This window comes from Lissotriton vulgaris, chromosome 5, assembly GCF_964263255.1.
Source record: "Lissotriton vulgaris chromosome 5, aLisVul1.2, whole genome shotgun sequence".
Taxonomy (NCBI): Eukaryota; Metazoa; Chordata; class Amphibia; order Caudata; family Salamandridae; genus Lissotriton; species Lissotriton vulgaris.
Window position 1 is genome coordinate 609,156,951 of NC_141693.1, and position 72,089 is coordinate 609,229,039.

Consider the following 72,089-nt stretch of genomic DNA (forward strand, 5'->3'; position numbering starts at 1 on the left):
GGTGGGTGCCGCCTCTCTGCATCACAGGTCGGATGATGTTGGGCTGGCCAGACGCTGTGGAGGGTGAGGCCCCAGAGCTGCGCCAAACTTGTGTGGCTGGAGCCCTGCAACTTCATGCCTAAGGGGGCCCTGCTGTATCAACTACATTGGGAGGTTCACCAGCAGACAAGGCTGCGACTGCTGTACCCTGGCCTGTGAAGTCCCTCCTGGCTGAGGCTCCTGCTGGCTGAGACACAGATTTGGAGAGAGTGCAGCAGTTTGCGCCACAGTATCAATGTCCAGGTAAGGAGAAGGTTGGACGCATAGCGCAGGACGCCTGGGGGTCGAGTCCCCCAGGCCTAGCACACGTAGACGATGCACCCACAGTAGTGATTCATCCACTATGGAGGAAGAGCTTTGCCCCACTGCTTCCATGCAGTGCAGAGGAGAAACAATCATCACATGATGATAACTTACTTGGCATACCCACTCAAGTGCGCAATGACTGTTTGTTCGGCCCGCTCAGGCCGCCCAAAACAGTCATGCGCACTTCCCGGTTCGTAATGCAGGCTGCATTACAGCTTACATGGAGAACATGCCCACTCCTCCAGCCCTGGCTGCATGCCTTGTCCTACTAGGTGATCTCAAGTTCCACCTGGACAACCCTAGTGACCAGGACACCACTGCTTTCTGGGGATGGTTCGTAACATCAGAGGCAAGCAGCAACTCACCTCAACAGGCCACGTAGCAGGACACACGGTCGAGCACATCTCCACCGCCAGCAGAAGTTTCAACTTCAGCCACAACACCAGACTCTCCTAGACCAACCATAATTGGATATATCACGTCTTCACCTTGCCCATCAGGCGCCAACGCCATCATCGCAACCCCTCGCAGCTGGATCAAGGTCAACGTAGGATGTCTCGTCAACTCTCTCCGCACCAACACTCCACCACTGCTTCCAACTGATGTCACCGCTGCACGCAAGCGCCACCGATGGAACTCCAACAACGCAGACATTTGGGCACCCCTAATGAATGGCTCTGTGTCAGTACCTTCTGCCTGCCTGATGGCAGGCGTGAAGTTGATGCAGTGCCACAGGGATGGGATGTCCCCATGCATTGATGGAGTTGTGTCATGGTTGTGACACGACAGCTGCAATGCGTGGCTTTTGTGCAAACAGATACGTCAGGATTCCTGATGTTTTTGTCATTATTTGCATCATGAGCGCTGTCCAGTGAATAAAGCACATCCATGCTGTTGCAACAATAGTGTAGTGAAAAGTGTTGCAATGCTGTCTTGTCGCAGCGCTGCAACACTTTTCATGACTGGGACACAGGAATGCGCACTATCTCACTGATATTGCGCATTCCTGCACTGTAGTTTTGTCGCAGGGCAGCGCTGCAACATTGTTTGCAGCACTGTCCAGCACCAAAACCTGCACTGATGTGGGCCCAAGTGTTATCCCCATTTTTAAGACCAGCTATTTTCTGGTCTTAAGTAACTGCCTCTAACTGCAGTTAGAGACAGTTTTTGGGGTCTTTAGAAGTACAAGGATCACTTGCGAATATGGAGCAGTGGTGTTTGCGGACGTTTTTGCACTGGAATGCCTCTCCTGCATATAATTATCGCTAACAGAAGTGGCGATCATTTAAACTGACTTTTTTGCCTGAAAACTGTCGCTAACAGCTGTTAGCGACCGCTTGAGAATACGGCGATCAAATGATTGCCGCTTTAGCAGCATATAAGTGCCCCTAACGCGGTAATATCGCCTTGAGAATATGCCCCTTAGTTTCTTCATGGCAGTTCTTTAATTACTGTATCTCTATTGAAATAAGAATGAGGGCTTAACTGCATTCTCAAATGCACATTTTATGCAGAACAATTTGTCAGTTTTCAATAAGGACACATGTTGTGTGAATTGTTGCAAAATTTCTGATTGTTGCGCAAATTAGGTGAATTGAAAAAACACTGTAAATATCATTAAGTAGCTACGTTTTTCAGCGCTTGAGAAAGATAAAAAAAAGTACTGTTTCCCACTCTCCTGCGGCACTTGTGAGCCATGTCCCAAATGTGCATGCACGTGTGCTTGCATTTCATGCGCACATACCTGAGTGTGTACAAGTATAAATCTATAATGCACGTTGTGTTTATTTGATGTATTTTTGCATTTGTTATATAGCGCAAGGATATTATGTTATGTTATGCTATGCTATGTTATGTTAATTTATGTTATATTATGTTATGTTTTGTTATCTTATGTTAAGCACGCTTGTCACTCAAGGGGATTCCAGGCCCTGTAAGTAAGTAAGACCCAAGGGGCATCTGAGTGCTTTACAGAGAATAATGTCTGACTGGTGTGAACAGTTTATATGAGGACAATCTTAATCAAATATATTTGAGCCAGTTAAAATTTTAACAGCAGTCTCTACAATTCAACAATTGCATACATTTTGGTTTACGTTTGTTTCAATATAAAACTAATATTTGGATTTGAGCTCAACAGGTTCCAGAAATTGTCCCTAAAACTTTCAAGCAATAGCCCCAGAGAGAGACAACATTTTGTTTGTCCCAAAGAAACAGAGGGATAGCATTTTAGGTTGTCTCCAGGGATCATGGCCCTTGCCCAAGATGTGACCTTGAGGGATAGTTAGTCTTTGCTCACCCCCTTCATTCGAGTACGTAATATGATCCCTCTGACATGAGTGGGCCGTGAACAGGGTTGACTTTGGCAAGTACCATAACAAAGGAGCCATGGGCCCTCACACAAGGAAGAAAATTAGACCCTCTAAGCCCTGGTTAGGTAGTAAAAGGCAGCTATGGTTGGAGCTCAGTGGGATCCCCTCATATCCTGGGCTCCAATTGCACCGCAGCTGCTGCACCACTGGCAGCTACACCACTAGGTCCATAATATTACAGAAGTTACCCGGGGGAGCAATGGGAGTTTGCACTCGCTTTGCACACTCAATAGAAGTTTGGTATTGCAGAACGGGGCGCAGACGCTTGTGCGGCCCCTTCTGTAATACGGATAGCGCAGGCATACATAAAGCTCCAGTGTTATCCTAAAAGGGTATTTACTCATATGCATGGGGACAGTGTGCCACGAAAATGAGGGAATCCCTTTGCCTTTGCACCCCTGCCATATTACAGACACAGGCGCAGAGGCAAAGAAGCTGGCAGGAGGCGCACTGACAGTGTACCATCTAAATGGTGGCGCACACTCAATGCACCCTCTGAAGACAGACCTCTGCAGGCAGACCTCTGATGGCAGACCTCTGAAGGGGGAAAAGGGTGTTCCATGGTCCCCCAGAGATCCCCTTGCAGGTGGGTGCAGTCACTCACTGTACCCGCCCGCAAGGGGATCTCTAATCTGCCTTTAAAGTGCAGGTGGGTGGCCGCCTGCACAGTGAAACAAGGAGCAGCTACTTTAAAGCCCCTCAGTTTTTCACCTGAATGTGCTTCCTTCTGGGCATTGAAAGTTCGCGTCTGCCCTTGGTGCAGCCCATTCTATGCAATAGGGCGCATTCTCCCTGTTTGTGCCCGGTGCACCTGTTTTAAGGTGCACTCGGACAAAACAAACAAAGTACGCCCTATACATAATAGGGTCCCTGGTGTCCTGATGAGGAAAGTGCTTAGCTCCGCCTCGTGCAATCTCAGATGTAACTCTCCATAACCACTGCTGAGTCTTAATAAATGTTGTCCTTGTATACTGTGACACTCAGTTGACCCGCTCGCATGGTCATTAATTGGGATATCTTCTGGCACATCGGAGTCAGGAGGGATCAAGGCAGTCAGTTCAATCCTCCTACTAAAACTACAATACACATAAGAACTGGCTGCTTCTCATATGCAGGATGAACACAGTAAATCGAGAGTACACAGGGAGGGAACTAACTTAGTTTAAGGACGAAGCCCTCACCCTCCCATTGGGTGGCATGCTTCATCATCAGGCCCCTTTTAGCACCTTAACATTTAGGTTCTATGGTGCAAGTTAGTACCCAATAAGTAAGTTTTTAGGGAGCTTTGGGGGAATTTGTTTGGATGACTATATTGCTATGCTACTCATGTAGTCTGGGGTGGGTGAGAGGTTTTATCCTTAAATTAAGGTAGCCCCCACTCTGTGTATTCTCTATTTACTATGTTCATCCTACATGTGAGAGACAGCCAGTTCTTATGAGTATTACATTAGTTGGTCTGGTCAGGAGTAGCAGCTGTTACTCTTGGCTTGCTCTTTGGTACCACTGGCCACAGGAACATTAAGGCAGTCGCAGGAGGCAAAGTAAAGCAGACTTTCAGACTTCCACTTGCTTCCTGTGGCTTTCAGAGTGGCGTAGAAAGGGTGGCTTGGCTCCTAATGCAAGCAAGGGAAATGCTTCTCGACCTCACCAGACTGGGAAGTAAGAAACATGCATATTAGGGGCATAGTGTCCCCCTCATTCCCTTAGCCCTGATGCCAATGCACCTGCTGCACCAGTGATATTCGCGCTTCTGAGTTTTCACTCCTTGGTTTTATCCTGGTTCCTCACCAGGAAACATTTGAGGGGTTTAGGGTGTGACAAGGGGTCAATCTTGTGATTGAGGTTTTAGGGGTTCATAGTATGCACGATTTTCCTCTGCATCCATGTTGGTACGTGCATCCTATGTGATTGTCACATGCATTGTCTCAGCTGCGCCATAAAGCCAACAAAAAACAAAAAATACAACATGAATACCTCCTCACAAATAAAAGATGGATCTGCGTCCCCCCACCCCTTCTAGAGCCCTCCCACGCCTGCCCAGCCCCAACTTGGCCGCGAAAACCCACGCCCCCAACAATGGTCGACACCCTTCTCTCGACCTCCCTCAAAAACCAAGAACAAAAACATTGTACCAGTGTAATTCACGCTGGGGTGGAGGTAGCTCGCAAGAAAACAATACTGTTCACTGTCCGGTGAGTACCCTCCCCCCAGCCTCACTAAAAGAAAGAAACATGCGCTGCACCGTCATCCATGGTTATCCCTTTACCTGTGCACCCCCCTAGAACATTCCTACAGAGCGTCGTATTCTACAGGGCCATGCCCCCTCCCAGAAAACTCCCCCCGTTGCCCTCAGGGGCCCGTAAGCACCTCCACGGATCACAACGCCACCCCTCGAGGGGGTCGCACCTCCTAGTGTTAATGCGACAGGTGTGTCAGGTTAGTAAACCAAGAAAATTCTAGTCTTTTCCCTCCCCCCCCACATACTCTACGACTATCCTTTCAGTGACAGCCAAAGTAGACAATTGTGAGAGACCCCATAAATCCCAAAAGAACATCACTCAGTATCAGTACTATCTTTCCAAGTCTCTAAAGAATCAAAACAGTTACTCAGCCATTTTGTGTCTCGAATCGGGCCTAGTCCTGTTCATCCAGGGTGCCACCTGCCGCCTCATCCAGCAGCGCACTTTCCGGTGAAGATCGTTGTTCCTTGAGCCATTCTTTAAGGGCCTTCTGAAGCTCTTTAGGGTCAGTGAAGATCATGGATCGCCCCTGGCGGTTGACACGCAGTTTCGCAGGATATAGCATCGCGTAGTCTTTCCCCATATCTCGAAGTTGCCGCTTCTTTGGTATGAACTGTCGTCTTGCATCCTGTACTCTGGCGGTGAAGTCCGGAAACAATTAAATCGTGGACCCCTCATATTGTAGTGGTTGTTTCTCTCTGGCAAGCTTAAGCGCAGTGTCTCGGTCCCTGTAGTTTAATAGTTTCTCAAATATAGGTAGGGAAGGCGCTCCAGGCTTCGGCCTCGGGCCCAGGGATCGATGCGCCCTCTCGACCACGAACATTCCGGAGAAAGCCTTGTCGCCTAGCAAGGTTTGCAAAAGTTTTTCAACGAATAACACCATATTCCCCGTTTGGGTAGTTTCCGGAAGGCCAGTGATGCGGAGGTTGCACCTCCGAGAGCGGGCCTCCAAGTCCTCTGTCTTGTCCTGCAGAATGTGGAGGACCTTCCCCAGCTGTTTGTGCTCCGTGTCCAGGGTGGTGTGAGCCTCTTCCACCTCGGTCAGCCTCCGGTCGGACATGTCGATGCTTCCGCGTGTTTGTCAAGCCTCTCTGCCATACGATCCATTCGATAGGTGAGCGCATCCATCTTGGTTCCTAAGGAGGCAATCCCTCCTTGTAAGCTCTCCTCCATGGCTATCAGTAGCCCACGAAGGTCTTGCTACTGACTCTCCACGGTCAGATCACAAGTCACTTGGCCCCTCCTCCAGTGCCTTTTCGTTAGGCTTGGGTCTCTTAGGATCATACAAGAGTTTTTTTTTTATTCCTGTTAACCCTCCCCATCGCTGTAGCGCTGTGTGCCTCTTTGCAATGGGCGAGGCCGCTCAGCTCCGGGGATAACCTCAGTCATTCGCATCCCAGCACAGGCGTCACCGCTACTCCCACCACAAGGCTTGGCTCTCCGACTCAGAGGTGGCTATCCCTCAAGCAACACACCGCCTGCTAGAACTGCCACTAGGGCTCCCCCGGGCTGCCGTCGCTGTTATTCTGGGCCGTACCCAATCCTGCCGCGGATAGGCCAGGTTGTGTACAGTCGGGGAGGCAATCAAGCCATCAACAATACGTGGCCCAGCTCGCTCCCAGAGCCGCGTGACCAAGTCTCCACACTCCTCTATAGACAGAGTCCCCTGAACGCAGATCTCTGCTTTAAGGCAGCCAGACTCGAAACAAGCTCAGTACATGTGGGGAGAGGCACTCAGCACTGTGTGTGATAAGTCAACTTTATTTGCCCTCAGCCGTCTCGCATGAACGTTGGCAGCCCCTCCGATCACCCCAGGCGGCGGCGCAGTCCACATACCTCTCCTGAGGCCCCCAGTTCTGATGGCAGTCCGGGCTCTGCAATGCGAGAGTGGCGCTCTTCACAACGCTAGAGTTTTCCCAGGGCAGCACCCCTCAATCGCCACTCCTCACCTCCGGTAGGCGCTTCCTCCGCCGATCACCGCTGGGGGGAAGAGGACCAGGTCTCCCCTCACAGGCCCGGTTGGCGCAGGTTCATCTCCGGGGCCCAGTCGCTGCCGGGCCGCAGCATAGCGCCGTCCCCCGGACTCCTCAGGCCGAGCCTGCTGCCTCCAAACCCGCGCTCTCGCTCAGAGAGTCGGGTCTCACGAGGATCCGCCCCCTAGGCCCCGCCAGGGTAGCGCTCCACTCCTTGCGGCAGCCTTCAGGCCCAGCAGCCGCAATGGATCCCTCGCCTCTCGGCGATGCATGATGCCGCCGGTGGGGGGGGGCCGCACTCTCCACACCCCTCCCCGAATACCAGTCCGGCACCAGGGCTCGCCGGCCCACCAAGTCCGCGGCCGAAGGAACTCTCGGGATCTTCGTGGGCCTCCCCGGCCCAGCCTCACTATCCGGTCTCAGCGCTCGGGGCCTTTTCGCAGAGCGGGCGGCACGAAGAAGGTAGGTAAGAGTCCCGCTCCTGCGGCGATTCGGCCCAGCAACAGCCGGGAGAACACTCCGCAGACCAAGGGCCTAATATTGTTGCACAGCACACAGGATAAATGTCGGATTATGTAGTGAAGCTCAGGAGCTCTCAGCTCAAGCGGCCATCTCGGTCGCGGGCTAGCTCTGCCCTCCTTGAGCAGACTAAAGTTAGCACATATAACTCAGAATTTCTCTGAATGCAAGAAATGCAGACAGTACAATCAGGGTTTGCCTCTCTCAGTGTCTGACTTTTGCTGTCTAAAGTGTGTGCAGTAACTCAGAGAATTTTTGAGTTATGTGTTTGTACCTAAGACGAATGTATGACGTTACAACGCATACATTTACAACGCATGCACTTACAATGCAGTTTTTACATTGCAACATCCACCACAACGCATTCCATTATATCGCATACTACCTTTACAAAGCATACCATTACAAGGCATTCCATTACATTGCATTTAAGGTACGTATTGGATAGTATAGGGGTAAAAATTACTATTCTAACTCCAGGGGGTGCAACAGTATAGTAAGTGTTGGATAGTGTAGGGGTAAAAATTACTATTCTAACTCCGGGGGTGCAACAGTAGGGTAGGTTTTGGATAGTGTAGGGGTTAAAAATTACTATTCTAACTCCAATGGTATGCGTTGTAATGGTATGCGTTGTAATGCCTGCGTTGTAGTGCCATGCGATGTAGTGTCATGGGTTGTAATGGTATGCGTTGTAATGCCTGCGTTGTAGTGACATGCGTTGTAAAGTATGTTACGATGAAATGGCTGCGTTGTAAGTGTAGTGCGATGTAATGGTTGCTTTGTAAAGGCTGTTTCCCACCTAAGACACGTCAACAAACTGGTGTGGGGCTCTGCAGTGAACCAGTGCAGTCAGAGACCGACTGGGAAACCAAAAGCAACCCTGACAAAATTCTCAAACCAGCACAACATCCTTCTTCTACTCGTGCAAACTCTCTCTTTCCATCCATCCATTCTTTCCTCTCTTCTCTCTCTCGCTGGCCACATTCTCTCTACTCACCCTCTCTTTCATTCTCATTGAAGTTTCCCTGTGACTTCTTCAAATAACCTTGGGGAGCTGTGAAAAGTAACAGACGCAAGCGGAGTGGCACTGTGCTTTCAAAGCCAGCCTCTAAGGGCTCCAGGCACCGGGGAAATGCCCGGTGGAATGAAAGGGTTATGTTCATGATCTGGCCGCAGGGATTCAAATCCGTGAATGCATACTTGACACTGTCTGCTCGGTCAATGGCTTCCAAGGGAAGAGATATTTCTCTTTCCCACATTCTAACATGAATATCTAAGGCATGCCCCAGGCTCAACCTGACAAAAATCAGAATTCACATTCATTGCCAACAGATAGAAAAGCCAGTCAGCGTCCATCGAAGAGGCACTAAGAAACAGTCTGTTGTATGCTGGGAGTATTTGGCTGGACCAGCCGCGGGCTGAAAAGTGACTCCAAGTCCCAGCAGCTCATACACCAGGAAGCGTCCCTGCTCACCTGCAAGGTGGGGGAGGACCCCTGTAGCAGTATTTAGTGCCAACATCTTTTCCACGGCACAGGACGCACGCATGCCATGCCCGGGCACAGCCCGGGCCAAGAGCAGGGCCATCTGTGCCCATCAGAGCCCGGAGGAGGCTTCCCCTCTTGGTTCTCTGCAAAAAGCATTTCGGATCTCACTTGTGCGGGGCTGTGGATGGGCATCTAGGGCCAGATGTAGGTAAATGTCATTTACCGATTTCTAAATACCGAATTTTACCGATTCGGTATTCAAAAACCGGTAAATGACATGTAGGGAAAAATTCAGTATTTTTTACCGAATCGGTAAGATTCGGTATTTACCGATTCGGTAAATATCGAATCGGTATTTGCTATTGAATCCTATGGGCCTTGAAGCCCATAGGATTCAATAGCAAATACCGATTCGGTATTTACCGAATCGGTAAAAATACCGAATTGCTAAGGGGGACAGGGTGTCACTTTGACACCCTGTTGCACCCCTGTAACTGGCTTTTGCGCCATGTGGCACACAGACATGCCCTAATGTGCCACATGGCACAGGTGTACATGCACAGATGTGCATGTACACATGAATTCGTAATTTACCATGCAATTGTATTGCATGGTAAATACCGAATTCTTAATGCCCTGTAGCACTGTTAGACATGCTACCTACATCTCAAATTACATATTCGGTATTTATACCGAATGGTAAATTTACCGAATCGGTAAAATTTACAGAATCGGTAAATTTACTGATTCTGTAATTTTACCGATTCGGTAAAAATACCGATTCGGTAAAATTACAGATTATGTCCATTTTTGGTGCCCCTACATCTCCATAGCCCTTTACCGGTCGGATCGGTATTTTCGGCCGATTCCGATCGGTAAAGGGCTACCTACATCTGGCCCATAGTCAGGTAAAAAGTCTAATCACATGAGTGTGGTTGATCCTGGTTTCTATGATAGCTGTAACTGTTGATAATGAGGAAGAGGAAAAATGCGGGGTGAGCACGGCTCCCACACACCAACCAAAGGTAACTCCACTGATTGGATGCTGGTGAGGGCTATGGGGGTTATTAATACTGAAACTGCCCTCAATGAAAGAAGGCTCTCGCTGGGCATGGGGGCAAATACACCAGTTCCTAACCATGAGGGGCCTGTGGTGCCTGATGCTGATGTAGGAGGACTTAGTTCCCCTCCAGTCTCCTCAGTAACAGACTTGTGTGATTTGCTCAGTATTGTGGATACCTTGGATACTTCTGCTGCTGATCATAGCCTACTGCCTGCTAAGACTGTATCTGGCTCCACTAAATCAAAACAGGCCATCTGAAGTAGAGGCAGAGTCCCTGTAGGCATGAAGACCTAGGTGACTCAAACAACCTGCCTGCGGAGTCAGACATCCCTATAATCTCATCTCCTCTTTTTACACCAGTGGCAGGAGCGTCCAGGTCTCACCCCTGGGTCTAACTGGGAGCGAACCATTTTTGGATACTTGCTGTATGAAATTTAAAGAACTGCTAAGGAGAGAGCTATACCCACGTTTAGCACAGCTCAACAGACTGGAGCACCAAATGTGTGTATTTGAAGGCGAACCAGCCACCTAGGGCAATCGGATTCCGCATGCCCTGGCTCAAGTACTATGGGGCTGACAACACTTTTCCAGGCCAACTGTGCCCTCAATTCTGGAGCTACTAGACCAATTGAGTCTTGAGTTAGGAGCCAGCTGGGGTCTCCGAAACCTACTGTTGTATCGGGGGTATGCACCTCCTCCTGAGCCACCACTTTAAACCTTGATTAAGCTTATGCCACAAGCCGACCAGGGCAGCCCAAGATTAAAGCACACCTCAGAGAGGCTGTTCCCATGTTAACCCTACGAGTCCCAGCCCACAATAAACTTACCAAGTGCTGCAAGCCCATATTTAGACAATCTCATCGGAGTTCCCCTACTCTGTTGCGGACAGACTGAGACCTGTGAAGAACTGAGCAACAACGTTCTAGACTGGCTGGCATGCAATAGTGACTTTCCCTACATGAGAGCCAAGGACATTTTGTTGACCAGTAGGGTGGGCTGGACTGGGCCAGGACCTGCTGTGTCAGAGGGGGACAACTCTCCCTCCCTAACACAAAGCCTCTTGTTTTGCCCTCTGTATGGAAAGAGTTAAGAACAGCATCACTGTGGCACCACTTGCTTTCTTTTACGGACTCCAATTTCACTGCTGTGACTGGGGTATGGGCCGATAATTAATCTGCACCTACACAAAACCTCGGGCAGTCTGGGGGGGCCAGGGGTGACCTGGGTGGGGGGGGTTTGTTGTATCTTTACCTTTAATTGAGTACATTCCTTGTTGAGAATGTAGCTAGGTCATTATTAGAATGTAATGTGATTAAAGAGTGTCAGTTGTTACATGGTCTATGAAGAGAACGACTTGCCTCCCTGTTGGGCATAATAAACTACTTTCTACTCAATTTATGGAGACCTCATCTTTACATTAGGTTTGTCAGTTTAGGTAACCATCATACACCCACATAATCATCGGGCTACCCAACTGGGGGGTCGGTGTGCTGACAAAGGTTAATTCGGTGCCGCAGGACACCGTTCTAGAGCTTTGTTTGCGGTCTCCAGTCCCCATACCACTCTCAAATCATTTTGACATTCTCTAAAGTGTAGACTGACTCACAAAAGGTGTTGAGGTGGGCTCTTGTACTTTGATCAGTATGCCACATTAGGATACTGATCATACCTCCCAGAATACAAACCGTCCCTCAAAGGGTTTCAAGGGTAGCAGCCTGGGGGTTTTCTTTAACCTACTGAGCTGGAACATTGTGGGTCTTACGAAAAAGCTTAATGATCCAGCCTGAGTAGACTTAGTCACGGGCTATGATTATGTTGCACTGCAGGAAACCAGGGAAACAAACAAGATTTCCTGTCCTGGTTTTGTATGTTACTCTCACCCATCTGTTCCCTCCAACTGGCGAAGACCTAAGGGGGTGTCTTTCAGTGTGGATTAATGGCAACCTTAAGAAGAAAGTGACAGGAGTGGAAACTAGTAGTCCTTCTTTTATGGCCTTACAAATCATGAATGAACTCAGTAGGTTCTTCTTTTATCTGATAACTTTTTATAATAATGATTTTAAATTTGTAGCCTTTTAAGCATTTGTTTGGTTTTCGCTCTGATCTAAAGCCTACAGTACCCAGCAGACTGAATCAACCCACTTTTCTCTTATATGGGGACTTTAATGCCAAATTGTTCTTTAATTTCAAGGCTTAGGTACTAGAACCCCCTGCTCAGCAGTGGAGACCTGGTGGTCATAGAGGAGAGGAATTGGAGGGGAATTTGGCAGCTTGGCTTTGTGAACGCAAATTAAGTGTTTAGCGGAATTAACAAACCACTGCTCTTGTGTGAGAACATAGACACACCTCTACCATAGATTACATCTATACAACCCTCAGTCTTTTACCCTGGTTAAGATGTGGAGGGACTTTGCTCTGGAATGGAGTGATCATAACGCTTTATACCTTGAGGGATCCACCTTAGTGAATAAAACGATCTCTCCTGAGGCATCAATCCCTATTATTTGGAACTCCAGTGATGGACCACGGCTTGTATGTCACCTGAAAAACCCTGGGGCTACCATAGCTGTGTTGTTGAAGTCCCTTATTTATTTATTTATTTATTTATTTATTGACATTTGTAGAGCGCGGCGAATACCCGTGGGCGTCTCGGCGCTAGTTAAGGGATGGATCAGCAACTGGGTAAAGAAGATATACAAGGCTATTGGTCAAATAACCACGTCTTTAGCTGTTTGCGGAATGTGAACAGGGAGGGACTTGCTCGGATATGTGCAGGAAGGGTGTTCCAGAGTCTAGGGGCGGCAACCAGGAAACGCCTGTCGCCCCAGGTGACTGTTCTAGTGCAAGGCACAGCCAAGAAGTTCTGAATAGAGGAACGAAGAGATCGGGTTGGGACATGATGGAGAAGATTCTGTTTGAGAAAGTGGGGAGCTTGATTATTGAGTGACTTGTAAACAATACACAGCGATTTGAATTTGATACGGCTGCGTATCGGGAGCCAATGGAGATCCCTAATGATGTTTGTAACTGGTGCGAACTTGGGGATCCCAGCCAGCATTCGTGCGGCTGAATTTTGGATTGACTGCATCTTATTTGTCACTCGGACTTGGGCATTTAAGAATAGAGCATTACAATAGTCGAAGGAGGACAGGACTAGTGAGCTGACCAGTGTTTTCCCGGCCGTGTTCGGTAGGAAAGGTAGTATTTTCCTAATCATTCTCAATTTCATATGAGCTGAAGCCGCAGTTTTATTCGCATGTGCCATAAAATTGAGGCCCGCATCGAAGATGACGCCTAGATTTCTCACTTTGCTAGCTGGACTCGGCGGGGGACCGAAAGATGGTGGCCACCAGACAGGTGACCAGCCCAGCCTTATTAATCGCAAACTAACTCTCTTCTATGTTGTAGTGTGTCTGGACCTGAATGGGTCTCCCAATAAAAAAATATCTAGCACCTAGAGGTTGATGAGTGTCTTAAAGGGCTGCTACGGGCCAAGTGAGTAGACGCGCCATCTTTGGAAATCACTTTGCACAAAGTCCATCTGGCCATCAGACAAAGCCCTAACGGTAAAGCCCCGGGTCCACATGGGACATCGAGCTTAGGGGAAATTGCTAACGAATACTTTTACCAATGTATTAGGTAGGCAGATCCCCGAATCATGGTCATTCTCAACTATTGTGCCAATCTTTAAGGAAGGAGACATTAACTTTTCCAAGTGTTACTTCCCTATCTCCCTTTTAGGTAGTTCAGTTAAAATCATTGGGTGGGTGATATTCAGTCTGTTGACCTGGATGGTTGACAATAACATCTTATGTTCCTATCAATTTGAATTTAGAAAATGCTTTGATACAGTGGAACAATATTTGACTGAATCTGACCATTGGAAAATAGACTATTTCCAAGCATTGTCCACTGTACCTGTCTTCTATGGTTCTGTCAACCGCATTTGATTGTGTAAACATAACAAAACTTTGGTTGGCATTGCTTGACCTAGGGTTGGAGGTGGTGCTAGTAAATTTCCTGCACTCCCTGCATGAGAATCGGGCGTCAAGGCCAGGTTTGCAAGGCAGGTGAATTGTCTGATTCTTTCTCACATTCACAGGGGGTGCATCAAGGCTGCATTTGGGCCCCATTGATTTTTGTGGTCTACATTAATAACTTGAGTTTGACCTTGTTGTTGGCCACCAATGATATTCCAGGGATTAAACACCCTTAGTCCTAGCACTGCTTTACACAGATTACACAGTACTCATGGCAGGAGCCTTACGATTGTTGGCAAATTCTTTTGTATCCTACATGAATGAGCTGAACCTGGTTACAAATTATAGCAAATCACAAATACTGCCTTGTGGGCCAGGTAAGAAAACTTTGACAAAGATCACGCTTAAGGGGAACCCTTTAGGAGGTGTAAATTATTTTAATTACTTCAGAATCACCATTAGCAATGCGGGGATATGGCACACGCACATTAGAAATTCCCGCTTAAAGTTTAGCAGAGCAGCTGAATCTATTTTCAACTTACCTTTGGGGGTGGGAAGGGGCACAGTTTCACCTATCCTTAACATCTGCGAAGCTCAGTGTGTCTCTGTGGTTATTATAGGGTAGGGGTCGGGACTTCCGTAATACCAACACCCTTCAGACAGAGGAAAACTGCATCTGCAGGAGGATTTTGCATTTATCCCCTTCGAGCTCCCATTTTATTATACATTCTGTGCTTAGGCTTACGTACATTGAAGCTCTGGCCAAATTGGGACTCCCTTTATTGTGGGCCAGGGTGTGGTGTAATCCCCAGGCAAACGTGAATAGGGAAATTATCATGGGCTGCCTAAACTTAGATAAGGGTGTTTCCATCCCATGGTTGGCCTATATAAGTAAAGCCTGTGTTGCACCGACTCTTCCAGCTCTATTTTATTCACCTCCTACAATCAGGAAGTCCAACAAAAGGAAGGTCAAGTCATTGTTTACAGATCTCTGTCACTTCCAAAGCCATGATAACGAACTGGATAAGAAGACTTTAAAAGCATACTACGACTTACATGAATTTGAAGATATAGTGTTGTACCTCACTGTTGGAAATGGCCCTTTCTAGTGTGCTTTCACTCGACTTTCTGCTTTTCTCCTTCACGGTTTTCCACTGATCTAGGTGCTAGCCTTAGGACTTTGAGCTTGTTTGACACTGCCATTCAGTGCCAAAGCTCTGTGCTTGTCATATACATACTGGTGATTGATGTATACATGATTGGCTGATACGAGTTAGCTGCAAGTCCCTTGTCTAGGGGTAGGACGAATACTCAGGGCATATACATTGAGTGCTCCTCATTTGGCCAGCAGGACTGGTTCTACCATCCACAGAGGTATCTCATTGATTGTGTCACAGGTTTGCCCTGGTGGGGTCTGCGTGTGCAGGTTGCTGTTACTTGGCTTGGAATTTAAAAAGCTATGTACCAAGATTCTGCATGTCTCTTGCTATTTCAGAGTTCTCTCTGGAGACAGGGTGCAGTAGTGAGAAGAGGTAGGGCATGTGTGTGTGTGTGTGTGCGTTACATGCAAAGGTTGTGAATGACAATGGATGGCATGTTCAGGACAACAGGGCCTGCCTTTTGCATTGGATTAGAATGGGGGAATGAAGAGGAAGGCCACTGAGCAGTATTTCCTATGTGCAGAATAGTATCAGTATAATATTTGATATCGATGAGCTCATAATAGTGAGTCCTCTCCAGTAGCGCGAGTGGATGCAACATTACTAACAGGAAAATGTTACTTTGGGAAAGTGGGTATTTTGATGCTCATAGCTCTGTGTACCTGTCTGCCTGACCCAAATTCACATCTCTGTGCTGGTGGGACAGCATCAATATGAAGAGAGTAACCCTTATGCGTCAAGGGAACTGGGTAAAGCAAATCTCAAAAGTAGAAAGAGGTTCCCTTGAGTTACAACTTTCTAAATCAAGTCTGGTCAATCTATTAAATTAATAGATAACCATCGCACATTCAGTCACTCACATATACTTGAAATCAACAAAATTAGCACTTACAATCTAAAGAACTATATACCACGTAGCCAGTAAGTTTGTGTATTATATGTCCAAGCATTTATTATTTTTAAAACCAAATTATAAAAACATTCCAATTAAAAACATACAGATAAGTATTCCTTGTAACAGTTGTTTGTTTGCACTGGTGCACTGTTGTTATTAAGCACTCAGTCAGTCTCATAAGTACATTGTACCATGGCAGGAATCATAATTGGCAATACATTCAAAATACATTTAAAATGTATTATAAACAAACTGGTGGGACAGCTACATCGCTGCATTCCTGATAGAAGGCCATAAACTTGGAGCTCATGGGAAACTGAAGACCTCTGACTCTAAGGGGCCTTTCTGGAACAGTTACGTGGGGGTACAATTGGGACCTGCATTCCAGGGAGCATGGTCTTGGCCCCAAAAAAGAAAGTGATCAAATCTCCTGGGGTAGGATGGCAGACAGGACAAAATGCAGAGAGGACCTGTTCATTTCAAAGGTGGCCTTTTGAACTGATCACATCTTCAAAAGCTACTGTGGGTATAACTATTGGGGCTCTGGCTTCAGAAGTTAGAGACACTTTCGATTTTGGAACCATACTGTGGTGATTTAATGCTAGGACATCGACAAAAGTAATCATTAGGGCAGGAGGGATTGCTACTGCATTTTCCACAGACTCATGGTGGGCTGGAGCTTGTTGTGCTCCAGGAAGGGGACTAACACTAGGTGGATTTTGCCTGGACATTGCTGGCCTTTTGTGGCCTGGTTCCCCAAGTACTATCCAGTGGCCTTTTGGCTCACCACCGGCCCACGAGGTCCCAGAGACACAAAGAATCTCCCTGTTTCTGCGAGATCATAAGGAGCACGCAGGGTGCAGCAGAAACAGGCAGAAGTGATTGTTGGTTGGGAAAAAGACCTTCCTGACATACACCATCATCGCACTGTGCAGAGGAGTATGATCATAAAGATCAGCAGCCCACCTAAGGTGCTGTGACATGAGGAGTTCAAGGAGTATAGGGGAAACTTGCAGAGTGACCCATGCTTGAAACTAGGGGACCTGTGCTAGCTTGCATTCCAGAACGTGTGGTGTCCGAGGGGTGTTGGGGTACCTCAGCTGGGAGCTGAGACTCTATTTGACTTCCAGATCGGGAGGACGGAATTACCTGACATTGTGGCCTCTGTCCGAGGTTGCTGTTTCCCTCTCCTTGGTTCCACGCCACAAAGTACTTTGATGTGGAGACCTTTGTGACAGGCCTGAGGGATTTCGTTTTGCCTTGTTGGCACCTACAGCTGGCTGCTGGGAGCTATGGCAGCTCGCACCTCTGCTTGAGGGGAAACTTTTGTCCAGACTTGAAAGTTCGCCAGCTTTCTTGGGTCACAACCCTTTGTCTACGGGGGTGGATATCGATCCACACTTGGCAGGTGCTGCTGGGCACATGGAGGTCTAATCCAGATGGACAAAACCAGGTAACTGTTTCTTTCTGTTTCAGGTGGTATGGTTGGCTGGTGTTGTTGAGTGATTGAGATGCTGAGTCATGAGGTATAGTCAAAGACCTGTAATTGCTTTACCATTGCAACTGTTGTGTGTATGCAATATTGGGGAATGTTGCGTTGGATGAATACCTCCGATTAGGGCATAGCCTTGTTCGGCTAATGGTAAAGTTCGACAATTGCATATAACTGTAAAGTGTATATACAATGCGTTTCTCGTTTTGACTTCAATGCGTTTCATACATATGGTGTGGAGTCTTTTGGGGGCGTATGCAGTGTGTTGTGAGGGTGGTGTTGTGCCAATACTTTACACTTGGGCCCTGAAGATAAGCCTGACTGCTCTGTGCCAAGCTACTCAAGGGTGAGCACAGGTTATCTGACATATGTATCGCACTTATGCTATCTACGACAGTGGGTTCTGATTGGTTTTGATACGTCCCAATCAGCCAGAAACCACTGGGTCTAACACTCACAATAACTTTCTTGTGGTGGCAGCAGTCTCCGCTCTTTCGCGTTAGAGCAGGTACCATGTTTAGTCTTATGATTTTTCTGGGTATTAAAGTCCAGGAGGTAGCATCTGAGGCCACCTGCCCTTGTGATGGTTATTCAGTTCAATCAATGGTACATTTTATGTTCTTTTGTACGTATTTTAGACCATATTTTAAACTATTTGCTACACAGATACTAAAATCTGAAGGTTTTAGGAAGTGCATGGATGTATTGTGTTACCTCCTTCTCTTAGACACAGATGAAGTATGTTAAGGGTTCTGTACCTTTTTTAAAGTTGCAGTAAGCTCCAGGAGAACATTGGAGGGTGGCTCTTAGTGCTAAGTGAGGGGGTTCTTGTTATCTGTTTGCTATGTCTGCTTACTTGTTGTACCTTTTATGGTAAATCATGTCTGCTTCTTTTAAGCGTCTTTTATCGCTATTTATGTGCCAAACAAATCAAGTGTTGCTTGATTGACGAACTGGTAAGTTGTTGTAGCATGTGCCTTTTATTACCTATGCACTTTCCAAGTGTGTTATCAGGTTAGTATGTTGTTTGCACGTTATTTTAACGTATTTTGTATTTTTTTAAACCTTTAATGGCCACTTGTTTTGCTGAATATAGTTAAAAGGTTTTAAAGGCAGTCAGTTTTATCTCTCCAGAAAAATCATTGTCAAGCATGACCACCCAGCTCTGCACAGCTGCCAAAACAGGTGGCAGTGACCTCTCCTTAAAGACTTGCAATGCCAACAAAACACATTTTTGCTCCAAATAATTTTTCTCTATAGGATGAAACCTCAATTCTAAGACTTCAGAACAACTGCCCCAGTACCTTTCCTCTTCCCTCTAAATAATGGAAGGATCTTACTAACTAGCATCTTTGACACTGCATTGACCTTTTTAAGATGTATCGTTGTGCCACTGTCTGGCTTCTAAAAGGAATGAAGCAATACCACTCCTACACTGACGCTCAATAGAGAGCTTCCATCATCTACAAGACATGCTCGATTCTAACCAAATCCTTAACAATCAGCACACCATCCTGAGAAAATCCCCACATCAAGAAGTCAATGCAACACAAGAAGCCAAGATATTTCCAAGATTAATAAGAAGTGTAACAAAAAAACAAAATATAAGACGCAAGCATTATGGCTTTAAGCATACAGGATCTGAGGTAACATGTCCATAATTATCATGCTTCCACTATCACGCCTGCGCTTTATTACAAAATGTTGACAGCTCCCCACCCCAAGCTGTAACTCTGGGTGAAGAAAGGTCTCTCCTTCTCAGCCACACAACCAGGAAGAAACTACCCCCTTCCTACTTGTACATTATATTGAATGGTTCTCAGTATCTTCTGTGACATTTGTACAGCGCTACAAACGCTGCCATCTTGGTTGGCGCTTCATAACACGTACAGTTGTTTGCGTTTGATATGCATCAGAAAGTTGAGCTGGAGGTACTCCATAGTTTTATTCAATACAGTAAAAGGGCTCTCACTTATTCAGCTCTTCTTAAAATTATGGGAAAACCATATTATGTTGAACCAGATATCTCAAGCACCAATTAGACCAGGAGGACTTGAAGTTTACATTGATGGGTTCTTGAACAATTCCTTCAAGGTCTTTTTGCATGTTGTTTTAGGTTACAAGTATGTGTGTGGCACATTTCTGTCATCTTATTTTACGGGCAGCGGTTCTCGAACCTTTGGGATCCCTTCCTGCACTGAAGTCATGATGGTCTGGCACCCAGAAAAATTGAAATTCCAGGTCCCATTTACCATATGGTGGGCCATCTGCCTTATGGCTGGTGCAAAGGGTGCACCGTCACCAAGACAAGTCAGAAAAGTAGCTCACAAACCTTTTCATATGAAGAAGGTCCTCTGTCATCCTTGGCAGGAGTCACCACAAGGGAATAAAAAGACCTTGACACCATGTTTGCCATGAAATGGCAGATCTTTTTTCAATCATTTTCTCTGTTGTGTCCACAGAGCACCGTACCCTGGCGGAACCCGCTATCTTCGGACTCATGTCAGGTTTTACCACCCTATTCCAGTTCTCAGATTTTCTGCCCTTGTAATGGTGATCCCACGCCGCTTTCATCAGTTTGGAGTGAGTGGGGGCCACTTCTTCTCGTACTTGTCCTCGTGGCAATGCCGCCATTCCTACATGCCAAAACTAGATTATTTTAAAAAACACTTCTTTAAACATGGCTCTTCAAAACAGCTGCCTGGTGGGCAATTGACAGGCGGATCAATTGCTGTAGCCTCTGCGCTGTGATACTCCTTTGGGAGTGACACTGATGAAATATAGAAATACCCTTAATATAACATATCATTAAGCTACTTCATAAAACCCACAGAGCAGGCGTTTATTATTACCCAACTCAATTTCACTCACACTGTCATGGGCCTAAATAACAACTTCGTTCCCAAAACTTGGTGGCCGGAAAAGGCAGAAATCCCGCCCCACACAACTGAGTCGGCACGGAATCTAGGGATCACGTTCGACAGCAATCTGTCTTTTAAGCAGCAAGCCCTGAAGGTCGCAGGGATCTGCTTTGCCATCATCAAAGGACTCAGGAAGTTTTTTGATCTACTTCCGCTGGAGGCCAGAAAAACGGTAACAGTTGCCTTAGTGACATCGAGGACAGACTATTGCAACAGTCTATATGCAGGGACCACCAAAACTATCACCCATAAGCTTCAAATGGTGCAAAATGCAGCAGCCAGGCTAGTCCTTAAATGGCCGAAGAAATCATCAGCAACATCGGCACTAAATACACTGCATTGGTTACCAATAACCAAGAGGGTCCTTTTCAAAATATTGATAATTACCTTTAGAGCTATCCATGCCCTAGGACCAAAATACTTACAGCGGAGATTTGCCAGATACCATCCTACACGCACTCTTCGATCGTCTAGTGCGAACTTATTGTCGGTCCCCACTTTCAGGCTTAGCAGGAGAGGCGGCAAATCACTCCCAGTCCTTGGAGCTAAAGCTTGGAATACTCTCCCCCCTTCTCTACGTGCATTAGACAAGGAAAAAGATTTCAGAAAGGGACTGAAAACCTGGGTCTTTAAGCTACAGGACACCTGCGCCAGAGCCCTAGTGTAACAGTCCAAAATGAACAAATAAAATAATTTACCAATCTCCTGCATGTCAGCAGAAGACAGTGCCAGGGATGCACTGGGCTGGCTTTGTAGAATTTTACAACCGCACTGAGCTGCCTTTTGCACAACTCAGGGCTTGATTCACAAAGGGCCTCTGCGCTGATTGCGGGCCCTTTGTGAATGATTGCGGAGAGCCACCCCGAGTGCGGAGACTCCCCCACACCTGCGGGGCCTCCGCCAGGAGGGTGGAAGCCAGGGCTCGAGTCGGGGTACCACGCGGGTGGACAACGTCCCCCACTTATTTTACTGGGAGCTCCATAACTGGAGCAAATGGAGCCACACATTCCCTCTTTGGCCTCTCTGGGGCGAGATGGGAGCTCATTCAGAACGCTGCTCATGCGCTGGCTTCTCTGATGCAATGGCATCTAAGGGGTGAGCGAGGGGAGGCAATGAGTCTGATGGTGCAAGACACCTTTCGTGACGTCACTTCCTGTCATGACGTCAGCGCCCCCTCACTTCTTTTTTTAAGACTTGGTGGAAGCACTATCTGGATCAGGTCCTCTGACCTCATTGTTTTAGCTACTCCTAAATGTTGAGAAGGTTACGATGGCACGCCCTGCCTCCCCCACTCCCCCCACCTACAGCATTAGCTTTAAGCTGCCTCCTGGAAAGTCTCACAAGCTGCCGGCCTGCTAAGAAGCGCGCCCGCAACGGAAGGGAAGCTGCGAGAACCGCACGTGACATTGACCTTGAAACCGACCACTGGGACCACATTCTTCTCTGTTTATTGCTATTCAAATTCCACCCCAAGCTCTTTTTTAATAATTAATTTTTATGTAACAGTAATTTTATTTTTATCTGCCCTGATCCCAGCTGTTCTTGGCTACGGACTTTGTCTCTGAGCTGAACCGAATCACGCATTTGGCGCGTTCAATTTAATGACATTTCTGCGATTCCCCCTCAAGGAAAGATCCAGGAAGGAGCGCGCGCTTCGGATGCAAGGTGTCTGCGGTTAATGAAGAACAGAGAAATATCGACGGAGTCAGGGATTGGGTGTCACACACCACCAAGTGAGCTAATTTAATGTAACGCGGTTTTAAAAAATGCATGTATTCCTCTATAGGTAGCTCCTTAAAGCTTTTATTTGCCGACGTATGTCCGTCCCTGGGGTATCATACACATCTTGCGCCCTACAGCAAGCGAGAACAATGTCCCCTTGGGCCCTTTGGCCGCTTTTTTGACAGTAGAGTACAGCAAATTTCAGCAGAGTGGGACTTGGACGGTAAATATAGACCCCAGCACCAGTGTCGTAACACAGGCCTCCACAGCACCGGCAGTGCGGGTGGTGGGGGGGGGGGGGGGGGGGGGCTCAGCACGGTACTCTCGTCCGAGAGCTCCTGATAAAATGCGGGGCGCGGCCCTTCCCTGAACCTTGCAGGGGGTCTCCTCCAATTTCGTTACATCACTACCCAGCACCAGTGGGTCTATTAGCGAATGAGGTCGCCAAAAATGTGGCCCACATCTGCAAATCAGGGCAGTTTCGAACTTGTAAAACACGCTTAAATGGTGTATTGCAAGCTATGGGAGACTGTGTGAATTTGTGCGTGCTACAGGCAATGTTTGTGGTAACTGGCCTACCACACCATAAAACACGCCCGTAAAAAAACGCTCATACACTAATCTGTCAGACCAGCCTTTCAGGTGCAGCCAGACTGCCCTATAGTCCAGTCTGGCTCTCATATTCAGGTTGCAATGACCCTCCCCCCTTTGCAGGGCTCTGGTCCACACTGCCACTGCACCTGCTGCACCAATGGTAGCTATGCCCCTGTCTGTGGGTTAGTGGGTTCAATAACAAGACTCGTGCTTTGGCTTTCTGTAGACACACTATAGTTAGATTGGTATTGTCTCGAATGCTGAGGGTTCCCTTCCATTGTGATCAGGGGCTGGATGTCAGTGTGACCTGCCAGTCAAACCTGTGCGAAGTCAACCATGGGGAGCACCACTGTAGTTTTCGGGGTGTTTAGGAGGCTTTGTGTGAGTGAGTGTAGAGTTTGTTAATAGGTGCGTGCATTGTTGAGAGTTTTTAAGTTTATTATAATGTCAGACTACTCTTTGTAGTTGTGATTTGCTCTGGGCAGTGCTGTCCTGATTACTTACCTAACCCGTCACCACTGTTACCTGTATCCACGGCTGCATCAAAGCTGTCCCTATCAATTTCCAAGTCACAAGCTTTTACTAAGTTTCTCAGTTTCGTTTTGATTTGGTCATATTTGATGGTCACAGTTGTTTGCTCTACAAATCCATGATTTGCTTGTATGTTTCTCCTCTTTCCTGAGTGGTGACAGCCACAGGCTCTCCATTGAGGGCTGAGTTGAGTACTCTGCATTGTTGTCATCGAACTGGTTAACACAGAGGGCCTGATTCTGATGCGTTTAGGAAAGCATTCCCACCTTGGACTTGATTCTGATGCGGTTAGGAAGGCCTCCTAACAGCATTTGATCCTTCCAAATCGGATCGGGAACGTGTCTTCCAGACCCAGGGCCCAGTTATGTTGCGGTTATGAATATATGCTCCCATTCAAGTCAATTGGAGTCCAACCAAATCATATCTGGAAGCATCCGGATGCATCCTACTCCGTCGGTTGGACTCTCCCCATCCGAGTGGGTCGGAAACCATTTCCAAACCGATTCGGTCGGGAAGCTTTCCAACCCGTATCAGAATCAGGTCCTCAGTGTGAACAAGGTAGAGAAGGTGAGCCCCAGTTGGCTTGAAGGGGTATATGATATTAAGTTATCACTGAAGTAGGTAGTTCATGGCACACTGTCAGCAGCACACAGGGCCTACAAAAACAATCCTGCTGATACCTTTGGGCTTCTGAATTTGTGCAATGAGGCTTTCTCACTGAACAGTTTAAACTCTCTGCCTACTTGTTACTGGCTGTATGGTAAACCCTATTTGAAGAGAGTTCAACAATGTGCAGTATTAATATAACCTTATAACCCATTGCCAAATCATTTACCTGTTGTTAAAGGCCCTGAACTTGATTGAAAGGCCTCAGATTTGACAAAATCAGTGAAGCAGGGAATCTCAGAAGCCACTCCTGGTAAATAGGGAAAAGTGGATCATTACACTCACCTGTTGGCAAATGTGGGTATCAGGTCAACATTACAGGCCATTTCAGTTCTTGGTGCAACAGGAAAGGAATGGAAGGACCTAGTGGGGGAGATGTGGAGATACTGTGTAGCTCAGTGTAATGAACTCCATTCCACTTCTTGTGGTGTGATCTGAAGGAACAGGAGGTAAGAGTAAGAATGACAGTTGGAAAATAAATAGCTTAATTGGGACTCACCTTAACTCTGCCGTATCAAAAGGTTAAATCTTTAAAAGTGGGAACTGACTCCTGAAGACCCAGAAGGATCTCACCATTCTCTCTTCTGACTGTTCCTGTCTAATTCTTGTTAGGAGGTGTTAGATAAAGGAAAAGGAAGACATTTGAGGCAAATTTGCTGAAAAACCCATCAACAGAACAACATCTCTTGCAAGCATGGTATTATGTGACTGGGCCCGTCAGCCTGCAAATTGTTAGTATCCCTAATGTGGGAAGAAGGCATGCATAATAAAATTCCCTTTCTTGTGGCTCTCTTCTGAAAAGCCCCATATTTAATGGTTTTCAGTCAAAATATTGAGTTGAAAATGTCGAATCACACTAATATCGAGTGTTAAATATCATGACACAGAAATATCGACAACAAGAATAACTTGGTCAAGACTATCGACTTTAAGGTAAGAAATATCGAATACAAAAATATAGTAGAAGTCATTAATAATGTTTGCAAAAATATAGTTGTTTAAAATATCGATTTTTTTAATAGTGTTATATATGTTAGTATATATTTTAAATGTATGTGATTTTTTTGTATTCGTATTGTTTATGCTTTTTAATATATGTGTTACATTTTTAGTAGTTATTAATTGTATTTTAATTACATTTTGCGTCTTTTAGTTCTGTAGCGAGTTGTGGGTTCATACGGGAATAGGTTGGAAACTCATTTAATTATAACAAATTTATGAATATATTTATTTATTAATATTTTTTTAATGGATATTTTATAATGTTAATTGTGTTTTTCATTTTTGGGGGTAAATTTTAGGTGCATGTTGTGGAGTTTATAAGGGTGAGTAATTTATTGTTAATTAATTAATAGTTAGTTGTTAATTAATATTAATTAAATAATTGACAGTTAATTATAGTAATTGTGTAGTTCATTTTAGTTGTGTAAATACATTTTACTTACTTTATAATTTGTTGTTCAATACTATTAATTATTTAATTGAAAAAAGATCTTTAATTGGGTAATTAATTTTTTCACAGTTTTTTCACAGTTTAATTTTAGATGTGTGTTGTGGGGATTATAGGTGTTAAAGAGTGGGAAGTTAATGACATTTTTATGTGGTTTAATTTGTTTTTTTAATTAATAATATTTGTTTAATTGATAATCGTGTTAGGTCTGCAAATATTTTGTTTACATTTTCGAAGTGGGCTATGAGTTGTGTGGTGTTTTAGGGTAAGGAGTAAATAAACTAAATTATGTAATAATTCACGTTTTTGTTAATAAACTATTTCTAAGTAAAAATATTTATTTGTTTGAAATTTTTTTATTGAATAAAATATTTGTAGGTATTTGCGATACGTATTTAACATTATATGTTTTTTAAAATATTAAATATATTTTTATTTTTAACATATTTATATATTTTTTATTTACTTAAACAAAATATATTTATAATTTGTTTGTTTTTAATTCTGAACTGACTGGAGGGAGAATCCACTGGTGTCCTGGGTCGCCTGTAAGCGATCCCATTTTTTTTTCGCCTACATGTGCAAAATAAATCCGCAACAAGTTTCCTACAGCAAAATTTGGTGTTTTTGTCTTTTGTTGTCTCGCTCATTTCATGTGTCATTTGAATGCCAAGGGGGCCCGGAAGGGTTATGGGGTATCGGGAAACATCCTTTACAACGCAACTTTTACAACGCACTACCATTACGACGCGACTTTTACAATGCAAGTCATTACAACGAATTGCACTGGAGGGTGCTCTAGGATAAGGAATAGTTTAATTACTATCCAACACCTTCCCTACTATCCACGGGGACTGGAGTTGGAATAGTAAATTAAACTATTCACTATCCAGCGCCCCCCAACGTAAGTCGTTGTAACAACTTGCGTTGTAAAAGTTGCATCGTAATGGCATTTGTTGTAAAAGCATAAGTTGTAATGACATACATCCTGGGGTATCGGCCCTATGTACTGTCCCTGGAAATGCATACACTGTTTGCAGCTGTGCCACTATCGCCAAGATAAGCTTAAATATGTCCCTCCCTTTTAGAGTTATATAAATGTATAACTTCAAATGTCTCCTTAGAGAAATTTGGAAATTCTGGCCTAGGGTAGTAGGCAGATTTGCACATTTTTCCTCAATGCATTATTAAAGTTGCCCTATCCGTCCTTTCAAGCAGCCACCCTTTAATCAACACTGGAGCCATGTGGGGTGGTGCAGCTCAAGTCCTTCATCCCTTATTTGGTTGATATTCCCCTCACAGATGTGAAAGCACCTGTTGATGGGGAGGGAGGACAAACTTGCCCCACCTCCTCTCATCAGCGTTTTATTTCTCCCAGGGATATCAATCAAATGTAGAAGATGATCTAGAAGAGTCTGCAGCTTGACGGTGGGTGCTTCAGAAGGGCTGCCTGAGGGAGGCTGGATGGGGCATTCCCAGGGGTCAGGAGGTGACCCCGGAAATAACATGCCTGGGAAGGTTCCAGACTAAATACTAGCAGCAGGGGACTAGGCGCCCAGTGGATGGGAGTCACCAAGGGCGCATAGGGCTGCTTGGGGTGGTTAAGGCGTTTTTGAGCAGGCAGCCAGGCTTAAAAGTGAGGGCGGGTCTGGGCCATCTTTTTGCGCGGGCCACCTGAATCTAGGCGTGTGGAGCCTCGATTTAGAGAGGCGCTCACATAGCTGCGCTCCCTGACTGCCTTGAATAAAGGGTTCCTTCCAGGCCGGCAGTGCAGTTCATCATTTCCAGACTATCTATCACATCTTCTTGTTTTCTATATTTTCCTAAGTTTCCCTTTCTCCCACATGTCTTTCCTTCCTACTCTTACCCTGGCCCCCTCCCATGGACTCACCTTTTGCTTACAACTGAACAGGTGTTTCAGGTAAGAAGATGAGGGGATGATGTGTATTCACCGGCAGTCACTGCTCTGAGGTAATCAGTCAAGACCTGACCAGGCGCGGTTCGTCCATTGGGGCGTGGGGGCGTAGCCCCCCCTGCCCAACGCCGCTCGCAGCTCCCTCATGACAATCATGTCAATGAATCAACATGACGTCAGACCGCCGGGCGGGCGTCATGTTGATTCATTGACATGATTGTACAGACGGCAACACAAGTACGCATGCGTGGGGACGGAGGGTGAATTTTTACCCGTGCCCACGCATGTGCACTTGTGTTTTGGCGGCGTTGCGCATGCCCATCAGGAGCCCTAATGGGCGTGCTGCGGGCGAGAGGGTACCTGTGCCCCTGGCGCCAGGATTGGCCAGGGGCGCTGTGAGCCTGTGACGTGTGCGGGACCGGCAGCAAGGTAAGAGTGTGTTTTTCGGTGTTCCAGTAAACTAGCTTGCACAAATGTCTTGCGATAGTTCAGTGTGTTAAAGCATCTGCTGCAGAAATGTGTAAATACATGAATGATGGATGGATGCAGGGTGGGTGCATTAATGATTGTTCGGTGGATGGGTGGGTGGATGGGTGCATGGATGGATGCATGCATGATGGGTGGATGGATGCATGAATGATGGATGCAGGATGGATGGGTGGGTGGATGGGTGGATGCATGAATGAATGATGTATGGATGCAGGATGGATGGGTGGATGCATGCATGATGGGTGGATGCATGATGGATGGATGGGTGGATGGATGGATGGATGCATGAATGATGTATGGATGGATGCATGGATGCATGCATGATGGGTGGATGCATGATGGATGGATGGATGGGTGGGTGCATGAATGAATGATGTATGGATGCAGGATGGGTGGGTGGATGGATGGGTGGATGCATGCATGATGGGTGGATGCATGATGGATGGATGGGTGGATGGATGGATGGATGCATGAATGATGTATGGATGGATGCATGGATGCATGCATGATGGGTGGATGCATGATGGATGGATGGATGGGTGGATGGATGGATGGGTGGGTGCATGAATGAATGATGTATGGATGCAGGATGGGTGGGTGGATGGATGGGTGGATGCATGATGGCTGGATGGGTGGATGGATGGATGGGTGGGTGCATGAATGAATGATGTATGGATGCAGGATGGGTGGGTGGATGGATGGGTGGATGCATGAATGATGTATGGATGGATGCATGCATGATGGCTGGATGCATGATGGATGGATGGGTGAATGGATGGGTGCATGAATGAATGATGTATGGATGCAGGATGGTTGGGTGGATGCATGAATGATGTATGGATGGATGCATGCATGATGGATGGATGGTGGATGCATGAATGAATGATGTATGGATGCAGGGTGGGTGGGTGGATAGATGGGTGGATGCATGAATGATGTATGGATGTATGGATGGATGCATGGATGCATGCATGATGGGTGGATGCATGATGGGTGGATGGGTGGGTGCATGAATGATGGATGGATGGGTGGGTGAATGGATGGATGCATGAATGATGTATGGATGGATGCTTGCATGATGGGTGGATGCATGATGGATGGATGGGTGGGTGCATGAATGAATGATGGATGGATGCAGGATGGATGGATGGGTGGATGGATGGGTGGATGCATGCATGATGGGTGGATGCATGATGGATGGATGGGTGGATGGAAGGATGGATGCATGAATGATGTATGGATGGATGCATGGATGCATGCATGATGGGTGGATGCATGATGGATGGATGGATGGATGGATGGGTGGATGGATGGATGGGTGGGTGCATGAATGAATGATGTATGGATGCAGGATGGGTGGGTGGATGGATGGGTGGATGCATGATGGGTGGATGGATGGATGGGTAGGTGCATGAATGAATGATGTATGGATGGATGCATGCATGATGGGTGGATGCATGATGGATGGATGGGTGGATGCATGAATGAATGATGTATGGATGCAGGATGGGTGGGTGGATGGATGGGTGGATGCATGAATGATGTATGGATGGATGCATGCATGATGGGTGGATGCATGATGGATGGATGGGTGGATGCATGAATGAATGATGTATGGATGCAGGGTGGGTGGGTGGATAGATGGGTGGATGCATGAATGATGTATGGATGGATGCATGCATGATGGGTGGATGCATGATGGGTGGATGGGTGGGTGCATGAATGATGGATGGATGGGTGGGTGAATGGATGGATGCATGAATGATGTATGGATGGATGCTTGCATGATGGGTGGATGCATGATGGATGGATGGGTGGATGGATGGATGGGTGGGTGCATGAATGAATGATGTATGGATGCAGGATGGGTGGGTGGATGGATGGGTGGATGCATGAATGATGTATGGATGGATGCAAGGTGGTTCGTGCTCGCTCGCTGCGCTCGATCGCTGCGGTGCAATATGCAAATTAGTTTACGCCTCACCACTTTCAAATGTCACCAGCCGCCCCTGGACCTGACCCTTGTGTACAAAAGCCCCCACTGGGATTACCAGTGGGAGGAGGTGAAAGGGTGGAGAGGCAGATCATGTGTGGAGTAACCTTCAGTTTTACCCTGAGCGCTGTCTGGGAAAGGCCCTGTGGTAGTTACAGTGCACGGAGTGGACAGCTACCGAGCAGAAGGGGAGAAGAGGGCGTTAAGAGAGACAGGGCCTTCTTTGGGGCAGTGCGAATGGTGCAGCTGCACTGGGCGCTGACCTGTGGAGGGGGCGCTGACCTCAGGGGTGGCTCGTGTTTAGCAATAACTTATTATTGGAGCGATGAGGGGAACTTTTGCCCTATGGTGGTGAGAGAATCCGAGGAGGCGGTCATGGGTTGTGGGTTTGCCAAAAATGATTGTCGCACCAGATGCCACCCGCGCGAAAGCCGGTCCTGGGTTAAGAACTGCTAGAAACAGAGTGCCAGTGAAAGTACAGGGGAAAGGGGGGGGGGGCGCAGGAAACCGGGAACTGCAGCAAGTGAATCATAAACTGAGCAAATGAGATAGTATTATCTAATCGTCTCGTGCATTTGTAACCCACGCACGCCCTGCCAAAAATGTTTTCATAATCAAAAGCCAATATAGAAAGAAATAATAGATACGTTGAGCTTAAAAATACGTCCCAGTGAGAAATATCGGAATTTTTCACGGCATAATTCATATTTATTACCGGGCCAAAAAGAAACTAGGCCTAAAGCAATCCCACAGCAAAGAAAATATTTTAAAATTAAATATGGCTCTGAAGATGGGGAAAAGGGAGGGATGCTACTCGCGCACATCCCTATTTCAATCAGTGTAGAATGGCTTACGACCAGGTGATTTGCTTCAAGTTTTTTTGGGGGGATGTGACACCCACAAATAAATGGACTACTGGCTTGGCAGGTAGGTTTGGAGCCCTGAGTTGGGTCTGAGCATAGAACTAAAGACAAAAAAGTGACCTTTGATGTAAGTGAGAGAGGGAGAGAGAAAGAGACAGACAGGCAGAGATACCCATCTGCTGGCTGAATTTCAAAATGTGAAACTAGACAACTTGGAATCTACCAGCTCCGCTGCTTGCCTATATTGTGTGATCCTAGGCAAATATTTTAATTCACAGAGCCTCCATTTTCTTTATATTCACATAGGAGTGCGCTTTTAAATGCTTGAGTTTCAGGATTGCACTGCACAAACACCTCTAATATTTGGTTCAGTAGACTATAATGTTGCTCCATCTATAGTAAGAATCTAGGCCATATTTAGGGGCACATTTGCACAGCTGGTGCATCCCTTTTTTAGACGCCCAGGGGGCGTTGTGAGCTGGCCCATATTTACAAGGCCATGTACAGCCACCCTACCTGGCTTTTCGTGGCCTTGTAAATACGGCCCCTGTTCACACATCACTTTGCAATGAGTGTTGCTGTGGGTGTTCCGACACAACACCCATGGATTCTGCCATTTTTTTCCAGATTTACAACATTTTGTAAACCCGAAAATGCATCAGAATCCTACGCCTCACCAGGGAAGGCATAAGGAGGCACAACGAGGAGAAATATGTTTATTTCTCCTGGTGTTTTCCCCTTTCAATGAGTACTACCTTCTGCAGCACACATAGAAAGAGGAAAACACCATCAATTATTGTTTTTGTGCAGGAAGGTTTCCCTTCCTGCACAAAAGCAATCATTCCGGCAATGTAGACAACCTTGCACCTTGGTGCAAGGAGGTCTGCGTTGGCGCATCACAGCCAATTGTATGCCAGCGCAGGGGAAAGCACAGGAATGCATCATATTGTTGTAAATATGATGCATCCCTGTGCTTTTAAAATGATGCAGCTCGGCATAGCAAAATGGCTTGCGGCGCTGTGTTACGTCATTTTGTTATAAATAAGGACCCTATAGTTTACACAACTACTGAATTGCTCTTAGTTCACTAATGTCATTGTCATTGTGTGACAAGCCATTAATATTTCTCACTTTTAATAAATGTCTATCTATGCAGTGATATAATCTGATGTACTAAGGTGAAACACTTCCGCAAGTTAAAGAAATTCGCTTTTTGGAATTTGTAAATGATTATATCATATTTTATATCATGTTTGTTGCACAATATACATGCCAAATGTTTTTATGGCTTGGCACATGCAAGGATTCTTAAAGCCAAGCCAGACCCATAGCTCGGCTCTGGTTCGCTCTATTAATAAATTGCCTGTGCGCCCTCCTCTATTTGCAACTTTGGCTTAGTATACGGGGCCGTCACTCCCTCGGTAAAATGATTTGTAAAAGGCAAAGACTAAAAACATGGAGCCCTGCCCACATACAATGATTTGACAACTCCACCATCAAGGCTTCTTGTAGCAGAAACTAGGAAGAGTGCCTGAAGTGAAAATACATTTAAAATAGGTGATCCAGGGCCGGGACACAAGGCTGTTGTGTTATATGTGTCACTATAGTCATGGGTACCCTGGAAGAGCTACCAGGCTAAGGTGGAACATGCAAGGGTCTATTTCGGCAGGAGTGTTTGGGGTGTGATTCCCCTCAAATGCATTCTTGGCTTGGTAGTTGGGCCTGGGAGCCCTGAGTTGGGTCTGCGATGTCTGAGTTGGTTTTTTCACATTGTTCTTATTTCATTAAGAAGTTTTAACTTGTTCATATTTTGGAATGGGATCTTAAATATATATATTGACAGGTTACCTAAAAAGTAATATTTCCGGATGCATAGGAGTACTCATTGATTGGGTGCAAAAGTTACTACTTTTTGGAATTCATAAAGATTGGCAGGAGAAGGCTCGGCAAGTTGCACAAGTCTCTGGTTTCTAGGCATTCTAGGCATACTACTGGCAATCAAACATCCAAAAGATGATAGAATGAAGACTTTCAAATAGTCTAACCAGTGGCAATCGCTCTGGGTAGCATTTCTACCCATTGTTTTTTGCCCTCTGTCCCAATCTATACAGAGGCTTGTCTAATGCAAATCAATACTGACCCTGTTTCTCATGGAAACAGTCCATCCCAAAAATTGGTCATCTCACCGCTCCTCCCTGAAGCCCAGTATTTTTTTAGTTGGGAAATTTGAGATTCACAACCTCCGAACATAACTGAATAAACTATATCCTGCTTTCGACTTTTCTTTCAAGAATCGGTCCATTGAAAACTCCCTAAGTTGTGCTCATTCAACAAGATTAGAGTGGGGCAGCCATGTATGTCTTAAGGCCCACTGCTCAGAGCGTTAGTTGTGGTTAATGCCCAAAGTGCATTAGCTCTGGTTAATTGCACTTCTCACTGTTATGGGAGTGAGCTGTACAAAAGAGCACATTATGAAGGGACGAGCAATTAACAGCTGTTAGCACAGAAAAGCACATAGGAAATAAGGCAGCTAGGACCTGCCACCATAACCTCACCTAATATAGGAAGTAATTAAATTAAACAATCCTTTTCTGCTCAATGCCCTATTGTTCGCACAATCTGAATGGAATCAATGTAGGCCACAGTAGTTAGCGCTACCCTTTTCAGCTTCCTGAGTGTCTGAAATATTCTCAGCATTACAAAGAGGGTGTTAATAAACTTATTTACAGATTATTGTTTTGGGCTGGCTAGTGTATTAAGTAATTGAAGAGTTGGAGTAGAGCTATTTTACCACCTTAGAAAGGCGGTGAATAGGTGCCTGTTGCTGGAACTTTAAGGCATGTACTGCTTTTGACTGAAAATATAATATAATTTGTTGACATATCTAAAGTAAACACGTAATCGTAATGGAATAAAATACACAAATCAACAGAATACCACAATCAAAACATAGCATGACAAATCACAACAAAACAGTTAGAGCACAGAACAAAAACTGCAGTACAACTAAACAACAGCACATTGTACTGATGCAGCACAAAAAGACAGTGACACAGAAAAACAGAACACATCACAAGCACCATGAAATGCCACACAGAAACATGCACAAACTTTCTAGTCACACATTAAAACACCCAGAATTCTGTTTTCTTAATATAGAGTGGGAAGGTGTTTTGAACAAGTGATACCTCAATAGCACTCATCAAAAATGTTTTGTGACCTGGCCATTTTTTGGAATTGTTCTTTTATATGCTTTATTTCTACAACTGGTGTCATAAAAGCTGCAGAAAACATTTATATATTAAAAAAGAAATACAGAATAAACATATAATGCAGCAACATAGTAAAAATGATACACCCAGACAATCCATGACAGTACACTATTGCACCCTCAGTGTGGGATGCAGTTGCCAAAAGCTCCTTGTTAAAAACTATTATACAGTTCATCGATAAAAACATGGATAGGATACAATAAAAGTAATGGGAGAATAGCAGCATGACAATCCTTCATGTTGTGGGCCTTGTTATGGAGGCAGTGTAGAACCCCCAATGCACACCTAGTTAGAATAGATTGAGCCCTCGTTATGATGACAACAGGGAGAATCAAATATAAAGTGCATGTGCATAAAGTATGATCTCAGTGCATAGCTAAGCGGGCTTGAAACACTGCAACAATTTCATCTCAGCTTCAAACAGTACGGTGTTAGGCCACTCTTGACAAGGCTTTTTGTCTAATTAGCCATGCATGACTGAGAAACTTGACCACACCACATGCAAAAAGAGGTCGGGAGTCAGACCTGAGAATGCACAGGGCAGCCCGATGGTCCTGTGGGCCCAGTTGTCGGCAAATTGGTTTTAGCCCCTTAGACCTCGGGGCATTATATGGCAAACATGCAAACATAACATGTGCAAGACTTTCCATCTGGGCCCTGCAGCATGGGCAATCCTTTGGTGTCTGTTTGGATGGGGGCCATTTTGCAGTTGTCGCGCAGACAGGAAGTGTGCCGAACCTACAGTGGATGTACAGTATTCCGTCCCACGGGACCTGAATTATGTCTAGATAGACATCTAGACTGCTTGTGTAAATAAAACTCTGCTGTCAATCTGCCCACATTGGGTGTGCAGATTTCCTGGCAGTCCACTCAATCCCAAAACAACCATTTAAGCTCCTTTTTGCTTGGTGGTTCCTGCCCGTCCCAATGTGCTTGGAGCCGCAGGGCTGACATAATTTTCCAGACGTTCGAGATCCATCCTATTTTGCGACCAGCGTCTATTCGTGTGACCTCAATAAGGGCTTTGGCATACTAAGAAAGCTCAGGGGTCCGCCTGATGCAAGCCCAAAAGTGCAGTGGGCGCAGCCTTGCCAGGTCGCCGATCGACCACCTGCCAATAACGAATAGAAGTGTGAGTGAAATGTTATGGGGCAGCATCACCAGGTCCCAAAGGAACTTATGTGCAGAGGTCGTCAACATTATAAAATCCCTATAGCTCGACTCCATAAAGAGCTGTGCTAACTGCTTTGGCATCATAAACCATGAGGGCTAGGGCGACTAGTCTTCTATGGGAGGAGCAATGTTTTTTCCCAAGTGCTACGGACACTAATTTTTGCCTAATGAGCATCTTTGCTAGGTGGGGCCTCCATGACATTTTGTCAGAGAGTCGAACACCAAGATAGTCAAAGGTGACAACTCTTACCAGGAATGTTCCACCCAGCAAAAGATTGCTTCTAAATAATTTGTGGGGGTTAAATGCCATGAACTTAGTTTTTGAGTTATTGATGATCAGCCCCTGGGAATCACAGAAGAGTTGTATTCTATTGAGTAATCGTTGCAACCCTGCTGGGGTCTTAGACACCAGCAGGGTGTTGTCAGCAAACAAGAGGGATGGCACCTTGTCACCAACCAGTGTTGGTGCGTCTGCTGGGTCTTCCTGCAAAAACCTAACCACCCCGTCCATATATAAGGAGAACAGGGTGGGAGCCATGACACAACCCTGTCGACTCCCCTGTTAACAGGGATCCGCTCTGTCAGCTGGCCTGGTGCCCTCCATCTAACCTGAGCGTAATTACCCTTGTGGTGCCAGACCAGCAGGTTGAGGATGAAAGGGGGGTGCCCATATCTCTAAGTGTCTGCCACAACTTGCTCCTATGAAACCAGGTCAAAGGCAGTCTTTAAATCAATAAATGCGAGATAAAGACTGCCCTTACCGATTACCACTATATTCCAGTAGACAAGAAGTAGCCTGAACACCTGGTTGATCGTTCCAGTGTTGGTCCGAAAACCGGCCAAATACTGAGAAAGGATGGCTTCATTTTCTGCCCTTAGTTGTATCCTCTGCAACATGACTCTACCAAAGACCTTCTGCAGTGCATCTATCAAACTAATTGGTCTATAGTTTGAGGGGTCTTCTCTGGCACCCTTTTTGTAAATCGGAACCACCTCAGTGCCCTTCCAAGACCCGGTACTCGGGCTCCGCTTGCTATGGCATTGGCCTGAAGGAGAATCTAGCAGGCTCAGTTTGAAATGTCTGCAAGGAATAAATCGCCAGGCAGACCATCTGGTCCAGCTGCTTTGGCGGGCACTATTTTCCCTATCGCAGCCTTGATCTCGGCTAGGTCAAAAAGCTTGCTGTCAGCCTTGGGGAGGCCATAAGAATCATATGGCTCCACAAGGGGCATATCATCGGATCCAAAGTAAAGCTTCCGCAAGTGGTCATGCCATTCCTGGCCTGTGATGTGATTAGGAGAGCGTGCACCTGTCTTGTTACCCCAGGTAACTAGGGTCCAAAATAAGTTGGTGTCCTTTGCTGAGCTTGCTTCCTTCAGTTGTTGCCAGCAGGATTCGTCCCATGTTGTCTTTGCCTGATGCAAAGCAGCTCTATAGCTCTTCCTAGCAACTTTAATCAAGGGGCCGTTCTTATCTTTGATTGCTACGGCTAGGAGCAATCGTTTGTGCCTGCAGTCTTTCATGTACCATGAGTGGAGCCCTTTTGATGGCAAGCTGGGCTTGTTGCACAGATTGGGGACAATGAAGTATGTGCTGAGTCGTTCCACTGTGCGACAATGGACCGTGGGCACATCTGCCAGTCCCCCTGAGACAGAGTCTGCCACCTGGAGCTCTGATATGCTTATGGCCAGAGCTTGTCGTATGCCAGCTATCTTAGATTCTTGCAGGGCTGCCTTATGCCATTTTAAGAATCTATTGCAATTAGAGGAAACAAGCTATCTGGTGGTGGTTAATGACAAGGTGCTCTCAAGATGGTAGGAAGCCTCCAATAGAGGTTTTAAGATTGAACAAAGGGGATTGTGGTCGCTGTCTGTGGTGGTACCCACGCTCATGTTTATCAAATCTCCCCAGAGCCTTACATCTAATAAAATATAGTCAATACATAACGGGCAGCTAACTCTGTTGTAAGTTTTTGCGCCCTGTCTGTCCTACGGTGTTCTTCCGTTAACTGCCCCAAGCCGAACTCTATGTTAATTGATAAGGACATTAAGTTGGAGCGCCAACTGTGTGCATCTTTTGACTGGAGGTAAGTTTAGTTGGGGGACAGCCCATTTGATGTCATCGTCTTCATCTACCAACAGATCCTCTTTATCCAAAGGCTCAAAGGTGCAGTTGAAATCTCCTGCCACCACAACTCTAGAGTGAGGCAAACAGCTGACTAAGCTTTCTTCCAATGCTGAAATGGTAGGGGATGGTCTGCCCCCTTTTTTTAGCAGGCCGTACGCAGGCTGTTTGATTGGAAGGCTTTCTTGCCCCTACCTGCCCTGTCTCCTGTGGGGTTTCCCAGGGCTCTTCACTCTCCCCCCTCTTGTTTAACCTTTACATTCACCCCCTCATTGTTGCTCTACAGGATATGGAGGTCACAGCGTTTAATTATGCAGACGACCTCCAGCTCATTTTCAATCTCTCTTCCTCTCCTGATTCAATTTCTAGGGTTCACTCCACTTTAACTTTCATCTGCACCTGGATGAACCTTAATCAATTGAAATTGAATCCCAATAAGACAGAGTTGGTTCTCACTGGTGGTCCCCCTAATCCCTGGTCCTCTGCTTTTTGGCCCCCCATCTTTGGTTCTCCCCCGTCTCCCTCTGCCTCCGTGAAAACCCTGGGCATCAAAATCAGCCAAGACCTCTCTATGTGCCCTCAGATTAGTTTGGTGGTTTCCTCTTGTTTTCTGTCCCTGAGAACCATTCGTAAAGTCTCGCTCTACTTCTCGGTTGAAGCCCTCAAACTCATTGTCATGGCAATGATTCTGTCCTGCCTGGATTACAGCAATGCCCTATATGTGGGCATTCCTGCCTATGAGTGCCGTCGCTTGCAGCTTATCCAGAACCAAGCGGCTCGCCTTATCTACAGGCTCCCTAAATCGAGTCGTACCACCCCTCTGCTAAAGACTCTCCATTGGCTCCCCATTAGGGAATGCTCGCTCTTCAAGATGGGCTGTTTGATTTTTATGTCCTTAGCTGGTACTGTCCATGCTTTCATCAGATCTAAGATCACCGCATATGCTCCAGCCAGAAATCTTCGCTCCTCCACCCAGTTTCTCCTCAATATCCCTCGCTTCCGTAAGAAGAAATCGGGTGGCTCCAGATTCTTCACTCTTGCCCCCCTGTTTTGGAATGCACTCCCTCCAGCGATCAGATCCATTCCCTCCTACCTGGACTTCTGTGCAGCTTTGAAAACCCACCTTTTCTCGTCTGCATACTCTTCCTAAACTCACTTCCCCCTTCTCCCCTCAGGTCAGTTTCTTTCTGCAGCGCCAAGAAACCGTTTGGTAGTAGAGCGCTTTACAAAACCCTTCCAACTTCAACTTCAACTTGGTCCCCCTTGCATAGACATTAAACAGATCAATTTTACCCCCCTGGGCCCCCTAATACTGAGTATCAAAATGTCTGGGCTGGAACTTGATTGGCAAGTAATTCAACAGCCCAGGGTGATGTTCACCCAAATAATCAGTCCTCCTAACAGGCGCCCCCTCCTGACAGTTATTGCTGGAGAGAAGACGCAAGCATAACCTGATTTATATAGGGGACCAGGATCCAGGTCTCTTGGAAAATACATATGTCAAAACCCTCAATTAGTTTGTTCCAGTGGGGGATTGACAATTTACTTCTTATTCTATTAAAAATTCTATTAAAAATATTTATACAGCACACTATCACCATCGGTTTCTTGGCGCTCTTGATAAAGATTGCGGTGATCCAGGAAAGGGGATTAGTCATATGCCGCTTGAAAGAGCAGAGTTTTCAGGAGAGTACGAAAGCTATCGTACTTAGGACAGAGACGAAGAGAGAGGGGTAGGGAGTTCCAGGTGGCGGGAGCCAGGACAGAGAAGCTCAGGCCACCGTGCCTTTTTCTTTTAAATCTGGGGACCTCAAGGAGATTCAAAGATGCTGAGCGCAGAGCTCTGGCAGGAATATGACGGGACAAGGCTGATGAAATGAACCTAGGAGCTGCGTCCTCGAGGGCCCTAAAGGTGGTACATGCCAGTTTGAAAATACACCGTTTTGAGACAGGGAGCCAATGCAGACTGCGGAGTAGGGGGGTGACGTGCTGGTGTTTGGGCTGGCAGAAAATCAGGCGGGCAGCTTGGTTCTGCACCAACTGAAGTCGATGGAGGTGACATGCAGGAATTCCTGCGTACAAGATGTTGGCGTAGTCAAGCCTGGAGGTGATGAGTGCAATGACAACCTGGGTCAGGGATTCTTTGTTAAGAAACCTACTGATCTTGCGAATTCGCCTGAGATGGAAGAAGCAGGCAGAAGTTACCGCGTTGATGTGGGGTCTCATAGATAGATCTTGGGAAATGGTCACCCCCAGGCTTTTGACGGAGCTCACAGGAGTGGGTGCCGTCCCCAGAGATGTAGGCCAGAAGGAGGCATTCCATGGGTGATTGGGGCCACCCACCAAGACGAGCTCGGTCTTGGTGGGGTTTAACTTTAAGTGGCTGTGATACATCCACTCTGCTATGGTTAGCATGGTGGACTGGAAGTTAGTGCAGGAAGAGGGGAGGGAATCGACAGGGAAAATTAACTGCAGATCATCGGCATAATTATAAATTGTGACCGGGAAGTTGCGGAGGGTGGCTAACAGTGGTTGGAGATATAAATTAAAAAGAAGAGGGGATAGTGCCGAGCCTTGTGGGACACCACAGTGAAGGGGAGTATAGGGCGCGGAGAAAGTGGAGAGGTGGACGGACTGCGAGCGCTGGTGGAGGAAGGATTTGAGCCAGTCAAGGGCCACTCCTTGGATGCCGGCATTGGAGACACGGTCGATCAAGATGGTGTGATCGACCGTGTCGAATGCCGCAGAGAGATCCAATAGGACAAGGGCTTGAGCGATGTTCTTGTCAGCTCCTTTCCTGAGGGTGTCCATGACTGCCACTATGACCGCCTCGGTGGAATGGAGGGGTCTAAATCCAGCTTGTTGAGGATCTAAAAACGATGATTGCTCTATGAAAGAGCTCAAGCAGCGGGTCACGTAAGTTTCCAGAATCTTGCCTAAGTAGGGGAGGAGGGAAATGGGTCTGTAATTGCTGAGTATAGTAGGGTCTGCATTGGGTTTCTTCAGAATTGGTAAAATGGCAGCTTGCTTGAAGGAAGATGGGACCACTCCGGTAGCAAGGGAGTTGTTGAGTAATGCTAGCGGGGGGCCCGGGCAAGCAAGAAGGGCTCCTTTAAGAACCTGCGGGGGGCAGCAATCATTAGGGGATCCCGAACTGACTTTGTGAAGAAGTGATGAAAACTCTTGTAGAGAGATCGGTGGGAATTTAGTCAAGGTGCTAGTATTTGGGGGAGGCAGAGGAGGAGGCGTAGGAGATGCAGGGGTAGGGATGTTATGTTTTATGGTTGTTATTTTTTCTATGAAATAAGAATTGAGTGAGTCGCATAGAGTTTGTGTCGGCTGAGGTTGGGGGGTGACTCGGTCTGGAAGGGAGAGCTCATTTACAATTGAAAAAATGTCTTTTGTTTTATTATTCGAATTCAGAATTTTTTGTGAGAAGTAGGCCGTCTTATCTTCCAGAATAGATTTTTTATAGGTTTTTAAGGACTCAGTGTATATGAGTTTAAGTTGAGGGTCGTAATGGCGACGCCAACGGCGTTCTGTTTGCCGCAGGGCGAGTTTGTCTGCTTTAAGTTGGTCCATGTACCAGCGTTGAGCATCATGGGGGCGCATTGTTTTGATTGTTTTCAGGGGGGCAGCTTTATCGCTAGCCAGGCGTAACCATTCATTGAGTTTCTCAGCCTGATTCTCTACTGAGGATAGCGGCGATGGTGCCGAGGATGCCAGTGAGGCGTGGAAGTCAGGAAGATTAGCCCTTTTCCAATTGCGAGCCATCTTGTTCTTAGTGCGAATGGAAAGACACGAGGTGTGAAGATGAAGGTGAAAGGAGATGAAATGGTGGTCGGACCAGGAGCATGGAAAGACTGAGGGGGGTGAGATGTCGAGGTTGGATGTCCAGACTTGGTCTAGAGTATGACCTTTCAGATGGGTGGGGGAGTGAATATGTTGGGAAAGGTTCATGCCTTTGAGAAGTTCAGTGAATTCCACTGATAAATGGCTTTCATGGACATCCGCTGGCCAATAGTTGAAATCACCGATTACGATGATATTGGCATGGTTAATAGTCAGTTGAGCGATAGCGTCGCTGAAGAGTTTGGGGAAGAGAGGCATAGGATCAGGGGGTCTATAGACGATAACACAGGCAAAAGATGATTTAGGGGAGGTGAATTGAAGCGCCAGGTGTTCTGTTTTAGGAATGGGGGCCATCGTGATCTCCGAGAAGGTGTGTATAGAGCGAATGATAGCCGCCACTCCGCCACCGGTCTTTCCAGCAGGCCGGTTGGCGTGCATGATATAATATCCCGTAGGGACAGCAGCAAGAATATCGGGGGCAGAATCTTCTGTAATCCATGTTTCTGCTAAGAGAAGGATATCGACAGAGCTTTGCAATAGTTGAAAAATTTCAAGCTGATGTCGAATGAGGGAGCGGGTGTTAAGGTAATAGATCAATAGGGAGGTGGTGATCTGAAGAGCAGGGGGGGTTGGGTCGTGAGGATCGACCGTTGGTGGGAGGTCAGAAGGGACGAGAATGCCACATGTCAGGGCCGCATTGGCGGCACGGGCGGGAATGGGGCCAGCGTGATTGAGACTCTTTAGGTCGGCAGGGGTATAAGAAATCAAATCGGCATTACGACGGGGCCCTGGGCCTGGTCGGCCGCGGACGGGCGCAGACGGGCTTGACTTGTGCGCGACTTCGGCGAGAAGGCGGCGCTCGTCCGCTGCGCGTCCTCCATGCCGCCATTAAATACTGAAGGGGAGGGAGCACTAGACCGCTAACCTGCAAGGATTCAGTGCAGGGCGGAAGTGATGACACTGCCAGGAAGTGCGGCGCCTCGACCTGACCCTCCGCGCAAACGGCACAAGCCGGGGCGGAACGGGGCCACGAGGGGGTTAAGAGGCAGGTGAGAGTGCCTTTGAGTGTCTCATAAACAATGTGCAATGTGAGAAAAATAAATTGTTAACGTGCTTTTAAAATCAGCAGAAGTTACAACAGATTGACCGCATTGTCGCCCACAACGCCGGATTCATTCCGTTGTACACAGTACCAGCTTTAATCACTAACCGCTTGCTGGCGCGGAGTAGTCTTTTCCCATTGGCTGGGACTTCAGATCCCACATAGAGACGGTTCAGCATGTGAGCTATCTCGGACTCCGCTTGTGCACCGCGTTGCGGGCACTGCACCCCAACCTCAGTCCTGGTTGAAGCACAGAATAATTTCTCCCTGGTTGAGTCTTACCGACACCACGACTATTTCCATGCCTTTGTGCAGAATAACAGCCCCCAGTCCCTGTCCTGAAGAGAACCTGTAATAACGCTGGTTCGAAACGCGTCGACACTTCCACCCTGTGGCAAATCCCAAGGGTGCCCCTAGGATAGAATTTCATCAATCACTCTGGATCCTAGTTGTGCAAACCCGTTATAAACAATTAACCACAGGATTGGTTGACAGGCAGGCATTTCATTCCATCTCCTCCGCCTGTCCCATGGTCTCATATTCCTATGGATTGGTCACATATTTGCTTTTCACCTGAAAGTTTTTTCATTGTATATAACGGCAATTGATCTTGTTTATCGACTTTTGTATTGTTTTGGTGTGTCCTGTTCACTTATCTTGCTTGATGTACTTTTGTAAGTGTTGTACATTTGAAAATTTTGTATATTTGTAGATAATGTCATCATGAATTCACTGTCGTAACATTTGTTTTGTTTGTGCCCGTGCTTTTGAATTCTGAACTTAAGTCAAAAAGAAAAAATAAATTCACTTTGGGATTTGTACCCGGTGGTCACGTGGTATATATTAACTACGTGATTGTAATTTGTTTTTGTCAAATTTCCCTGTCCAGCCACTTCATTCTGTTTCCCTAGGGCCGCATTGGCGGCACGGGCGGGAATGGGGCCGGCGTGATTGAGACTCTTTAGGTCGGCAGGGGTATAAGAAATCAAATCGGCATTACGACGGGGCCCTGGGCCTGGTCGGCCGCGGACGGGCGCAGACGGGCTTGACTTGTGCGCGACTTCGGCGCGAAGTCGGCGCTCCCGCCGCGCTCGTCCGCTGCGCGTCCTCCATGCCGCCATTAAATACTGAAGGGGAGGGAGCACTAGACCGCTAACCTGCAAGGATTCAGTGCAGGGCGGAAGTGATGACACTGCCAGGAAGTGCGGCGCCTCGACCTGACCCTCCGCGCAAACGGCACAAGCCGGGGCGGAACGGGGCCACGAGGGGGTTAAGAGGCAGGTGAGAGTGCCTTTGAGTGTCTCATAAACAATGTGCAATGTGAGAAAAATAAATTGTTAACGTGCTTTTAAAATCAGCAGAAGTTACAACAGAGGAAATCACATTACCGTTTTAAAAATGATAAAACCAGCGTGCTGGTAAATCAGCAGCGCTTTTTAAGAGAATTACGATTTTACAGCAGGAACACAGCATAGCCTACATGCGCAGCCTAGATCGCCGCGTTTTATCAATGAGGCAAAGCTGTAGACAGGTTTTTAAATAGGCGGAAGGCTCGGCAGCACTAGACCGCTAACCTGCAAGGATTCAGTGCAGGGCGGAAGTGATGACACTGCCAGGAAGTGCGGCGCCTCGCCCCGCCACATTCCACAATATTATGGTGGGATGCTGAGCCAGATGTGATGTTTCTACTTGGAATGCGTTGGCTAGGTAAAGCTTGAGGTGGTGCCTGAGGATTTGGGGGTGTAAAATAGTCTGCGCCCACCACCTCCCAATTGTTGGCAGAAAAGCTACTTGGTCCCATGTCCCCCCGATATCTATCTTCCCTTTGGATCAGGTACGATACATGGGACTGGGATATTGGGAAGATTAACCATGCAATTTGAAGGAGTGGTATGTGGTCCCGGGTACAATAGAGGCTCACTCTGCGGTCAGTCAATAGCCTACAGTGAAGTGCATCCAGCTGAAAGAATAGATGTTTGCAGGACAGGTTGCCTGATCTGGCTGACAGATGGAAATCACCTAAGCTTTATGAAGGAGGTTTCAGGAGGGCAGGTACGAAATTCCAGGGGGAGGAGCTAGATCAACCCCATTTAAAGTAAGCTCAATACAGTCTAGTAGTTGTGCTGGAGAGGTGCACCTCCTAGACCTGATAATATCAGCTTGTGTTACTGAGCGGCAGCCCCTGACGTAGCAAATCCAATGAATTGCGTTGGTCAGGGAGTCTTCACTCTCAAAGCCATTCTTTGTTCCAAGCTTAGGAACATTAACCATGTAGATTTTCAGGGCGTGGGGCAAATAGGGGGTGTCCGGGTGGTTCAGCTGGCGTTGGACACTGCATGAGGGATGCTGTATCTGGGCTAAAGAGGTAGGTCTGGTGCAGTTTACAAGGTCCTACGTGGCTGCTATATTATGGCGGCCGTTATGAGCATTAATGTTAGGGTTATTTGGACGCTTAGTCATAGGGAGAAATGGGGCTTGCTTATAAGTCCAAATAGCAGGGGGGAGCATGGCAGGACCGTGGACGATGGAACCCCTACCGTGAGTATCTGTGTTGTGCCTCTTATGATGATCATGACAAGGTTGTGGGTAGTGCCCTGTCATAAGGTTGACATACTGTGGGCGAGGTGGATCATTTTGCAATATTAGTTTAACCAGAGTGATGAGGCCTTCAATTATGAATCTCATGGTCCCTATTTCAGATCTAAGCATGTTAATAAGTTGGTGTGTATCCTGGGGTTCTAAATTGGACCTTGATCCGATCACTGCCCTAGGCGAAAGAGGTGGCTGAGGCGTATCTTCCCTGTATTTTTTTTTTTTTTGTTAACCATTCTGTGTAGGCATGTAATAGCGTGCCCTCTACTTAACCAACCCTGTGTTAACATTATGCTGGGGGCATTACACAGCGTAGCGACCTTAGGAACCACGGCGCCAGTTTAATGATATATTCTAGACCTGCCAGCATGTATTGACAGTATACTACAGATCTTCATCACTGGGCTCCACCCTAGGGCCCCGCTGCCCTTTATTCAAATATATGCTGTATGGACAGAGTGTGTGTCCCGACTCTCCCCTCTCCCCCTCCCTTCCCGTTTTTCATTCCCCCCCCCTCAAATTTCCTCCTACTCTATGAGTAGCCACAGGAATCCCTGGATTAAACCTTGGAGGTCAATTGCCGCACTAGCCTCCGTTTTCAGTTCTTAACTCAACTATCTTATACAACAAACCCCCCCCCTTTGGGGTGCAACACACTTGTTAACTCCCCACCCCTCCCTGCAGGTTTACCCACCAGACAGTGCTGGCCTCACGGGAGCATGCTGCGAAGCCCGTGTTACTTTCCCTTAGGGTAAGATTTTTCCTACTACTCTCCTAGGAATGGGTGTCACTCTGAAATATTCGGCTTCACACTTCAGACTAGGAGTTTGTCTATATTTTGCTTGCTCTAAATAGAGATAATAATCATGCCATCTCCTGACCGATTATGAAGGGAAATTGCACCCAGTGTTCGGTATGATCAGTTTCCCTCCACATCCCCCTTCACCCCTCACAGTGTGGAGAGCGTTCACTGAAGTCACTCAACTAAGCCATGATTTGACTTGTCTGTTTTAACCCTTTTTCCTCTACCTCTAGGTCGCCTAATTAGAGCAGGACCCCGTGGCCCTCTTTGCACCCGACCCTGAGAGGTTGTATTTGCTCTTTACTTAGTGCATGAGCACACCACTGTTTCGTTTTGTTGTGTAGTACCTTGTTTTAGGTCCTGACGAATCGCCGGTTGGCGAGAAACATGTTGACCACACCAGGGGGTTGAGTTAGATGTCTGTACACCCCCTCAGCCTCTAACTCCCCTCCCACCCCTTTTAATTAGGGAATCAGCCACGTCAATAAAGTTTATTGTGGACTGACTACCCTTTTTAACATTCACTCACTTTACACTGACTACACTCCACTCCATCCTCACTCACACTCACCATCGGCAAGGAACAAAAGATCCCCGCCAAAAGAGTACCCTAGGGGACTCCGTCGGACATTGCAGTGCCGGTCTGACGAGGGGCAGTGAGCCGATGATGATACTGGACATCCTTCAGTCAGGGTGTGTTTCACACCTAAACGCTCTGGGTGTGTGAGGCTCTCTAGTTCCGACAAGGGAACCTTCCTAGTTCCCTGATCCTTCATATTAACTCTCTTCTCCACACTGTTTCACGATCCCTGGGGAACTTTGTACTCCTCTGTGTGCTCTGTATCTTCCCTGTAGTCATTGGAGGTCCATCAAGGGTTAAAACCTGTTTACACAGGGGATAGCAGGTCCGGGCTGTTGCATGTGGATACCAGGAGGGTTGGTGGGGGATTGGCAAGCCCTTACTGTGTCTAATGGTGCCTCTGAGTTGGATATGGGGGCCCCCTTTCGAGAAGGTCTTTGAAAGATTGCTGGAATGGTAGGTGAGTGGCTTGGGCTGGTTGATCAGGAAGGGGATTGGCTAGGAATGGAGCACATTGTTGATTTGACCAATAGAATACCTTCGCACTCACTAATAAGGTTGTCTATTCGGTCAAGGACACAGTTGCTGCCTGCGTGTTTCAGTGACTTCCTGGCCTTTTTCCCTTTGTCAACCTGGCCATTACCACCACCACCTCCGTTTCCCTCCATGGTTCTCTTCTTCCTGATCCTTCTGGGCCGCACACAAAAATACCTATTGGCAAGAAGGGACAAAGGAAACCAAGCAAATCATTAACAAAGGTCAAAACAATGTCCAGGCAGCAGTCAGGCAGCGTTGGTGTGCAATCCCAAAATGATTATAGTCAAAGGGGTTTCAGCTCGTCTCTACACGGTACCTGCGCATGCGAGAACAGGAAATAAGCACAGTACCTCAAAGAACAGGTACCAGTCCGCAGCACAGTCCAAAGGCCAAATGGAATGGGGGTGACCCTGCCCTGCCTCTTTCTGTCAATGACGGCAAGGCCCTACCTTGGCCCGCGCGCGACCCGCTCAGTGGGAGCCCACAATGATTATTAAAGCGCCTCCTGGCGCTGCTGGTGATGTTGGCCGCAAACATCTGTGATGTTGCCTGGGGATTAGAGTCCTGACCCCGTCCTGGTCTCTGTAGAAGGAGCAAGATGGTGGCAGTAAGATCAGCGTCTACTTCAAATCAATATTGTTCAGAAGGGAAATTGTAGTACTACTAGTATAAACAAAGCATAAGTGGCTACTTTCTCGGTGATCACTACTGCATACACTGTTCCCAGTGGAGGCGCTTGTTGTTAAAATGAAGTGTTTTGGCCTATTTACAGGTTATCTTTCTAATTTTAAGACTACAAACATAAAAACACTTTTTGCATGTTTTCTTTTCACCTTCAACTTCGGTTTCCTGGGTAACTGTAGAAAAAAACACCCATAGAATTCTGACCAATCAGAGTGTGTTATTCCTTTTTTTCAGTGTCCCTGGCCTTCACCCCTAGGTTTACACCTGTTATTGGCGAGAAAGAGATGAAGGTGATGTTTGATGGCTTGTTTTCTGTGATTCTACGAGCATTACAAATTGCCTCCTTATATCTAAAGAAAGTTGACTTGTTTAGACTGCTCTGGCTTAGAATTAGAAGCGGAATCTCGCAGCACATCCATACCAGTACAAACATAGGCAGATCAGGAATCTTGTGACTGGATGGTAAATGAGAAATGTCACGTGCTCCACACTGTGTGAAGCTGGCTGTCCTCTTCTGAGAAGAGACTCGAAGTCATTAGCTAAACATCACACAACACGAAACTCCTCTTTGAGAACGAGGAATGTTTTACAGCTACTTCTGATCATTAAAACCGGGGAGCTTTTATGAAAAAGTGCCCTTTTAATGTTTTGTAATAATAATAATGAATACCATTTATAATCGTTACTGCAGCCAAATATTGCACGGGGCTGCACAGCCTCACATTTTAAAAACTCAAAAGCAAATAAAACTATTTAGTAAACTTCGAATTCAAGTTTTAGGTGCCTTCCATGCATTTCTATCCCATCCAGTTAGCCTCTCTTCTGGTGAGATAGCCACGTAGGCAACCTGATGTGTTCAGATCACAGAGAGTGGGCTTTAGGTCAGCTCCAGTTCCGCCATTGGCTTCCTTGGTTCAGCCCACTTTAGACACTGTCAAGAGCCTTTCTCAGTCACATCTGTTCACTTGGGGCTCTTCCATCACAGAGGTGGCAGACTTGTCCCTCAGAAAGGTGCGATCTTAACGGAGCTGCTACCTGTGAAAAGTTTTTTTAGAACTAAGGTGCACCGTATCATTCACACACCCCAAGGATGAGAGGAGGGTTGATAACTTTATTTTGTTAGCAAGAGGTGTGTTATTGGTCTGTCCCAGATTTCTCCCATTGCAGATGATTATTGAGTGGGTTTCCCAGAAGCTACATGTTGGAAATAGGGTTACTGGTTGAGAGTGGCGAAACCATAAACAAGCAACAGCCACAATGTCAGTCCCAGTGAAACACAATTAAAGCTCAAATTAACCTGTGCTTAACCCTCTGTTAGCTTGACACAAAAGCAGTCAGGCTTAACTTAGAGGAAATGTGTAAAGTATTTAAGCAGCACTTAAACAGTAGGAAAGTGAAAAAACAATACCTAACAAACTTAGAAAAATAGCGTGACATTTAAAAAAATATTTGAGACCAAAATGAGAAACATCAAATCAGTCGAACCAGAGATATACAATTGTAAAGCTTCAAGTTAAAATGGAGCCAAACAGCAAAAAGTGCCAACTGATATTATCTGGTCGTGCGGCACCAGGACATGCCACAAGTTCAAGCCGACTAAGATGAGTGTGGGCCAGATTCAGGAACCCAGTTAGGCCCACTGCACAGGAGTATGTTTCATCCTGGCTGTGGAACGTTGCGAGGTCTTGTGTAAAGGCTGCATCGCTCGGTGTCAGGTCTGAAGAGCTGCGGCGGTGATGTGAAGCCGATTCTGATGTGAGGCCTTGTATCTGGGAAGCGTTATGCAGCTGCAGTTTCAGCAGGTTGCGACTGAGATGCAAAGATGTGTCACGCAGTGGTGGTGCCGATGAACGTTGGCTATAGTGCATGGCTCTGCGTCTGGGTTGCGTCATGCAGCTGTGGTTCCGATGGGCTGAAGCTGTGATGTGAAGTCCCGCATTGAGGATACATCGTGCATAGGTTGTTCGAATGAGTAGCAGCTGTTATGTGAGGCTCTGTGACGAGGATGCATCAGGAAGTAGTTGTACTGATGGCCTTGAAGGGAGATGCATCACGCTACGAAGCCTATGGTGCCCCTGTGGCTTCAGAAAAGGAGGTCAGCAGACTGACCCTCAGAAATTCTTCTTGGAGTCCTGGGAGGCATAGGTAGGCTGGGGTCAGCAGTTCAGGAGCAGCAGCAGAAGAGTCCTGGTGTAGCAAAGCAGGGCTTGTGCAAAAGCAGCCCTTGGTCAGCAAAGAAGTCTTGAGCAGCAAGGCAGACTTCACACGGCTGGGCAGTCCTTCTTCTTGCAGGGTCCACAGGTCTAGAATAGATCTCAAGAGTTGAGTCTGATAGGCGTGGCTTGGGCGCCGATGGCGATGGTCGCCTGAGAGCTCGGCTCCGGGACTGAGCCCGTGATTATCCTGTACATCGGAGGCTGCGGGGCACCCCGACCCCAGCATTCTGCTGATCGGCCCGGCGGAGACCTGCCGGGGCCCCTGGCGGAGACCTGCCGGGGCCCCTGGCGGAGTCCGAACGAGCGGTGACCCGGCGGAAAATCGGAGTTTGTGGAACTGCGGAGTGCGACCCAACATGGCGCCCGGACTTCATTGTCCCCTTGGCCGGATCCACTAGACTGATGGAACACCACTAGCAGCGGCGCGCCCCCTGCTCTGCCGTCTCACAGAGATGTGAGGAACTGGACATCGGTCGGATCGGACTCTTTCAACGAGGATCGCACTCGGAAGGGCAGATGCCCCCGCTATAGTGGATCCCGCACGCGGGCGCCTGGAGGTCCCGACGGTGGCCCCACTCCCTGCACCGCACTTGGCTACTTTTTTCTGGCCGACCCACTTCCATGGGAGGCGCAACCCTTTGGCGCCGCAGATCATCCGAAGGAGTCGGTGACCCTTGCTCCGGGACTCTATCGGCCGCTCGGGCCTGCCCGACCTGGCGGCGATTGTCTCCGCCTCCTCCCCGGTGCCCTCAGACGACGTGGTGGTGGCACGAGCCGAAGCTGAGGAGGTCCAACAGGCCCTGGAGATGGGGATTTCCGGCACTCAACCTGAGGCCCAGCAACCGGGAGAGTCACAGCCGGCGCTTGCACTCGGAGAAGCCTACTCCTGGACCCGCACGGTGTGCTCCCGGCGACATGGGGAAACCTAGAGGAGCCAAGGGGGCTACCCCAGCCGCCTCAGACTCGGAGTCCCAGGACAAAGAGGAACGTGGGGACCCGGAGAGTTCTGGTGGTGCATCAATGCAGCAGCAATTTGACCGCATCTTGGAGGCGATTGCGACCACGCGCTCGGCCCTCCAGCAGGACATTTCCCAGGTAGCGACAAGCCTAGGCCTCCTTAGAGCGGATCACGGCGAACTCTCGGACAGGGTCAAGGAAGTGGAGAGCTCGGTGAAAACATTGGAGCCGGCGCAGCGAACCCTGGCTGCGACTATGAAGGATGCCCTGTCCCGGATTACGGCCCTGGAGCAGAGAGCGGAGGATGCGGAAGGCCGTAACAGGAGGAATAACATTCGGGTGGTGGGCCTGCCGGAGAAGATTGAGGATGGCGACATGGTGGCATACTTGGAAGCCTGGCTCCGAGACACGGTGGCCCCGGAGGGCCTATCCCCCTTCTACACCCTGGAGCGCGCCCATAGAGTCCCAGCGAGGCCACCACAACAGGGTCGGGCCCCGCGACCGGTGGTGGCACGGTTGTTGCACTTTCGGGACAGGGACCTCATCCTCAACGCCGCCAGACATAATGGTCCATTCAAAGTGGCGAACAGCCAGGTGAACATCTTCCCGGATTACACCTATGAAACTCAACGTAGACGGTTTTCCTTCCTGGCGGTCAAGCGTGAGCTCAGGAGCGAGGGCATCCAGTACTCGCTCCTATTTCCTGCGAGGCTCCGCATAATTGTCGATGACAAGACTCAATTCTTTGATACCCCGGAGGACGTCTGCAACTGGCTCGAACTCTACAGAGCAGGGAAAGATGGCTTCGGCTCCTCATCACAGCAGGCGGCAGAGCCGGAGCAGAGACGGCGGTCCAAAAGAATTCGGAGTCGCCGTGGCCACTCAGGCGGACCCTCGACTGCGGAGACATCGACGGAGCGGAAGGGAGTGCTGGAGGTGTTATCTGCGCTGTCTGGCTCACGGGACGATGCCATTGAGGAGGAAGCGGACCCTGGTGACGAGGGGCTGCCAACGGACTCCGAGGAATCGGTGACTGATAGCGTCCATACGCCGGTGATCACACCGAAATCGGTGGAGGACCTTCTAGATGGACAGGGGTAACGGGGTGAGCTACTTCCTTTTGGGAGGGGGCCCGGCACGGGGGCGGTGGGTGCCGACACTTGATGCTGACTCCCGGGGGAGGGGGGGTGGGGTGCCTTGTTTTTGCCCCGAGCGTGTTTGGCACTGTTTTGGGCTTGTCTTAGTCCTGGTGGCCTGAGCGTCGAGGGCCCACTGCCTCCGCCCGGCCCGCACCTGGCCCTTAAGGCCTTCCTACGGTGGCGACCGCAGGATTAGTAGGGGATAGTGGGTTTTTGGAGGGTATGGTTTGGATGGGAACTAGATGGTGCTATTTGGGTCCTGTTCTGGGGAGGGTGGATGGGGGTTTGGTTCATACTTGGGTTGTTAAGTCTTGGTTGGGGAAAATGGCCGCCATCAGTGCTGGGATGATTGATGTCCTTTCTTTGTTGGGACCCAGATGGGGAGACTTTGCGAGAACGATCTGGGACAATGGCTAATGTTGCTAATCTGAAATGTGTTACTTGGAACGTGCGGGGGCTTCATACCATGTCTAGGCGGCACAAAGTCCACGCTTATTTAGTGCGTAGGGGGGTACAAATGGCGCTGCTGCAGGAAATACATCTGAACAAGGCGGAAGGGGTGGCGCTACAGCGTAGATGGAGGGGGCAGGTCTTTTGCACTTCGTACTCCGCGTATGCTAGAGGGGCGCTGATTTGGGTTAGAGCTGGGGTTCCCTTCCAGGTCACGAACACAGTGATAGATCCAGAGGGGCGATATGTGGCCATTTCGGGCACTTTGGGAGGGAGAGACCTAAACGTTTGCTGTGTGTACGCTCCTAATGTAGACCAGACTGCCTTCCTTTCCAGGTTATCAGGCTCGTTGGCCCACTTCTTCTCCGGGCCCCTCCTGCTAGGTGGAGATTTTAACTCGGTAGTGGATGTAGACACTGACCGATCGCACCCACCCCTACCTGATTCTCCGGTTCGCCGCGTGGCTAAGGGTCGTAGGGACTGGCAGACTCACTGGGGTTTAACGGATATCTGGAGGGCGCAGCACCCCACAACTAGGGACTATTCCTACTTCTCGAGCCTCCATGAGTTGCACGTTAGACTGGACGGGTTCCTTGGCTCGCCAGAACTAGTTTCGGCAGCGGTCCGGTCTGAATATTTGACCAGGACCATATCAGATCATAACCCCCTCCTGCTGGACCTTCGTTGGTTCCCCGGGGTGCCTGCGGTGCCCACCTGGAAGTTACGGCCCGAGATCCTTGAGGACAGTGTTTTCAGAGCGGACCTAGGCGATAAGATCTCGGAGTACTTTGCGTCCAACGGTGGCACCGCGAGCTCGAGAGCGCTAGAGTGGGACGCTTTTAAGGTGGTGGTGAGGGGATACTGTATTTCTAAGAAGGTCGGCATGAGGCGAATTATCCTCGCTGACCTAGATGCAGCGGACCGGAAACTCCGCGAGCTGGAACTCCGCCGCCCCGGGCGCCCTGAATTACAGATACGCGCAGCGGAGGCGAAGGAGGCGGTAGTGGCGGAGGTCGAACGGCTCCGCTGTTTTGACTACAAGGCCTATACGGTTTGGTCCATCGCAGAGGGGGATAGGTCGAGCGCGCTGCTGGCATGGCTAGCCAACCCTGCGCGCCAGTCCTCACTGACGACGTCCATGCGCAAGGCGGACGGGACTGTGGTGTGCACTCAGCCTGAGATTCTGAGTTGCTACCGGCAATACTACGAAAGTTTATACCGCAGTCGCTCTACCCGAGACCCTGATTTGCTTAATAATTATCTGCAGCCTCTGGAGCTCCGAACAGTGGAGCAGGACGTGGCGAAAGCCCTGGGGTCCGACATAGAATTGGGAGAGATCCGTAGCGCCATTAAAAAGATGGCGAGGAATAAGACCCCGGGCCTGGACGGCCTTCCGGTGGAGTTCTATGCAGCTTATGCTGACCTCCTAGCCCCTAGGTTATTGATAGTCTACAGGGAGGCGAAGAGGCTTGGGCGACTCCCGGGCTCGATGTGCGAGGCCTTGGTGGTTCCCCTCCTCAAGCCCGGAAGGGACTCATCCGATCCGGGGTCTTACCGTCCCTTATCAATGCTGACGGTTGACTATAAAATACTGAGCAGCATCTTGGCCTCGAGGCTGCTGGGGCACATGAGCTCCCTGGTACATGAGGACCAAGCTGGATTCATACCCAGGCGTAACACGACCATGAACATTCGCAGGTTGTTCCGCTTGCTGGGAGAACCGCTTGTGGACGCCCCGTGCCCGGTTGTCTTATCGGTGGACTTAGAGAAGGCTTTTGACAGCCTGGAATGGGACTACCTTGGTACTGTGTTACGGAGGTTCGGTCTCGGTGAGGGCTTCATCAGGTGGACCAAGGTTCTGTATGCCTCTGCATCGGCCAGGGTTCGGGCGGGACCGCTCATTTCCTCACAATATCCGGTGGAGAGGGGCACGAGGCAGGGATGTTCGTTGTCCCCGCTTCTCTTTGCGCTGGCGGTGGAGCCACTCGCACTGCACCTACGGTCGGGAGCCCATTATACGGGCCTGTGGACTCCTTCGGGCCCGCACTACATTTCGCTGTATGCAGACGACCTGCTGCTCTTCCTCGAGGACCCGTTCGCCTCCGGGTGAACTGGACTAAGACCTGTCTTTTCCCGGTTCGCAGGGGCACCCCTAGCCCTGCTCTCAGCAGGGAGATTAGATGGGAACCTGACTGCTTTAAATACCTGGGGGTGTACGTCTATCATGAACCATCTGACCTCCTGGATGGGAACATTGCCCGCGGCACTCGAGCACTTCGAGGCAGCATGGACTTCTGGGCCACGCTACCGCTTTCGGTGGCAGGGCGGATCGCTTTGCTCAAAATGGTGGCGCTTCCCCGGTTGTTATATTATTTCCGGACGCTACCAATATGGGTCCCACCGGCCACGTTTCGACTATTACGATCTATGGTAGTCGGATTCCTCTGGGGCTCGGGCCGCCGGCGGGTGGCCCTCAAGACCCTGATGAGGCCGAAGGATGAGGGTGGGCTTGCAGTGCCGGACTTTGAGAAGTATTATTTGGCGGCGCAGCTCCAGACCTTCACCCAGGAGATCGCCCGGGAATTCCGGGGCCCAGAAGACAGAAGGGGTACGGGTATAGCCAGGCATGTTCTCTCCTTCATAGCGCTGCGACAACGTTTGGCCTTACAGGACTTGTCGCTTGAGGAGCGGACCGTTCGCCTGTGTTGGAACCGAGCTCACGCCGGGGGCCACCTGAGAATACCGTATGCGCCCGAAATACCTTTGGGGATGCTGACGGCTTTGCCCCATGGCGGCGATTGGTCGCGGTTGGCGAACTGGGAGGACGCAGGCTTACAGTTGATAGGTGACCTATACGAGGACGGGGCGCTTTTGCCCTTTCAGGAGCTCATCGATCGCTTCGAGATTCCTCGCGGCGACTTTCTGTTGCACTCGGCCCTTATCCGAGCAATTCAGGCGCACTGGAAACATGGGCAGGAGGAACCCCCTTTATCTCCGGTGTGCCAATACGTGATGATGTCTGCGTGCACGGTGAAGGCGGTCACCTGCCTTTATGGCAGACTGATCAATGAGGGGCTGGCTCCCCTCACTACTCTGAGAACCCGTTGGGAGGTGGACATTGGCAAGGAGATCCCGGGGACAACCTGGTCCCAGCTGGTGCGGCGAGCCTGGAAGGGCACACACCACGCCCGCTTTCAATTGGTCCACTATTATGTGCTCCATAGAGCTTATCTGACCCCGGTGAAAATCAGGCGATATTTTGCTACGAATTCAGCGGACTGCCCCAGGTGCCCGGCCCAGGAGGCGGACCTTCTCCACATGTTGTGGGCCTGCCCGGGATTATCATCCTATTGGGCAGAAGTGGGGAAGACCCTGGAGGAGGTGACAGGGAGATCCTTATCGATTGACGCGGCGGTGGGACTCCTGCACTGGTTCCCTCATACCCCCAAGAACAAAATATCCAGCAAGTTCATCGATTTAGGGCTGCTCCTTGCTAAGCGGGAGGTGACCAGGAACTGGAAGGCACGAGCTGGTCCGACGGGAGGCCGGTGGCACAGCGAACTTTTGAAGTGGGCAGCGGGGGAGAGCACACTGAGATACCAGCTAGCTTGGAGGCAGCGTAACGAGAAGGCACAGGAGGCAGCGCTGGAGTGGGAAACGTTAGTGCAGGCCCTTAGGGATTATTGCGCCCCCAGTGACTCTGACAGTGAGGATGCAGCTCGCCCCATGTCCCGTTAGATGATTGAACTTCTCGGCTCTGTTGTTTTCCCCATGGGTCCTTTAGCAGATCCTGTTGCGGTAGTTACCGAGCGCTGGTGGCGGGGTTGGGTAGGGGTTACTTTGGTTCTTAGCGTTTTGAGGGTGGGGTTTTTCTTTCTGGGTTTATAGGCTTGTTTGGAAAAGCAGATGACAGACAGTGGATCATCCGGACCAGCTTTGACATCCTGCTGAGCCCCCATTGACTTTCGCCGCCCGACCCCAGGGTTGTGGGCTGAATGGCTGTGTACGAGAAATACGGCGGGGGGACAGAGGGTTGTGTCTCATCGATTTTGCTCGTTTTATAATGCTGGTCGATTTTGTAACGATTTACTGATTCCTGCAATAAAAATATATTTAAAAAAAAAAAAAAAAAAGAGTTGAGTCTGAGGGTCCAATATTTATACCTGCTGCCCACTTTGAAGTAAGAGGACGTTCTGCAGGGTCCCATCCAGAAAATAAGGTGCCACAAATGTTCTGCCTGTCTGCTTTGGCTGCAGATTGTCGAGAGTTACAATAGAACAGTGTCAAACCCTTTATGTGTGTGCTCAGGCAGGGGTTTTGTGATGTGCAAGTGTGGTAGGCTACAGATACCGCCCCCATCAAGTTAGATATGGCTCATCCTGTCAACACCTAGAGCCTTTTGTTTCATATCGGAGAGAAATACACAAAAAACAACTGCCAGCTACACCTAGTCATGTAAACCACTAACCAGGCTGCAGGCACAAAATGGTTAGGAGAAGAAAGTGGCAACTTTCCAAAAGTGACATTTTCAGTATTGTGATTTAAATTCCAACTTTATAATGAAAGAAGGCTTTAAATTACAATTCTTTAGACACCAAACTCAACATTCCTAAATGCACCCAATTAGAAGTTATCACTAGGCTTTCCTGTTTTCCCTTTCTATTTTTGGTACATTCTGGTGGAGTTTTTTCAGTGTTTTCAATACCTTAAAAAAACAGTGGTTATCAATGGTTACACATTTTCGAGCCATTAAAGTCAACAGAAACAGTGTTTTTCCAGTGTTTATGGAATGTTTTTTCTTTTAATTATTGCTTGCTTTCTGCACTGATAGTGCATGTGTATATGCAGCGTGTGTACAGGGTATATAGGGTCCAAATACATTTTTACAAATGAAACTTATTGTACTACACCATACAATACTTCTTTAGTGAGTCTTTGGTCATGCACGCTCGCTCTTACCTTCCTATGTGAACCTTTATCTATGAAAAGGCCCTCTCAACATTGGCAGATTAGACGGGCAACACCAATACAACCAGAACACAAATTCCTAAATCTGGCCAATGACATAGCTTTCCATGCCAATACTGGTGCACCTGAAGATTGTGATTCTTTAAGACATGTTCTGCAACAAATGCTTTGAATTGGGGACATATGCCCTCAGTTATTGAAGCAGGACTTTTCAAAGTCTGGAGAAAATCCAGACAGGATCTAGAACTTGTGCAGAGTACCTCAGTGAGGCTTCATTAACTTCAAATACCATGGTTGGTAAAGGGACATTTCTATGCATCATTGCAGGACATTTCCCATAAACTGTAAAATAACATTTCCTGAATTGCTCCTAAACATTACTCTGCTTACCAAGTGGCAAGAATTCTAACATGGAGCATGTTGCAGTGCCAAAGTCACTAAAAGTGACACCCAGCCTACTCTTAAGGAGATGTTTCACATCTACCCCAATTACGTTGAACACTTGGTAAAAAAGGGAGTTTTCAGACTCTAATATTTTGAATATGTGCAATAGAGCACTCATGTTTTCCTGTAAAAACCTAAGCATGCAGTAGACAGTACTTTTTCACATCACGCTTTTTTAACAGGGTCTGGTGTCTAGCAGCAGCAGTGGGGGCTACGAAGGAGGAGAACCACGCTCCTCACTCTTGGACCTTTAAACCTACTTCTCGCGTTTCCTGCCCCGCGGAAAACGCTCGCAGCGCTGATTGTCTTCAGCAGCAGTGGGGGCCACGATCAGGTGGAGGACTACGCCACCCACAATCCAGCACGGCAGAGAGATGCCCTCCCGCCACGCCCTGCTCAGGTGCTCTGATTTAAATCATTTGCGTTCCTTGCATCATTGGTAACACTTTTTCAACCGGGTCTAGTGTCTAGCAGCAGCAGTGGGGGCTACGAAGGAGGAGAACCACGCTCCTCACTCATGGACCTTTAAACCTACTTCTCGCATTTCCCGCTCCACGGGAAACGCTCGCAGCGCAGATTGTCTTCAGTATCAGTGTGGGCCATGATCAAGTGGAGGACTACGCCACCCACAATCCAGCACGGCAGATAGATGCCCTCCCGGCAACGCCCTGCTCAGGTGCTCTGATTTAAATCATTTGCGTTCCTCGCATCATTGGTAACACTTTTTCAACTGGGTCTGGTGTCTAGCAGCAGCAGTGGGGGCTACGAAGCAGGAGAACCACGCTCCGCGCTCTTGGACCTTTAAACCTACTTCTCGCGCAGCGCAAATTGTCTTTAGCAACAGTGGGGGCCAAGATCAGGTGGAGAACTACGCCACCCACAATCCAGCACGGCAGAGAGACGCCCTCTCGCCACGCCCTGCTCAGGTGCTCTGATTTAAATCATTTGCATTCCTCGCATCATTGGTAACGCTTTTTCAACCGGGTCTGGTGTCTAGCAGCAGCAGTGGGGGCTAAGAAGGAGGAGAACCACGCTCCTCACTCCTGGACCTTTAAACCTACTTCTCGCATTCCAGCTCCGCAGGAAACGCTCGCAGTGCAGATTGTCTTCAGCAGCAGTGGGGCCACGATCAGGTGGAGGACTACGCCACCCACAATCCAGCACGGCAGAGAGACGCCCTTCCGCCATGCCCTGCTCAGGTGTACTTAATTGGTCTGTCAGTCCCACCTCCCGGGACGAGCCGGGCGGAGCCCGGGCAAAGGGTGGGCCGTCTACGTTTGTCCAAGGCAGGACAAGACTGGGCTGGGCCATCCCCCTAACGTTCGCCATCAAGCTGGTAAGAACACATAGGGGGGTTTGGGAAGATCTACATCGTGTGACTCAGGGTGTATTCTGACCAAAACAAGTCTGCAGCTTCTATACACATTTTTGACCGAAAATGGCCCATCCTTCTGGGAAGGGGAGGAAGACTGCAACTAGTATTACGGGGGGGCAGCATAACAGGGACTCTCGATAATTTCATCACAAGAGCAGCTGTTGTGCTAGAGCGAGAAATAGCCCTCACTGAGAAGCGACTATCTCTGGAACTTATAGGCTCTAAGCGATCCTCCTTGGAAGATATAAGAAATGCCGTCACACCAGAACATGATGACAGCCAAAGACTCAGTGAGATTAGCTCAAGTTCTCTAGGTAAATGTCCAGATGGGTGCATTCCCATAACTACTGTGAATACTTCATCTTGTAATAGCCTATCTTCTGAGGATTTTCACCCTATTGTGGTAACTACGAAGAATGTTCAGGTTGTTCATACATCAAAAAATACAGCTATTTGCCCTAAGCAAATGGGTAAAACAAAGAGGGGAGGGGGCGCCAATTAGGTAGAAAACCAAAAGTACCCAAAATAACAAATAAACTTGTAAAGTCTATTTCCACGAAAGCAATTGTAACATCTAACACCCCGTCACGTGTTTGCCTGTACCAACAAAATCTATACCCAGTGTTAGTCTCCTGCCTCTAACTGATACTACAGCTGTACCTAGTGACACGGTATGCACTATATCTGAAGTGGAACAGTTGCTCAAATCATTCATGCTCCCACTCATCGAACGACTAAAGGTAATAAATGAAAAAATTGATAACCTTTATAAGGCAACTGCAGAGAACACTCATATGTTGGCAAACCTAGCGCCTAGTCTGCAAAACAGTGGCACCTCTATATACTTGAGTAAACAGGCCAAGACCTTTCCATTTGCCACTTGCTTGACTTCAAATAGTGTAGCTGATGAACTGAGGTCATTAAAAAATAAGGAGGATGTGACAAAGGGAGGTCCAGGTAAAGCTGTTGTAGTAGAAAATAGCATAAATTGTAGACAGAACACCCCTTTACAAACTTCACCATCAATACAGGCGGCAGGTGTAAGATACCCGGTTGAACCTACTAACAATGTGGCTATTTTCCCTGTTATTGATTTACCCCCCCAATCCTCACCTTTGGTGTTGGTGTTAGGAAATGTACCACCCCTCACCAAGGGAGTTAAGGAGGAGTATTGCCAGCTACAAAATAAGGTTGTCCACTGGCTGTCATGTAACACTTCAGAAGGCATTATGGCAAGGCATAGCGTCATAATGGCCCGACAGGTGTCTTGGCTGGGCAGGACAAAAAAATCTAAAAAAGGCGATTGTATTGTGATCAACTTTAATAGCCCAGCGCCAGTAGAAAGGATTCTGAGGGAAGCTGAGCACGGTGGGGGGTCCAGGGGTGCGGACATTGAGATTTTACCACTAGGCTTCTTCTATGGGGCATCAAATCAAGAACAATTTGATGTATGGAATGGGTGGCAACACGCCAGGTTACCTTATTATAGAACTCAACAGGGATTGAGCGGATTATGGATGAGGCCACTAGGTGAACCCAATTGGGGTGGTCAGAGGTTTCCCTCTCTCTTTGAAGGGCCAAATAGATTCACAATACTCTCTGGTCTAAACGACTGCGTCTGACTGTGTGGTAAAAATGTAGTCACCGCTTCCTACAACAGAAGATATGGCCCGCTTCAAAGTCAGATTATAGTTCAGATAGTGAATATAGAACATGGTGTTCAGTCAGAAAATGCCCCAATAGAAGCCCAAAATGTGCCAAATTCAGTAATGGGGAAAGCCTCCCTGTTTTTTAATAACGCTCTAGATTGTGACATAAATAGAAACGCCGATGCAAACTTGACAAGCCCCTGTATTATACAAGCTAGCTCTGCAAGGTTGTGAAGGATGCAGCATGTGTGGATGCTGCCGAAAAAAGGGTAACATTCATGCCCCCAGTTGAAAATGTTTGTTCTCCACCAGTTAGCCCACCATTATCCCGAGGACCCGTAAGGATAGCTTTCTGGAATATCTGTGGTTTGTAGAGCAAAGTTTCTAATACTGTTTGGGGGAAGTTCATTCTGAATTTTGATATATTATGCTTCCAAGAAACCTGGCTTCTAATTGAAAAACATTTGAATGGTTATAAGACCTTTCAAGTCCCAGCGGTGCGCTCCACGCATGGTAGGCATAAAGGGGGTATTTGTGTATATGTATCAAATTTGCTGAGGGTCCAGAGACTCAAAATGATGAAGTGTTCCCCTTATTACCAAATGGTGTCTATTATTTTATACTCGGGTACAGAGTTGTTGGTGGTAAACTTCTATAATAACATTAAAAACACAGATTTTATAGAAATAATGAAAAACTTCCAGGAAGATATAAATTATCTAAACTCAGTAACAGGAAGAGATGTAATTTTGGTATGGGGAGGGGACTTCAATATAAGTGTATGTAACTTGAATGTATGCAGCTCACGGGAAAAGGATTGGGAAGAAAGTGGTGGCATGAACCATCTTGTAGATACAGACAGAGGGGAAAAAATAAATGACATTATGGCCACATTTGATTTTGGTTTTGCCAATATGATTGCTCCCCGAAGGTCATATTTAGCTCGACCTTTATAGCAAGGGGTCTCCAATCTGTTATTGATTTCATCATCCTTCCTACTAGATATTCCAACTGGGTTGAACAATTTGTGATTCATCCAAATGGCCTTAGTGACCATTTGCCCCTTAGTTTGTATTTAAATCTTCCTGATTGTAATAATTCTGCCACAATTGAGTCCCTGGCATAGTCGCAAGAAATAGTATTAGCACGCCAAAATGGCTTTGCATTAAAGTGGGGTAAAATATACCCAATGAAAACTAATGCTGATATTATATCTAAGGCCTTGTCACCTATCCTAGTGCCTGGATGAGGAATCCACTAATGATGAAATCCTGGAGGCCTTTGGGCATGTCACCGCCGTCATCAAAGATTCTCTCACCAAATCAAACACTAAGAAAAGAAACAAGAACAATGGCTGGTTTGATTCCCAATGTACAAAAGCTTACACTAACCTTAAAGTTGCACTTAGCACTAAACCTAGGGACTACGAATTAATTGGAGCTTGTAGAAAGACTTATAATCTAGCCCGGATCCTGCGGAAAAAAGAAATAAAAGAACTGGCTTGGCAAAACCTACTGAAGGCTTCGCAATGTAGAGACTCTAAATTGTTTTGGCAGATAGTAAATGCACCCTACTTTACCAAAAAAGATATCGCGAGAATAGAAGTTGCCATAGATGAAAGTACGTGGATAGACTTCTTTTCGAACGTATATAAAAAAGATGGTGGGGAATTGGGGATGCCACGAGAGGCTAATGAGTTGGGTGTACAAGAGCAGGATTACTTCCCGATAGCCATAGAAATCCCATTTGAGGAAGTCCTACTTGCAATAAACACAGCAAAGGAAGTAAAGCACCGGGTCCGGATGGAATCCCAATTGACATTTTTAAGATGACCACTGAACTTTGGGCCCCGATTTGCACATGCGTCTTAATGGCCTGCTGTGCTAAAGGATTTATTAAAACCTGGTCAGAATCGGTAATAATACTGATTTATAAAAAAGGGAACAGAGTGAGTCCAGCAAATTATAGGCCTATATCTCTCTTGGATTCTCTCATGAAGATCGCAGGTAGGGTGGTCCTAAATAAATTACAAATTTGGGCAAATGATAACAACATTCTGAGTCCGGTCCAGTATGGCTTCAGGGAGGGGATGGGCACTGTGGAGCAGGTTCTTAATTTTGTGATGTTACAAGGGAAATACAACCAGGCAAGTAGAAGATGTCTATACGCCATATTTGTCGACCTCACAGCCGTTTTCGACTGTGTGGATCATATTAAGCTATGGCAAATATTGGAAGAAACTGGGGTGGAACCTGAAATAGTGCACTTCCTTCGACAGCTGTATTCAGGTGCAACTGCGGAGGTGAGACATGGGTTGAGGGGAGAATGTACTGGGTCTTTCCGCATAGAGAAGGGCGTTAGACAGGGCTGTGCTCTGGCTCCATTCCTCTTCTCCATATATACAAATGCTTTGGAGGGGGAATTGGAGGCCAGCACAGTTGATTCCCCAAGGTATGGAAAAAAGCAGGTTGTGTCCCTTCTCTATGCGGATGACGCCGTGCTTATGGCCAGAACTAGGATAGGCGCCCAGAAGCCACTGTCTAAATTCACAGTGTTTATGGAAACAAGGGGTTTAAAAATTAATTGACAACTATAGAGACAAAGAATGACCGTGCAAATTCATAAACTGGTAAGCCAGAAATACGCAAAATTTGAACGGATTCCCATCACTCACCGAGCCCGGTGACATGCTTCATCATCTGGGTCTCCTTTTCAGGGCTACTACTCCACCCTAATGATGGAGGAGCCCAAGGATGTTTTTTCAAAGTATGGTATCCTACAGATGTGAGCGAGTATAGTAAAAAGAATGTATGGGAAATGAGTGCAATGCAAAAATATGTGGTGTGAGTTTAAAATTGAAGCAGAATCGGACTATAATTTTATACTTGTCTGATCCTGAACTACAGTAATCCAACACCAAATGTCCCTGGCCTGCTATGCGATCCAACCCTATTTATCTCTTTGTTTAATGGGTTTTGATCGCTTTATCTTGACTAGGTTTAGATTTGATTTATTTCACCGCTTGGTAACTTTTCCAACAAAAAACGAATGGTCAAGGACTTTAGAACCATGCCCTTGCGATAATTTATCAATGCAATCCACATTTCATGTGATTTTATTCTTTAAATTTTATGAAAATGAACGCAGAAGATGGATTAAACAATACCTGAGACAGGGTTTCTGGCGGCATTGCCAACCAGCGTATTTAAGTGTACAGCAATTGGAAAATGGAAAATGTATTATGATCATGACTGGTTTTTTAAAAAGTATCCTGAGGAAACGGAATTTTATGATTTGTTAAATAATAAATGCTTTAGATTGACAAATCTATCAATTTACTGCTATTTTTAATGTTTTTAAAAAATAGTTATGGCTGTTACCTATTATGAAATGGTGTATATATACTTGTCGCTTTTATGATTTTTATTTATTGTCAAAAATCGAATAAGGCAATTTTGATTCTGAACACATCACTATCAATATGTCACCAAAGATCATCACATTTCTTGCCTTTGGCATCATCACTACGTATAAATTCTGTAAACGGTTGCCACATGGATAATGTAGCATTCACAGCCTCTAGGACAGTGAACCACCGGCTAAATTACACAGTTAGGATGACTCTCTCTTTGATGCCACACAAAGCATAAAATGAGAAATATTTGCATTTTAGTTCCTGGGCATAATGAAACAGTGCAGCAGAATAGACTTTAAAGTCAATAGCATTCTTCATTAACCCTGAAGATTGTAAAGATGCTTTCAGCATACTATCTAGCAAGTGACAAGGATCTCTCACAGTGAAGCACTTCAGCTCAGGTATCGATTTAGACAGGTCATCATACATCTTTTTTATATATGTAGCTGAAGTACTGCAAATACAAACAATATCACTCAAATCTTTATTGAACTTGGTAGGAACGTTTTGCAGCAGCATTCCAAGTGACACTGCGTTACATGTTTACCAAATGTCGTGTGTCATGTTTTCTCACTATCTCAGATGCTTGGTGACAACCATCTTTTCACATATACTTGTCACTACACCTTGCATTGAAAGTTTAAAGCCTGAGGTGTTTGGGAATTTACCTACAATCAGTACTGACTTGCTAGAAAAGGCGGCGGATGTATCAAAGGATTTGACCCATTCTCTGTCTGCGGGTAAATGTGATGGTTCATATTGGGAAAGATTCTTATGAAACCAGCCATTTTACCTATCAGTGAAATTAAATGTAGCCAAAATATCAAATATGATTTATTTTATTGCTGATTCTCTACAGTCTATAAAATAGCTAAATAAGACCTAAAACATGCTTCTAAACACTGCATATTTAGACCAAACACCCCAAAACTGTAAAAAAACAGAGGGAAGAAGAAACAACAATTTAGTGACATCCATAAACAACAAAACTCAAGCAGAGTAATGTTAGTCAAGTCTTTATTGCTGCTGCCTTGCATAACAAAGTTACATTGTATTAGCCCCTTCAGGAAGAAGTAAAATTGACTCTTTCACTCATCTCTCCCTTTGTATGAATGGCACTTAGTTTGTGGTTGTGAATGTGTTTTATCAGTGTTTATACGTTTACACTAGTCATGGCTATTTTCTTTTCAGTGTTGCTTTTTCCAGTTATTATAGTTTTAAACCTAAAACCAGATAGCCTATGTATCACTATTAAATGTAATAGGTTAACCCAATATTATCCTAAGGCAGAGGTAGGCCTCACAGTAGTGAAAAATGTATTTAGGACTTTTTCACTACCAGGACGTGTCCAACATTAGACGTACACTCACTATACCCTGCCCTCTGGGCTGTTTAGGGCCTACCCAAAGGTGACTTATATGCATTAAAAAGGGAGGTTTGGTCCTGGCAAGAAGTTATCTTGCTAGGTCCAAATTGCAGTTTAAAATGGCACATCTAGGCTGCATGCCTGAGGCATGTTTGAAAGGCTACTTGAGTGTGTTTCACAATCAGTACTGCTGGTCCACTAATAGCATTTAATTTACATGCCCTGGGCACAAGTAGTACCACTTTTCTAGGTACGTACCAGTAAATTAAATATGCCAATTGGGGGTAAGCCATGTTTCATAACATCAATAAAAAATGGAAGGAGGAAGAAGCAGAGGTTCAGACGGCTTCCAGGTGGTACTTGTATTTTATGACAAGGAAGGGGAGAATGACCCACAACAGTCTCAAAGCCAGAGTCCCAAGAATATTGTATCGGAGACCCTCAACCTCACGGTCACAGTATGCGGAGTATAAAGTCTCTTCTTAGTGTGGTTTGGTGGATTGCATCATCATAGGGTCTGTCACTTGAGTGTCCTGTTCTCAGAGTGACACCTAGACCTCCAACAGGAGGAGACTGTCCAGATGTTGACAGTTGTGAGTGAATTAAAATGACCTTCTATCCTATAGATCAGTGTTTCCCAAACTGTGGTCCGCGGACCCCCGGGGGTCCGTGACACATTCCCAGGGGGTCCTCAGGCAGTAATTTTAAAAGCACAAAGTTCCTTGTAGATGTATTAGTTTTCCAGCAACAATAAAAGTGTCAAGATAGCATCAGTGATTAATGTACCTGCTGGAGAGAGATGAGAGTTTTGTCAAGTGGCAGCTTTAACTTATCTAATGTAGCACAGAGGGTTAATATGCCTACTGCAAAGAACATGCACCATGCATTTTAAAAACTGTTTTTTATGTGCATAGGTTACTGGGTTACTGCTTTTGTCACAGAGATGCTTTCGTTACTGTACAGTTCATAAGTGATAATCGTAATCTAGCACAGTGACCTATAAACTGTCATCAAAGAGCTGCTTGCAAACTGCATGGTACAAGTTAGAAACATATGTTTTTTTCCAAGTCTTTCATTATCAAGATGCTGCTAAAAAGATTTATTTGGGTGGAAATACATTTTTATTGTTAAGGTCAATGCTAACCACTGTGTTATGTTCTGAATCCTGACTTAGTGCTTCTCAAGACCAAGAAGTCTTTAAAATTGCCTACCGGTATGAATGACATGCGAATCCTACACCTTGTAGTCACATTTGCCTTATGTAACATTTTCTATACACTGACTTACACGTATGAATCATTGTCTCTAGAGGGCAGATTTACAAGGAAAGTGACTCAGTGTGTGCTGAAAGCCATTTGGCTGCGCCGCACTGAGGCACTTTCAAAGCACCGGGATGCAACATATTTACAACAATATGTTGCATCTCTGTACTTCCCCCTGCGCTGGCGCACAAACTGCTCCTGATGAGCCTGCACAGGCACATTTGCAACATGGTGCAAGGATGCCTGCATTGTGGGGAGATTGTTTATATACAGGAGGGGTTCCCTTCCTGCACATAAACAATCAGCAATGGCGTTTTTCAACTTCTAAGTGTGCTGCATTAGCACACATAGAATTTGCAAAACGTCATTGTTTTACTGATTGTTTATGTGCAGGAAGGGACACCTTCCTGCACATAAACAGTCACCAGAGGTGATATCCTCTTTCTATGTGTGCTGCAGAATGCAACACGCATAGAAAGAGAAAAACACTAGAAGAAATAATACATTTTACCACGTTGCGCCTCCCTACACCTCCCCTGGGGAGGCATAGCATTCAGACACCTTTCCATATTTACGAATTATAGTAAATTTGGAAATGTGTCTGGTTTCATGGGTGTTGTGTGGGAACACCCGCAGCAACACCCATGGAATGCCCCTTTCAAGCAAAGTGCTGGGTGCAAATGGGCCATATTTACAAGCCCAGGAAAAGTCACGCAGGGTGGCTTTTCCTGCCTTGGAAATATGGGGCACTAAAATGCACCACCGGTGCGCCACTTTTGTGACGCACCCGTGGCGCAAGCGGCTTGTAAATCTGCCCCTATATGTGTGTGATGTAAGGTGCTCTGACATCCTTCAATGGTATGAGAGATGCTATAAAACAAATGAATTACATGTGTCAAAGGTGCTATGGAGAGATGAGAGTCACTGTTGGAGGGTGATAATAAGGGGCTCACTGATCTTTGGAACCTGCACGTGCGTTACTGCATTTGGCAGCTTTTAAATATTTTAATCCCTTTAGCACTGTGCACCCTTGCGCTGTAACAAGCGCACTCGCGTTTTATTTACTTTAGTGGCTTATAATTTGTGAGGACTTACCCGCACTATAATTGTGGTTGCACCCGCATTTTGCAGGATCTAGATAGCAGGGCTATTCGTGAGAGTCGCATTGCGGCGTTAGCCGCCATATTGGGTGAGTGTCAGTGCGAACTGGCCGTTCACTAGGCGCCATTTTGGTTGGCGGTCTAGAGGCTCGCATCGGTGGACTCCCGTGCTTACGGTGAAAAACAGTAATGGCGGACCCTACGTGCAGCGTTGGCGCGCAGCGGGTGCGTCTTTGGTGCACCTGTTCGCGCACAGGGCGCGCTGGCAGCTGCAAATGCTGCCCATGTGGCCTCCCCCCCCTCTAATCTATACTAAAGGGCAGCTCCTCAGCTGGAAATCTCCTGATATAGCTGGCCATCAGCCCCCCCACACCCAATAGACCTCAGGAATCCTTGTCCTGTGGCTTGCTAAATGTGAGATCTCTCTGCAAGCATTTCATGGAGATAGCGCTACTCATTGAACAACATGAGCTTGACGCTCTCTTCATGACGGAAACCTGGACTAGGACAGACAGTGTAGTAGATCTGGGTCAAGCTTGCCCCCCAGGATACAAGATCAGACATACTCCTCGGGTGGGGGCTTGAGGAGGAGGCATAGGGTTAATCTACAGGGAATCGCTGGATTTTTCCCAACTGGAAATCAGGAGAGCCCAGACTGTGAGTTGATGGGTTTCTCCTTGAAGGGGCAGAGTGGCGTTCTCTACACCGGCTTACTGTGTTATCGACCCCCGGCCTGTGCCCTGTCCGCCATGACTGAGCTCACGGATCTGATCTACGACCTCTCGAACTCCCACGCCAGATTGGTGGTGCTAGGGGATTTCAATCTGTAGCCAGATGGACCAACAGATTTAGCTTTTAAATATCTGACCCAGGCCTACTGTAACATTCAATTGGAGCAGTTAGTTCTTTCTCAAACTCACCTAAAGGGCCATGCTCTGGACCTGATCTTTGGCGACATCAGTCAGGTGACTGTTGAGAATATTCTACCACAATGTTGGACGGACCATGCCCTTGTCCTTTTTTCTATAGCTCTCCCAGAGGGCTGCTCAAAAACCAGTAGCTCAGGAGCTGCCAAGACTGGCAGACAGTGGTCGAGGCTTTTGAAACAGGCTAGTTTGCCTAACTTGCTCCCAGGAACCTTCAAGCTGGGAGGTAATGCGGATGAAAGTTACAACTCTCTTATCCGGCAAATTACCGCCTCTTTGGACAATCTAGCTCCACTGAGGAAAACGCGAGACAGAACCAAAACCGCAATGCCCTGGTTCTCGAGGGAGCTTCTTCAGCAAAAATTTCAGTGCTAGCGCGCTGAGCGGGTATGGAGAAATCAGTACCTTGAGTCTGACAAACTCCTCTTTAAACAGAAACGGGTGACCTACAAGTCGCAGATTAAGTGCGCTAAGGCTAGATCCCTAGAGGAGACTTTATTGTCAGCCTCAAACAAAGCCCAGGCCTTGTTTAAAATTGTTAAAGATCTATCTCGCCCGGCTTGTGTCACAACAGCTATTCCAGCTTCTCAATTGCTATGCGACTCGCTGGCTAAGGCCTTCGAGGATAAGATCGCGACTATTCTGAGCAAATTGAGCCCGTTGGCACCTGTGGCTGTTTCTCTACCCGCATTCGAGTTGGAGACCGGGAAAGCCCGGCTGAATAGTTTTCCTCTTCCTTCCTTTATGGAGGTCTGTTCTCTAGCGTATGGGGTTGCCTCTGGCTCTCCCCTTGATGTGCTTCCGCATAAATTCTGGAAGCTGTTCAGGGATGAGCTTTTCCCTCTTCTTTATGCAATTTGCTGTCAGTCTCTTGGCTCTGCCCGAGTCCCGGATAACTGGAAGCTTGCGGTAGTCTCTCCACTGCTGAAGAAGGAATCGCTGGGCCCCCTGTGTCCAGCAAATTACAGACCTATTTCATTGCTCCCCTTTCCGATTAAAATCATGGAAAAACTGGTCACAAAACACCTGTCCAGTTTCTTGGAGACCAATGATTGTCTGGATTCGGCGCAGTTCGGTTTTAGATCAGCCCACGGAACTGAATCAGCCTTGGTGACTGTTTTGAATGACCTTCGCTCACGTGCCGACCAAGGTCGAGCAGCATTCTTAGTGCTGCTCGACATGTCGGCAGCGTTCGATACGGTCAGCCATGCCATCTTGATCAGGAGATTAGAGGAGGCCGGGGTGGCGGGCCTGGCCCTGGATTGGCTGATTTCGTACCTCGCCAACAGACATCAGGTAGTTGCCCTGCCTCCCTTTAAGTCTTCCATCATAAGGGTTGAGCCGGGCGTACCCCAGGGCTCGGCCGTCAGTCCCATCCTCTTTAATCTTTACCATCGACCCCTGATCAAGCTCATTAAATCTTTTGGCATCACAGTCACCAACTACGCCGACGACACACAACTTATCTTCTCTTTTGAGGGTAAGAATGCAGTGTCGCAGGAGACCTTCCATCACTGTATGGTCAGCACGGCGGAATGGCTGGGTAATAACTCTTTACAGTTCAATAGCTCAAAAACCGAGGTGCTCCATTGCTCAGCAGATCGTATCCCTCGTCCTCTCCTGCAAGACTTCTGGTCCCTATCCTTTCAGGGCACGGTATCAGCGGCTGACTCTGTTCGAAACTTGGGAGTGACGATGGAACCCAACCTTCAACTGGATGGTTTTGTAAATAAAACAGTGTCCACCTGTATGGTGCTGTTGCGCACCTTACGGAAGATCCTCCCACTGCTCCCGACCCACGCCAGACCAGAAGTGGTGCGGAGCATCATCCTAAGCAGACTCGATTACTGCAATGCACTGCTTCTGGGGGCCCCCGCCATTTTGTTGGGCAAACTGCAGCGGGCACAGAATTTTGCTGCAAAACTGGGACTCTCCCTCTGGCACCTTGATTCCTCTTCAGCTGGCACTCAAGGACCTCCATTGGCTGCCAATTTCCCAGCGCATTGAATTCAAGGCTCTGTGCTTGGTCTACCGGGCTCTTCAAGGCCTGGGACCAATTTCTTTGTGAGAGCTGTTCTCCTGGTACACTCCTAACAGACCTCTTCGTTCTGCCTCAACTTATTTAGTGGCAGTCCCTAAAATCCGGAGGATACGGATGGGCGGCCGCTCTTTTGGCTACGCGGCATCCAGGTTGTGGAATGCGCTTCCACTGTCTCTCCGGAGTATGGGAGACCTTTCTGCTTTCAAAAAGGGACTAAAAACTCACCTTTTCCCAAGGACAATATAGTTGGCTGTTAATGTAATGTTTCTTGTGTTCAGGCCATGAAAGATCACAGCACCAGGATACCCGTCGGGTGACAGCTGCGCTTTATAAGTGTGCCATACAATACAATACAATACATTGAAGAACCTCAACAAAGATTGTCGTTTCCTGGTGCATAGTAAGGTCATCATTAACTATTCTTTAAAAGCTCATACTATTCAATATATAATGATACATTTGTTGTAGAATGCACCATTGTTTCCTACATTTTCTTGGGGGGAGAGCCTCCCAAAGTACCCTTTGCAGTGGTCAGGCTCCCTCACTGCATTTGGTGTGCACTGTATGGGGAATGATCTGAAAGCATTAGCCAGGGCTGCTTTGGGTTTCCAGTCTGGTCCTGGCCGGAGCCTCATACTGAGAAATAAAGCCAACTATTTAAAAGTTAGTTATGGAGATCCAGCACTAACCTTCTTGTTTTTTGTAAATTGTTTCAATATAAAATACAAAAAATCCTTAGTAATTTGAGTATTTGTTTTGTGTGCACATGTGGGTTTATTGTTTTTGAATTACTGTTTTAATGTTTGAAATGTAAATCATACAAATTGCTTGGGGGTCCCCGGCTTCCAGTGGTGACTCAATGGGGGTCCTCAGGAGTTCAAAATTTTGGGAACCACTGCTATAGATGAATCTTTATTCGGGCAAGAGAATTAGGATTGGGGTAAGACTAAAATCAAGATGGATGTTGTGTGGATTAGTCACTAGTCCACAACACCTAGTGATCGTGTCAACATGTTTCAGCCTGGAAGGCCTTTTACTGTAGGCCTTAACATGAATTATGTAGGTGGGTGGGCTTACTCACCCATCTTTGTCAAAGGACACACTTTACCTGAGATGGAGCATGGTTATAGACAGCGTCTTTGGCCTATAATTTATGCATATATTCTGCTCTCAACAAAATCTTGTAATCCCAACAAAAATACCAAATTCATTTCACCAGGTCTGCCAGACTCTTTGATCGCCATCCGCCCAAGCAGTTTATATATGATATAGCTGTAAAATTGTCTAAGCGATTCAGTGTCACTGGGATTGTCAACAAATCTTTGAAGCTCATCAAGGTATTCAGGCCTGCCAACATCTTTATGCAATTTATGTGAAGTAACTGTTTCTCCCTG